Raw genomic sequence first — 54029 nt, 5'->3', positions numbered from 1 at the left:
ACTGAATTGAACTGATGGGACCAGATGCCGTGATCTTTGTTTTATGAATGTTGAGTTTTAAGAGCTTTTTCACTCTCCTCTCTCACCTTCATCAAGAGCTCTTTAGTTCACTTTGTCATTAAAGTGGTATCATCTGCATATCTGAGGTTATTGATATTTCTTCCAGCAATTTTAATTCAAGCTTGTGCTTCATCCAGGTGGCATTTCGCATGATGTTCAGTTCAGTTCAGTTCTGTCGCTCAGTTGTGTCCAACTCTTTGCGACCCCGTGGACTACAGCACTCCCGGCCTCCCTGTCCATCACCAATTCCCGGAGTGTGCTCAGACTCATGTCCATCGAGTTGGTGATGCCATCCAACCATGTCATCCTCTGTTGTCCCCTTCTCCTCCTGCCTTCGATCTTTCCCAGCATCAGGGTCTTTTCAAATGAGTCAGTTCTTTGCATCAGGTAGCTAAAGTATTGGAGCTTCAGCTTTAGCATCAGTCGTTCCAATGAATATTCAGGACTGATTTCCTTTAGGATTGACTGGTTGGATCTCCTTGCAGTCCAAGGGACTCTCAAGAGTCTTCTCCAACACCACAGTTCAAAAGCATGAATTCTTTGGTGCTCAGCTTTCTTTATAGTCCAACTTTCAGATCCATACATGACTACTGGAAAAACCATAGCCTTGACTAGATGGACCTTTGTTGGCAAAGTAATGTCTCTGCTTTTTTAATGTTGTCTAGGTTTGTCGTTGGAGAAGGCAATGGCACCCCACTCCAGTACTCTTGCCTGGAAAATCCCATGGATGGAGGAGCCCGGAAGGCTGCAGTCCATGGGGTTGCTGAGGGTCGGACACGACTGAGTGACTTCACTTTCACTTTTCAGTTTCACGCATTGGAGAAGGAAATGGCAACCCACTCCAGTGCTCTTGCCTGGTGAATCCCAGGGACAGAGGAGCCTGGTGGGCTGCCGTCTATGGGGTCGCACAGAGTCGGACACGACTGAAGCGGCTTAGCAGCATGTTTGTCATAGCTTTTCTTCCAAGGACCAAGCATCTTTTAACTTCATGGCTGCAGTCACCATCTGCAGTGATTTGGAGCCCAAGAAAATAAAGTCTCACTGTTTACATTGTCACTGGATGGATGGATTATTGTCACTGATTGATGGATGGATCGTTTTCACTGATCCATGCATCACATGATGTACTCTGCATGTAAGTTAAATAAGCAGGGTGACAATATACAGTCTTGATGTACTCCTTTCCCAAATTTGAACCAGTCTGTCACTCCATGTCCAATTCTATTTACTGCTTCTGGATCTGTATACAGGTTTCTCAGGAGACAGGTAAGGTGTTCTGGTATTCCCATCTCTTTAAGAATTTTCCACAGTTTGTTGTGATCCACATAGTCAAAGGGTTTAGTGTAGTCAATGAAGCAGAAGTAGATGATTTTTGGAAGTCTCTTGCATTTTCTGTGATCCAGCAGATGTTGCCAATTTGACCTCTGGTTTCTCTGCCTTTTCTAAATCCGGCTTTTACATCTGAAAGTTCTTGGTTCACATACTGTTGCAGACTAGCTTGAAAGATTTAAAGCATTACCTTGCTAGCATGTAAAATGAGCTTGATTGTGTGGTAGTTTGAACTTTTTTTTTTGCATTGCCCTTCTTTGGGATTGAAATGAAAACTAACCTTTTCCAGTCCTGTGGCCACTGCTGAGTTTTCCAAATTTGCTGACATATTGAGTGCAGCAGTTTAACAGCATCATTTTTTAGAATTTGAAATATCTCAGCTGGAATTCCATCACCTCCACTAACTTTGTTCATAGTAACATTTTCCTAAGGCCCACTTGACTTCACAGTCCAGGATGTCTGGTTCTAGGTGGGTGATCACACCAGTGTGGTTACCCCAGTCATTAAGATCTCTTTTGTACAGTTCTTCTCTATATTCTTGCCATCTCTCCTTAATATTGTCTGGTTCTGTTAGGTCCATACCATTTCTGTCCTTTATTGTGCCCATCTTTGCATGAAATGTTCCTTTGGTATCTCTAATTTTCTTGAAGAGATCTCTAGTCTTTCCCATTCTATTGTTTTCCTCTATTTCTTTGCATTGTTCACTTAAGTAGGCTTTCTTATCTCTCCTTGCTATTTCTTGGAACTCTGACTTCAGATGGATATATCTTTCCTTTTCTTCCTTGCCTTTTACTTCTTTTCTCAGCTATTTGTAAGGCCTCCTCAGACAACCATTTTGCCTTGTTGTGTTTCTTTTTCTTGGGGGTGGTTTTTGTCACCATCTCCTGTACAAAAGAATAATTTTAACACTTTTGGATTTATAACATATCAATATGTAATATATATGAGAAAATGAGGCTATATTGGAGCAAAGTTGCTACACTTTGCCGGGATTGTTACTATTAACCAAAAGTAGATTGTGAAAACTTAGAAAGCATACTGTATTTCTTAAAGTAACCATAGGAATATAACAGCAAACAATTATAGTCAAACCAGCAGAGAAATTAAAATGCTGCACAAAAAGTATTTAACATAGGGAGAGCAAGAAAGGAAGAGCAGCAGTCAAAAAAGACATGAGACATAAAGAAAACAAATAGCAAAATGCCAAGTATAAATCCAACCATATTAATAATTCCATTAAATGTAAATGGGCTGAACACTGATTAAGTGGCAGAGGTTGTCAGACTGGACAAAGGTCAAGATACAATTATATGTTGTCTATGAGATAAATTTCAGAATTAATGATACAGCTGGCTGAAAATAAAAAGATAAAAATAAAAATAATATACCAACTCAGTTCTTAAAAAATACACCAAAGACCTTATCACCTCACCAAAGAAGATATATACATGGTTGGTGAATAAACATGAAAAATGCTCCCCATTATATGTCATCAGAGAAATGCAAATTAAAACCATAAGACATCACTACACTACTGATTAGAGGTATACAGATACTTAATTAATCACCATTGTCTTTTTTAGACATCACCATGCAATATTTGGGCTTCCCTGGTGGCTCAGCTGGTAAAGAATCCACCTACAATGTGGGAGACCTGAGTTTGATCCCTGGGTTGGGAAGATCCCCAGAGAAGGGAAAGGCTACCCACTCCAGTATTCTGGCCTGGAGAATTCCATGGACTGTATAGACCATGGGTTCACAAAGAGTTGGACACAACTGAACGACTTTCACTTCACTTCACTTCATGCAACATTTATCTAAATGGATGGTGAATAGTGAGAACATTATTTACTATTTTGGAAATTAAAAGGTTGGAGATATATGGATTTATTGAAATAGTGATTAAGAACATGAAATTTTTAGTCAGACACATATGTGTTCAAATTAAAAATCTCCCACTGGTATGAAATCTTGCAAAAACCACTTAACATTTCTAGTAAAGTGAAAGTCCCTCAGTCGTATCCAACTCTGCATAGTTCATGGATATGGACTTTTATTGGATCAATTATGAAGAGAATAGGCAATTAAAATATGACCAAAATAATTATTAGAAAATGTTCTTAAATTTTTGTACATATTTGGAAAGATTTCATATTGTTTGTTAATTAAGTGTGTACTTTCCTTATTCTAAAAATAATCCAAGCTGACTATATAATCAGATGCTATAATCAATGAGTCACCAACTGCCATTTGGAAAGTTTCATTTACATTTTTAAACTTCTAAATTACTTTTTATAAAATTACTATTTCTGTGTACTAAATTGTGACCTAAAGCTGCATCTTTTATGGCTAACAATAAATATCAATCTTTAAACAGTCATTTAAACAAAAATGATGATCTTTGAACAAAATATAAGTTTTTATTATATAGTTACAATAGAACCTAATAAAACCTAATACTAGTAGTATAGTATGAAAAAAATGAAAGTCAGTCAGTTGTGCCTGACTCTTTGTGACCCTATGGACCCTGCCAGGCTCCCCTGTCCATGGGGTTCTCCAGGCAAGAATACTGGAGTGGGTTGCCATGTCCTCCTCCAGGGGATCTTCCTGACCCGTGGGTTGAACTCTCGACTCTTATGTCTCCTGTATTTGTAGGCAGGTTCTTTAAGACGAGTGCCACCTGGGAAGCCCATAGGATGGTATAGTACATATAGGATAGTATAGCCCGTGTAGGATAGTCCAGTGACAAATAAAAGGAAAAAAATCAACTTTCAAAAAACAGAGATCAGTAGAATTCTACCCTGATGTAATTTAATAGTATTTTGGTGAGAAGATGAGAGTTTGTATGTTCATTTCAGTCAAGGGTATTCTGTTCTTGGGTGGCCCGTTTATATTTTAATCACTCATTCATTATAACTGCTGAAAATATAGTACTACTAAATTTATCTTTTTTTTGTCAAGAGAAAAAAACCCAGAATCTTTTTTAAAACCGGGCTTATGGCCAAGACAAAACCTAGTCAGGAGTTACTGGAGTGAAATGTCACAAAGGTCATGGACTCTATTTTTTTCCTTAAAAAATTAATTAATTTATTCTAATTGTAGGCTAATTACTTTACAATAGTGTGATGGCTTTGCCATACATTGACATGAATCAGCCATGGGTGCACATGTGTCCCCCATCCTGAACCCCCCTCCTGCCTCCCTCCCCATCCCATCCCTCTGGGTTGTCTCTGTTTCTTTGCATCAAACTTGGACTGATCATGTTTCACATATGGTAATATACATGTTTCTGTGCTGTTCTCTCAAGTCATCCTACCCTTGCCTTCTCTCCTACAGAGTCCAAAAATCCGTTCTTTATATCTGTGTCTCTTTTACTGTCTTGCATATAGGGTCATCGTTACTATCTTTCTAAATTTCATATATATGCATTAATATACTGTACTGGTGTTTTTTTTCCCTGATTTACTTCACTCTGGACAATAGACTCCGGTCTCATCCACTTCTTTAGAACTGATTTAGATGTGTCCTTTTCAATAGCTGAGTAATATTCTATTGTGTATATGTACCACAGCTTTCTTATCCGTTTGTCTGCCAATGGACATCTAGGGTGCTTCCATGTCCTAGCTATTGTAAACAGTGCTGTGATGAACATTGGGGTACACGTGTCTCTTTCAATTCTGGTTTCCTTGGCGTGTATGCCCAGCAGTTGGATTGCTGGGTCGTATGGCAGTTCTATTTCCAGTTTTTTAAGGAATCTCCACACTGTTCTCCATAGTGACTGTACTAGTTTGCATTCCTACCAACAGTGTAAGAGGGTTCCCTTTTCTCCACACCCTTTCCAGCATTTATTGTTTGTAGACTTTTTGATAACAGCCATTCTGACTGGCGTGAGATGGTACCTCATTGTGGTTTTGATTTGCATTTCTCTGATAATGAGTGATGTTGGGCATCTTTTTATGTGTTTGTTAGCCATCTGTATGTCTTTGGAGAAATGTCTGTTTAGTTCTTTAGCCCATTTTTCTATTGGGTCATTTATTTTTCTGGTATTTAGCTGCATGAGCTGCTTTTATATTTTTGAGATTAATTATTTGTCCATTGCTTCATTTGCTATTATTTTCTCCCATTATGAAGGCTGTCTTTTCACCTGGCTTATAATTTCCTTCATTGTGCAAAAGCTTTTAAGTTTAATTAGGTCCCATTTGTTTATTTTTGCTTTTATTTCCATTACTCTAGGAGGTGGGTCATAAAAGTTCTTGCTGTGATTTATGTCAGAGAGTGTTCTGCCTGTTTTCCTCTAGGAGTTTTATAGTTTCTGGTCTTACATTTATATCTTTAATCCATTTTGAGTTTATTTTTGTGTATGGTGTTAGAAAGTGTTTTACTTTCATTCTTTTACAGGTGATTGACCAGTTATCCCAGCACTACTTGTTAAAGAGATTGTCTTTTCTCCATTGTATATTCTTGCCTCCTTTGTCAAAGATAAGGTGTCCATAGGTGCGTAGATTTATCTCTGGGCTTTCTGTTTTGTTCCATTGATCTATATTTCTGTCTTTGTGCCAGTACCATACTGTCTTCAAGACAGTAGCTTTGTAGTATAGTCTGAAGTCAGGTAGGTTGATTCCTCCAGTTCCATTCTTCTTTCTCAAGATTGCTTTGGCTATTTGAGGTTTTTTGTATTTCCATACAAACTGTGAAATTATTTGTTCTAGTTCTCTGAAAAATACCTTGGTAGCTTGATAGGGATTGCATGGAATCTATAGATTGCTTTGGATAGTATATTCATTTTCACTATGATGATTTTTCCGATCCATGAACATGGTATTTTTCTCCATCTATTTGTGTCCTCTTTGATTTCTTTCATCAGTGTTTTATAGTTTTCTATATATAGGTCTTTTGTTTCTTTAGGTAGAGTTATTCTTAAGTATTTTATCCTTTTCATCACAATGGTGAATGGGATTGTTTCTTTAATTTCTTTCTGTTTTGTCATTGTTAGTGTATAGGAATGCAAGGAATTTCTGTATTTCTGTATTAATTTTATATCCTGCAACTTTACTATATTCATTGATTAGCTCTAGTAATTTTCTAGTGGTGTCTTTAAGGTTTTCTATGTAGAGGATCATGTCATCTGCAAATAGTGAGAGTTTTACTTCTTTTCCAGTCTGGATTCCTTTTATTTCTTTTTTTCCTCTGATTGCTGTGGCTGAAACTTCCAAAACTATGTTGAATAGTAGTGGTGAGAGTGGGCACCCTTGTCTTGTTCCTGACTTTAGAGGAAATGCTTTCAATTTTTCACCTTTGAGGATAATGTTTGCTGTGGGTTTATCATATATGGCTTTTATTATGTTGACTCATAATAAAAGCCATAAGAAACATATGAGGTATGTTTCTTCTCTGCCTGCTTTCTAGAGAGTTTTTATTATAAATGGGTGTTGAATTTTGTCAAAAGCGCTCTCTGCATCTATTGAGATAATCATATCAGATAAAATAGACTTTGAAAAAAAGACTGTAAAAAGAGACAAATAAGGACACTACATAATACTGAAAGGATCAATCCCAGAAGAAGATATAACAATTATATATGCACCCAACATAGGAGCACCTCAATACATACAGGAAAAGCTAATGAGTATGAAAGGGGAAATTAACAGTAACACAATAATAGTGGGAGACTTTAATACCCCACTCACACCTGTGGTTAGGTCAACCAAATAGAAAATTAACAAGGAAGCACAAGCTTTAAATGATACAATGGACCAGTTAGACCTAACTGTTGTCTACATCTTTTCTAATCACAATGCAGTAAGATTAGATATCAACTACGGGGGGGGGGGGGGGGGGGGGGACTATTAAAAATACAAACATTTGGAGGCTAAACAAAACGTTTCTGAATAGCCAACAAATCATGGAAGAAATCAAAATATGCATAGAAGCAAATGAAAAGGAAAACACAACAACACAAAACCTATGGGATTCAGTAAAAGCAGTGAGAAGGTTCATAGCAATACACGCTTACCTCAAGAAACAAGAGAAAAATCAAATAAATAACCTACCTCTACACCTAAAGCAATTAGAAAAAGAGGAAATGAAGAACCCCAGGGTTAGTAGAAGGAAAGAAATAATAAAAATTAGAGCAGAAATAAATGAAAAACAAACAAAGACTAGCAAAAATCAACAAAACTAAAAGCTGGTTCTTTGAGAAGATAAATGAAATAGACAAACAATTAGTCAGACTTATGAAGAAAAAAAAGGGAGAAGAATCAAATCAACAAAATTAGAAATGAAAATAGAGAAATCACAATAGACAACACAGAAATACAAAGGATCATAAGAGACTACTATCAGCAACTATATGCCAATAAAATGGACAACTTGGAAGAAATGGACAAATTCTTAGAAAAGTATAACTTTCCAAAACTGAACCAGGAAGACAGAAATTCTTAACAGACCCATCACAAGCACGGAAATTGAAACCGTAATCAGAAATCTTCCAGCAAACAAAAGCCTCGGACCAGATGGCTTCACAGCTGAATTCTACCAAAAATTTAGAGAAGAGCAAACACCTATCGTACCCAAAGTCTTCCAGAAAATCGCAGAGGAAGGTAAACTCCCAAACCTATTCTATGAGGTCACCATCACTGTAATACCAAAACCAGACAACGATGCCACAAAAAAGAAAGCTACAGGCCAATATCACTTATGAACATAGATGCAAAAATCCTTAGCAAAATTCTAGCAAACAGAATCCAACAATATATTAAAAAGATCATACATCATGACCAAGTGGGCTTTATCCCAGGGATGCAAGGATTCTTCAGTATTCACAAATCAATCAGTGTGATACACTACATTAACAAATTGAAAGATAAAAAGGTCGGACTTTTAAACCCCAGTAAGTCTTTTCCAAACTTGCGCATGAGAAGTGAGCTCAACTAGGGCAGGGTGTGGCATCCTAAATGAAGTCAGGACTTTAGAGGAGAAGGCACTGTTCCTCTCACTTCCCTGGGGAGAATAACTGGGGTGGTGGCTTAAAAAACACTAACATAATTACTAATAGGACTTGTTCTGTGTGCCAGGCTCTTGGGATGATTTTTTTTTCCCTTTTCTCTTTCTATCTCTGTCTTTTCTTTCCCTTCCTTCCTCCCTCCCTTCCTTTCTTGCTTTTCTTCCTTTCTATCACTTTGTCTTTCTCCCTCTTTTCTCCTTCTCCTTCCCTCTCTCCTTGCTTCCTTTCTCCCTCCTTCCTTCCATATCTCTTTTGTACATTCCAAATTTTAATATTTATGATACTCATATAATACAAAAAATTTAAGAAAAAACTTAAAACACTGAAAGTTTCAGTCTTTAAATTTTCTGCTTTTAATCTTTCTTTTGGACAAAAAGGAAAATAAAAAATGAATCTCAAGCCCCACAGAGGGATCCTTTATTTCCTTGCTGGGAGCAGTAAGGCCCATTACAACAACTTCATAATATGCAGTCTGTGATATTAATGTCTATCATTTGCCCTATGCTATAGACAAAGAAGATAGAAAGATGGCTTATAAAACATGTCAGGGGCTTCCCAATGCCCTCAGGACAAATTCTAAGCTGCAGTGTGGCTGGAGTCTGGTGCACTAGGGCAGAATATGGAGAACATAAATGGGGGAAGGGGGGAAATTAGAGAAGGATTGTACGCAGGGGCCAGGGTTGGGTAGCTGAGACCTTGTTGAACTTTGTGGGTCTTTTGATGATTTTGCCTTTTATTCCCAGTGAGATAAAAAGCTGTTAGAGGGTTTCATGCAGAAGAGTGATGTAATTCCAGAGGTCATTCTGGCTGCTATTATTGAGAGTGGCCTGTATAGGCGCAAGGGTGGTAGCAAGGAGATCTATTGGGGGCTATGGCTCTATATAATTCAAGTAAGAGATGATACTGGATTAGACAAGGATGGAAACAAGTGATAGTGAAAACTAGTAGGATTCTGGATACATTTTGATGATGGAGCCCATGGGATTTACTGTAGATTGAATCTGGGACTAGAGAAAGTGAAAAGTATGCCAGTTCTGAGATATCTATGAGGGATTCATGATATCTTTAAGAAGGTATAAGGGGATGGGACCCAGCTCATGGGTAGAGGGATTGGATCATGATAGTTTATTTACGCACTTGGAAATAAGATAAAAATATGGGTACAGATATGCTAGATGGGAGCTTGTGGAGCTCTTTTCTGATTGTTTCTGTTTTCTCAATGAAGAGAGAAGCAAGGTTATGTGCTGAGAATGAGCAAGGAGGAGAAGGTTATACAGACTTTTTTTGCTTTGAGAAAAAAAAAAAAAAGACGTGAAATAGTTCAGTCAGTGTCTGACTCTTTGCAACCCAATGGACTGCAGCAGACCAGGCTTCCCTGTCAGTCACCAACTCCCAGAGCTTGCTCAAGCTCATGTCCATCGAGTCAGTGATGCCATCCAACCATCTCATCCTCTGTCACCTCCTTCTCCTCCTGCCTTCAGTCTTTCCCATCATCAGGGTCTCTTCCAATGAGTCAGTTCTTTGCATTAGGTGGCCAAAGAATTGGAGCTTCAGCTTCAACATCAGTCCTTCCCATGAATATTCAGGACTGATTTCCTGTAGGATTGACTGATTTGGTCTCTTTGAAGACCAAGAGACTCTCAAGAGCCTTCTTCAACACCACAGTTTAAAAACATCAATTCTTCAGCAGTCAGGTTTCTTTATAGTCCAACTCTCACATCCGTACATGACTACTGGGAAAACTATAGCTTTGACTAAATGGACCTTTGTTGGCAAAGTAATGCCTCTGCTTTTTAATACACTGTATAGATTGGTCATAGCTTTTCTTCTAAGGACCAAGTGTCTTTTAATTTCATGGCTACAGTCACCATCTGAAGTGGTTTTGGAGCCAAAGAAAATAAACTCTGTCACTGTTTCCATTGTTTCCCCATCTATTTGCCATGAAGTGATGGGACCAGATGCCATGATCTTTGTTTCTTGAATGTTGAGTTTTAAGCCACCTTTGTCACTGTCCTCTTTCATTTTCATCAAGAGGCTCTTTAGTTCCTCTTCACTTTCTGCCATAAGGATGGTGTCATCTGAATATCTGAAGTTATTGATATTTCTCCCAGCAATCTTGATTCCAGGTTGTGCTTCATCCAGCCCAGCATTTTGCATGATGTACTCGGCATATGAGTTAAAGAAGAGGCTGACAATATACAGCCTTACCGTACTCCTTTCTCAATTTTGAACCAGTCTGTTTTCCATGTTCGGTTCTAACTGTTGCTTTTTGACCTGAATACAGATTTCTCAGGCAGGTAAGGTGGTCTGGTATTCCCATCTCTTTAAGAATTTTCCACATTTTGTCATGATCCACATAGTCAAAGGCTTTGACATAGTCAATAAAGCAGAAGTAGATGTTTTTCATTGCTGTTTCTATGATGCAGTGGATGTTGGCAATTTGATCTCTGGTTCCTCTGCCTTTTCTGAATCCAGCTTTTACATCTGAAAGTTCTTGGTTCATGTACTATTGAAGCCTCACTTGGAGAATTTTGAGCATTACTTTGCTAGTGTGTAAGGTGAGTGCAGTTGTGTGGTAGTTTGAACATTCTTTGACATTGCCTATCTTTGGGATTGGAATGCAAACTGACCTTTTTTCTAGTGCTGTGGCCACTGCTGAGTTTTCCAAATTTGCTTGCATATTGAGTGCAGCACTTTCACAGCATTATCTTTTAGGATTTGAAATAGCTCAACTGGAATTCCATCATCTTCACTAGCTTTGTTTGTAGTGATTCTTCTTAAGGCCTATTTTACTTTGCACTCCAGGATGTCTGGCTCTAGGTGAATGATCACACCATCGTAATTATCTGGGTCATGAAGATCTTTTTTGTATAGTTCTTCTGTGTGTTCTTGCCACCTCTTAATATGGGCTCCCCTGGTGGCTCAGACAGTAAAAATTCTGCCTGCAATGCAGGAGCCCTGGGTTCAATACCTGGGTCAGGATGCTCCCCTGAAGAATGGAATAGCAAACCATTCCAGTATTCTTACCTGGAAAATTTCATGGACAGAGGAGCCTGGTGGGCTACAATCCATGGTGTTGTGAAGAGTCAGACATGACTTTCACTCACTTCTTTATTTCATCTGCTTCTGTTAGGTCCATACCATTTCTGTCCTTTATTGTGCCCATCTTTGCATGAAATGTTCCCTAGGTGTCTCTAATTTTCTTGAAGAGATTGCTAGTCTTTCCCATTCTATTATTTTTCTCTATATTTTTGCATTGATCACTGAGGAAGGCTTTCTTATGTCTCCTTGCTATTCTTTGGAACTTTGCATTCAGATGGGTATATCTTTCCTTTTTTCCTTTGCCTTTAGCTTCCCTTCTTTTCTCAGCTATTTGTAAGGGCTCCTCAGACAACCATTTTTCCTTTTTCATTTCTTTTTCTTGGCGATGGTCTTGGTCACTGCCTCCTGTACAATGTCATGAACCTCTGTCCATAGTTCTTTAGGCACTCTGTTTCTCAGGTCTAATACCTTGAATCTATTTGTCACTTCCACTGTATAATCGTAAGGGATTTGATTTAGGTCATACCTGAATGGTCTAGTGATTTTCCCTACATTCTTCAATTTACATCTGAATTTTGCAATAAGGAGTTCACAATCTAAGCCGTAGTCTGCTCCTGGTCTTGTTTTTGCTGACTGTAGAGAGCATCTCCATTTTTGGCTGCAAAGAATATAATCAATCTGATTTTGGTATTGACCATCTGGTGATGTCCATGTGTAGAGCTGTCTCTTGTGTTGGAAGAGGGTGTTTGCTATGACCAGTGTGTTGCTTCATTTTCTACTCCAAGACCAAATTTGCCTGTTACTCCAGGTATCTCTTGACTTTCTACTTTTGCATTCCAGTCCCTATGGTGAAAAGGACATTCTTTTTTTGGTCTTAGTTCTAGAAGTTATTGTAGGTCTTCATAGAACCATTCAACTTCAGCTTCTTCAGAATTAATGGTTATCAAGAAGAAGTGCAAAGTGAAACAGTTATCTGGAAGAATTGCAAAGACTAAAGAAGTATAGTGTATGGTGTTTGCATAGTTGGGCTTCCCCAGTGGCTTAGCGGTAAAGAATCTGCTGCAGTATAGGACACGTAGGCTTGTTCCCTGGGTCACGAAGATCCCCTGGATTAGGAAATGGCCACCAACTCCCGTATTCTTGCCTGGAGAATTCCATGGACAGAGAAGCCTGGCAGTCTATAGTCTATGGGGTCGCAGAGAGTCGGACATTACTGAATGACTTTCACTATGAATTTAAAGTGACTCCAGTCAGAATGGTTGTGTGTTTTTCTCCAACTTGTTCAGCTCCTTGGGGCATTTGGTTCAGGGTCTCTCAAAAGGCTGTGATCAAGATGTTGGCCAAGGGTTATCTTTATGCTTCAAGACCTCACTGGACTGCGATTAAGGTGTCAGATGGGCTGCATTCTGGATGCTCAATTGGAGTAGAGTCCACTTCCAAGCTGTCAATTTTTAGCAGAATTTATTTCCTTATGGCCGTAAGGACTGCACATTTCTGGATTTTTGTTTGTTTGTATCTTTGCTGGCTGGAGGCCACTCCCACCTCCAAGAACATGTGTGAAGCTCCCTGCCGTGTGGCTCTCTCTGTAGGTAGCTGTCAACATAGTTTGCTTCTTCAAGGCCAGTAGGAAAGTGAAAGTATGTCTGCTAGCAAAACGCCTTAAGTAATACAGCCTCATAATTGGTGTGACATCCCTACACTGTGGCCTACAGCATAGTGCATGGGAATGACCATCTCATCACCTTTTCCATATTCTGTTAGAAGTGAGTCACAGGTTCCGCCCACCCTGAAGGGGAGGGGATTCCACATCCGGGAGGTGGGGGTCATAGAGTTACTTTAGAGTCTGCCCGCTGCAGCATTCTCGTCCCAATACTCCACACTGAGTAAATATTATTTTTTAAACAAAACTTACTGAGCTCTTATTCTGAGTCAGAAACTGCTCTAAGCACTTTAAAAATATTAATCCCCACAGCAACCCTGGTAGGTAGGTGTTAACATTATCCCCATTTTACAGATTGGGGGGTAAGGGACAGAGCCATCAACTAACTCAGTTTAAGGTCATTTAATTAAGTAACTAAGTAGAACTCAAACTCATGCTCATTGGCTTCAGAGTCCGTATTCTTACCTCTTATGCTAAGTGACCAAAAACAAAGTGAATGAATAAATGAATGCTATTGAGAGATACAAGAAATAGTCACCCAGCAGCTTTGAGAATGAAATAAGTTTTGACACTGCATTTTGTAGTTCAATTTTGATGCCATGCCAGTTGATACTATCAGAGTTTCATGATTTTAGGTCTTTTTTTCTATTAATATTAAGTAACACAGGTGGAGATGTGAAGCCTGGAACAAAAAAATGTGAGGAACTTCTACTGTGCCTGAGGTTTCCTGGAGGTGACATGCCATTTTTATCTTTTCCTTAAAGATATTACCTGGAAGATATAAGGTAAATTTCAGCTATAGTAGGTTCATAAGGAAAGAACAGGTGACTAGGAGATACCTCCAAAAAGAATAATACTGTCCTTTGTGTTTGTCATTTACACTGAGTTGAGAGGCATAAAAAAACAATGACCTCGCAGCTGCAGGGCCCGAGGCCACAACCCTGTCAGGCTGAGGAAGCACAGGAGCAGCCATCCTCCGGGACCAGAGGCCACAGCAGGAGCCCTCAGCATCCCCGCCAGACTCCACACCTGCCCCTACTGCCCGGAAAGATGCTTCTCGCGACGTTTAAGCTGTGTGCCGGAAGCTCCTACAGACACGTGCGCAGCATGAAGGGGCTGCAGCAGCAGGCTGTGCTGGCCATCGGCCAGGAGCTCAACCGGAGGGCCCTAGGGGGCCCGGCCCCAGCTGCGTGGATTAACCAGGTTCGGCGTCGCGGCTCTCTCCTAGGTTCTCAGCTGGAAGACCCTCTCTACAGCGACCAAGAGCTGGCCTATATCCAGCAGGGAGAGGAGGCCATGCAAAGGGCCCTGGGCATCCTCAAAGACCAGGAGGGCTGGAAGAAGGAGAGCCGGCAGGCCAATGGGGACGAGGTGCTGAGTAAAGTGATCCCTGACGTGGGCAAGGTGTTCCGGTTGGAGGTGGTGGTGCACCAGCCCATGGAGAGGCTTTATGAAGAGCTTGTGGAGCGCATGGAGGCCATGGGCGAGTGGAATCCCAATGTCAAGGAGATCAAGGTCCTGCAGAAGATTGGAAAAGACACGGTCATCACTCATGAGTTGGCTGCAGAGGTGGCAGGAAACCTCGTGGGGCCCCGAGACTTTGTGAGCGTAGGCTGTACCAAGCGCCGGGGCTCCATGTGTGTGCTGGCTGGCATGGCCACACTCTATGAGGAGATGCCCCAGCAGAAGGGTGTCATCAGAGCTGAGCACGGCCCCACCTGCATGGTGCTCCGCCCCTTGGCTGGAAGTCCCTCAAGGACCAAACTCACCTGGCTGCTCAGCATTGACCTCAAGGGATGGCTGCCGAAGACCATCATCAACCAGGTCCTCTCGCAGACCCAGGTGGATTTTGCCAATCACCTGCGCAAGCGCCTGGAGTCCTGCCCTGCTCTTGAAGCCAGGTGTTGAAGGCCAACTTGCGGCTCCACCAGCTCCCGGCTGAATGGGTTTGAGGGCTCACGAGGAGGCCCCTGCTAGAAGCCTCCAAGTCTGTTAAAGATCTCATCTGAGGACAGTGGGACAAGGTGGTGGCACGTTTTCAATAAGATACTACAGCTCAGCTACTACAGCAGCATTTTAGTACCAAGAGAATTCGGACAAGGCTCTTCTAACTTCATTCACTGATGAGCTGTAAAATGAAGTATAAGGGTCTCAAAACATTTGTGAAACTTTTTTTTCCTGGGTCCTGACAGCGTCTACCTAAAAATATCTTGATAATGCTACAAGTTAAGGAATGCAGGGTGCAGAGGGTGCAGAACCCAAGGATCAGGTTGTCAAGCTTGAGGAGGTCAAGAGGTCTGCGGGCAATGTGTGCAGACCGAGGTCTTGCACAGGGCCTCCCACAACCCTCTGCTCCTCTACCAAGTGGGTGGACAGCTGCACCAAAGAGTAAGCAACTCCCACAGCAGACGGCTTCTAGAACTCTAGTTCAAGTGACCTTACGGAAAAAATACAGAACTGTTATACTGATTCCCATACTTCTTCCATGACAGGAGTCAGAATAAAGAATTGTAACTAACATAAAAACTTTCAGTTAGTCTGTACCCGATTTAAAATTCTACTCTTTAAAAGTCCATGCTAATAAATGGCAAGCTCATACTAAAGGAGCCGTGGATAAAGATTTTAATTAAACTAAATTTCTTACTTCATTCAAAGGAAAAACTCCAGGGGACTTAAGAATTTCAATTATGTAGGATCTGTTACTGGAATCTTTCATAAAATTTTAATTTGGAAAATACGCACAAGACTAAATCAGTTCTTACAAGAACTCTATAGCTGGTAGCTGATTAATGGGCGTTGGAAGATGAAGATTTTGACTGAAGATTTTTATTTACCTAAAAGGATAGAATCAAAAGCAAGGGACTGAATGGTATTACTGAGAAAATCAAAAAGCAAATTTTACTACTTTCCCATTAGTTGCTTTAGATCTGAAATAGGAACTGAATCTTTAGTCTGGAGTCTATTCTGTCCTCTTAGCTTGACTCGGGGCTGCAATTTCTCTGCTTTAACAGGTCAACGTCTTACTATCTTGGAGGAGATGGCTGGAAGAAGGTGTGATAGCATGAGAGCAAAATCCCTTTCCAAGGTCTGAGAATTGGTGCTCTAAACATCTAAGTTGAGATGGGGTTATCTGGCTAAAATACATATGCAGGATGAAAACCCAACCATTATCACTTGAAGTGTTTCCATTCCAGTGCTAACAGCATTGATGATTTACACCATGTGGAATGTCAGGCTAGCTAATTAAACAAATTAGCAGTAGCAGAAATGCTGGTATTTATTGAGGCATTGAGACTGTACAACTGACACAGGTATATATTAATATTTATTGTTTCTTATTAGTCTATTTTTGGCATAGATGAAATTATGTTTTTCCAGCCTGGAAGCTTCAGAGTGAGAAGGAGTAACTGTGGAAGTATTTCAAGAACAGAATTCTCCACTCCCAGCTAAGAGAAAGGGTTGCTTGTTGAAAGGTGTGTACAGCAACACATGCTCTGGTTTTGAGAACAGGCTGACAGTGAGAAATGGGCTTTCAACACACACCATGTTTGCCTTTTCCAAACTATGCTACTGTGTCTTTGAGGGGCCTGGGGAGATCTTTTCTCACTTGTTTTTCATTGGAATAAAATGAGTTGTCAGTGAAAAAAAAAAAAAAAAAACAATGACCAGATAGGTGGTGAGACAGGTTTAGAACAAAATATGTTACAGTTCTGGTTTTGGTGCTGGCCAGATGCCATTCTAGGCTAAGTTTCTGTGGAATTTCCCCTGGGGACAGCCCCACTGTGCATTAGAAATATCCCAGTCAAGTGGCCTTCCAAGAGTGGGCATTAAATTGACCACTCAGAATGGCAGAGAGCCATTTGGCTTGAAGAGATACTCCAAACATTTTTTATGGTGATTGATGTTTTTAGTAATTGGATAATTTTTCCATTCATTAAATCCAGCAAACCCCTATTATACAGTGATAGGCTTCTAATACTGGTTCTGGTTCTTAACTCTAGGGGGGATTTATTAATTAATTAATTAATTAATTTTTTTAGCTGTGCCACATGGCACGCAGGGTCTTAGTTCCCTGACCAGGGATTGAACCTGTGCCCCTTGTGGTGGAAGCATGGAGTCTTCCAGTGGACTGCCAGGGAGGTCTCATTGTTTCCTTTTCTATGAATTAAGGGAGATGGACCAGACAATCTCTGGCTAACAGCACTGGAAGGGAATTTAAACTCCATTCTCCCACACCACAACAGCCTACTCAATTTGGAGTCCTGAGGCTGTGTATCTCTGTAAGTATTACATACCAACACTCTCATCTACTCTATCCAGGTTCATTTCTTTCTGTTATTTATTCCTAGATTATAGTCAGTTTAGAGGGGCTGTACTTTGAGTTAAAAAAAAAAAAGTTTAACAGGGTGTATTCGTTATTTCATAATATTTCAAAACACACCCTGAACTACAGAAAATTTAGAGAGTGGGAGGAGTGATGAGCTAAGTCAGGATGATTCCAAGTGAGAATGAAGTGTTCAAGTCCTAGGAAACTGTCAACAGGAAAGTTAGAGCCCTAACTCCTCCACTGCTCATTTGTTTACCTCTTGGAAATAGTGATCTAACGATATGCTCAGGCTTGTCTTCAAACTGAGCCTTGAGCTAAGCCAGAGGCTCCTAGTGCTGATCAACTGTTGGGAAGTAACCTTGGTCCTTTTAGTTGTTCAACAGCCTTGCTGAGGCCATCACGTTCAGGACAGTGAAGGGAGGACTCTGGTGTATGCTTGCTAATACCAGCCTACTGTCTGAAAAGTCTGCATGGGTCCTCACTCACTGTACAACAAAAGGAAGTATGGACAGGCTGGCACATATCTGACACGATTGCAGGGAAAAACAAGCAGGCAAATAGCCTCTTTAGTTATTAAGTAACATATCTGCTTTTCTAAAATTAAAAATATATATTCTCTTAAATGTCAATTTTCACTTTAGTAAATTTAGAAAAAAAGCACTCCATAGTCACCAAAATCCCATTGTCCCTGAAAGACAAAACATAAGACCTTCTTTTGACTTCTGAATTTTTGAATGTGTGTGATAATAGCCCATTTAAAACACCCCTCTTCTGATTTCACAGTTTGCTTAGTACCATTTTCTATGTAGATCTCTTGCCTGCTAACTTCTCTGAGTACAAATCCCTTGGTTTCTTCTGCTGAGGAGGCATCAGGTGTTGCCAGTATGAACACAAATAACCATTTCATCTTCAGCCTAGGCTGAAAACCTAGGGGTAGCCTTCGTAGAGAGTGAGGCTTCTCACCTCCTGCTGCTGCTGCTGCTGCTAAGTCGCTTCAGTTGTGTCCAACTCTGTCTGACCCCATAGATGGCAGCCCACCAGCCTCCGCCATCCCTGGGATTCTCCAGGAAAGAACACTGGAATGGGTTGCCATTTCCTTCTCCAATGCAGGAAAGTGAAATATGGAAGGGAAGTCTCTCAGTCATGTCCGACTCTTCGCGACCCCATGGACTGCAGCCTACCAGGCTCCTCCGTCCATGGAATTTTCCAGGCAAGAGTACTGGAGTGGGTTGCCATTGCCTTCTCTGTCTCACCTCCTAGCTCTCTCTAAAACTCTATTGAATGCATGTCCTTTTAAGAAATGTCTTCATTTTTTTATTCTCTCCCTCCTCTGAGCTCTGAAATCCTTCATGTGTGCATTCCCCGTGGCACTTACGGCCCCTGTCCTGGAAAAGGAATCTCTCCCCCACGCTTACTTTTGCACTATATATTCCCTGGAGACCCAGCCACCCTAGCTTTTGATTCCCCATGGTTTCCATTACAAGGACCCGCACAGAACTACCTAATAAACATATTCTGAATAAGCACCTGTTTGTTCTTGATTGAATGCTGAAAAAAATGTGTCAGTCTGTTCTTAAGAGAATAGTTCAACCTCAGGGCCAGGCAAATAAAAGGGGTTCTAGGCCATTTCCCACTCTGCACAACATGTTCTCACACCCCTCATCTAAGCCTCACTGTTTTCAACTGGAAGGTTGAGAATTAGAGAAAAACACTTTCCTAGCATTATTCTTGTCCCAGGGGAGCACGACTGCCACGCAAAACAGCACTGGGTGGCATTTATAGCTTCCCAAGTGATGTGGCTTTCCAACCCGGTGGAGGAGGGCTTGTGATGGAGTCTCTCACCCTCGATCCTTTCTTCCAGGGTTGAGTGTGCCATGGGATAAAGATTTTCTTTTGGACTGACAATGACGACCCAGCATTAGTTGTATTCTAATTTTTTGAACTTTAAAATTTGTATGTAATTTCAGCCTTATGAAGAAATTGTTGAGCAGTATAAAGTTTCATATACCTGTTACCCAAATCCACTAACTGATAGTTCACCCCCCTCCCCAAATATACAGTTCTACCACATATGCACATGTATTTATGCCAATTTCTGTATTTGGATGAATAATCATGAGTTCATGCTAACTTCAATTCCAATCTTAAGAGGTTATTCTAGCCTCACTCCCTTTCCATATTTGTAATTAGCTCACATGAGTATGGTAAAAATTAAAAGATAAACACTTTATAGGGCTTCTTTGGTGATCCAGTGGTTAAGGATCCACCTTCCAATGCAGGGGATGTGGGTTCAATACCTGGTTGGGGAACTCAGATCCTACGTGCTGCAGGACAACTAGAGAGAAACCTGCATGCCTCAAGTAGTGAGCCCTCAAGCTCTAGAGCCTCTGTTCTGCAACAAGAGAAGCCCTCATGAACCAATGAAGAGCCCTTGCACCACAACGAAGACCCAGCAAAGCCAAAATTTTTCAAAAAGATGCTGCATGCTGCAATGAAAGATTCTGCATGCCCAACCAGAACCGAGGGCAGCCAAACAAATAAATAAAAATAAATATTTTTTAAAAGAAAAATATCTTTAAACAAGACTATAATAGTGTCTGGAGTATTATAGGCATTCTATTAATTTTAGATGAATGAATAAATAAAGAGAAAAGTCATTAGTAAAGAGTTCATTTATTTAAAAAAAGAAAAGGTAGAACTAGTCCCAACTCAAGTGTTTAAAATGAACTATTATAAACATTAATGGGAGCAATTTTGTTCTTAGTTATGAAAGGTTTAAGAGAAATGTTCTTTATAGTATCAGGGATCCAAACAATGGAAGGTTTTCCAAATGATGAGAAGTATATCAAGGTTTCCAGGGCCTGACAGCATGCTCACTCATATAGAAACAATTACAATTTATTTAGTGTTTACTCTGTTCTACATTCTGTTACTGTATTGACTGATTTAGTTCTCACAACAACCTTAAGGGGCATTTTTATTATTGTCCATATTTTATAGATAAGAAAACTGATGAGTAAGAGTTAATCAACTTGCCAAAGATTCCAAGCAACAAAGAAGTTGGAATTCTGTCTGTAGATGTCATGTTCATAACTACTATACTATAAATCTTTCAAACAAATGGATGACATTCTGGGATGATGAACTATAGAATATTCAACCTCCTGAATGTATTACTACCAGCAGTACTTATCTGGTATAGATTTTTCTGTTACTTAATGCAGTGGATAATTTTGAAATTGATAAAATTAAAAGGCATTTTCACTCAGGAAGGCAGAAGAAAGGCACCTAAGTAGCTGAATGTCTGTCAGGTGTTTCGTTAAATCTAGATGTTTTGATATTTCAACATATTGGACTTCTTGCAAAAGCTGTGCTACACTAAACACAGCTTTTATATGCCAAGCATATTATCTGCAGGGCATATCCACACAAAGATATATGGTACGCACCCAATTATAAACAGTTGCCTTGCCTTGGAGGGCCTTGGAGGTCAGCCAGCCCAAAGACCATTTTCCTGTCATATACGGAGGCCCAGGGAGGTTAAGACCACTCACACAAAGCTGATGTGTGGGCTCGGTTTCAATGGCGCGCTTTTCATTTCCTCGGGCTACCTAATACATTGGCTTGCATTTTCTATTTGTGTCTGTGTGCTTATTTATGCAAAAGTAAATGGGCCTGCTTCACGTGCTTGGGACGTAAACCACGATAAAACAGAAAAGACGGTCAGGGACCTGCGTATCTGGCCAACTCTCAGGCCTATCTGGCCAACTCAAGACGAAACAGCAGCCCCAGGTCAGAGGACACGCCAGGCCCGCCCCTGGTGTTCCGCGCTTTCGATTGCGTTGGCCAACGGGCTTTCGCAATCCTCCGTGTGGGCGGTCGGAAATCAGCCACCCGATGACACAGCTCCCCGACTAACTCTGCGGTCCATTTCGGGAAAGAGGGGAAACGCCCCGAGCCGCGGGGCCACTGGGCTGACTAGGAGCCACGGGAGGGGCCCTCGAGGGACAACGCGGTGAAGTCATGGCGCTTAGAACCTGAGCAGTATACCTTCGCGGGCCTCCGGCCTCGCCCCCTCCATCGGACGCAAAGGACGCCCCTCCTGGCCTCAGGGCCCTGGGGGGCGGGGCCGCTTGCTGGCAGGACCCCCGCCCCGTCCCCATTGGGCCGGAGGATGAGTGACGCGGAGGCCCCGCCCCTCCTCTCCCGGCGCTCCTCCCCGCGTCCTCTGTGTCGCCAGCGCTCAGGGAGCTGACGTGTCGCGGAGAAGGGTTGCGGCTCCTCCCCGCGCGGCAGCCACTCGTCGCGAAGACTGAGGGGCGGGGTGGTCGGGGCCGGCGCTCCCCCTGGCCCCAGCTCCCGGCCCGCCCCGCCGCCCCGGCCCCCCGGATGAAGGTATATATTAGGAGCTGGCGCTGGACGCAGATGAGTGGCCGCGCCGAAGGAGCCGGAGCCGGGCGGAGCTGCGGTCGCGCCGAGAACGGTGAGGGGCGCCCAGCCCAATCGCTGTCTCCTTCTCCCGCCATCCTGGAGTAGACGGCGGGATTCGGGAACTGGGGCGGTGGGGGGCCGGTGCCGCCACGCACACGCTTCCGAGGCCTCGCGCGCGACGTGGACACGCGGTGCACCTACGTGCACAGAGCCGGCGTCTGGGCACACGCGGAAGATCCCGCCTCACACCCACACCGCCTTCTGTGCCCCGTGGCGCTTCTCAGCCCCGGCTACCTGGCCGGGAGCGCTGGCGTGAGGGGGCCCCAAGAAGGGCAGGGTCTGGAATCGGGGGCTTCTCGTGCGGTTGGGAGTGGAGCCTCACCTGGACCTGGACGGGGGCCTTGAGGTTCTCAGGCAGGGGACTTAGGCCAAGCTTGGGGTGGGATCCTACAGTGGGGAGAAGTCGTTGTAACTGTCCCATGGGAGCGAGTTGGGGTGTCTTGAATATATGAGGAAAAGACTCTGAAAGCGTTGACAGTACAGTAAGGATTCGAGTTACCTGTGGAGGACCTGAGAGTGGAACAAAACCTACTTGAGTGGAACAAAACCTACTTGCCGCTTTTGTTTTAATACTGGTAATGGGAGAGGGTTGAAATTTCTGGCTTGCCCCTGGCTTGGCCAAGCAGAAAGATGGGATTGGAGGGTTTAGAGCACACATGTGCTGAACATATGGTTTCCTGAAGATTTTATTAAGTTTGGCCTGACCCTATGCTATATTTATTTGTACGTGGCTTACGATATCTGAAACCAGGTAATAGTGATTATGATACTATATATATGTTATTACGTAGTGCCTTTAGTTTAAGGTCTTTGTGGTGAAATTAGAAAAATGAAGGCAGTTTCTATTCCTTCACTGTTGCTGGGCTGGCTCCCTTAGCTAAGGCTAACAAAGATTTAATATGCCATGCTGTGGAGTATTTATAGGATTCGATGGTTATGGCCCCTATGTTTTTCTAAAGGTTTGAGAGGTTTACTTACCAATTTGGGAGGCATAATATAGCAGCAGAGATAGGAATAGGAAGGAAAGCAGAAAAGGAGCGTGAAGTGCTAGATATCTTTTATTCCTGCCTGCATGTGTTCAGTCGGTCAGATTCTTTGGGACCCCATGGACTGTAGCCCACCAGGCTCTTCTGTCCCTGGAATTTTCCAGGCAAGAATACTGGAGTGGGTTGCCATTTCCACCTCCAGGGATTCTTCCCAACCCAGGGATTGAACCTGTGCCTCCTACATTGGCAGGCAGATTTTTCACCCCTGAGCCACCTGGGAAGACCAGATATCTTTTATGCTAGGGTTTAAATTCCAATAAAGGTATATTTACTTCCCTCATAGCTCAGTTGGTAAATCATCTGCCTGCACTGCAGGAGACCCAGGTTCGATTCCTAGGTTGAGAAGATCCCCTGGAGAAGGAAATGGCAACCCACTCCAGTATGCTTGCCTGGAGAATCCCATGGACAGAGGAGCCTGGTGGGCTACAGTCCATGGGGTGCAAGAGTCGGACACAACTTGGTGACTAAACCACCACCAAACCACCACCACCAAAGGTATATTTGATAATGGTGGATTACTACAAATAATGTCATTGTTATTGATACCGGTGCATTGGTATGGGCATATCGGAAATTTTGTCATAGTTTATAGATCTTCAACTTTTTCAGACTTTGGTTGTCAAAATAAAAATCCTAATCTAGTCTCTTATTCGCTGCTGCTTACCATTACACACATGCACACACCTCTTACCAGAATCAATGGAGGAATTGCTATGCTTTTTGTGGCATGGAGGTGCTTATATCTGGTTCCTCCTGTGAAGTTCCTCTCCTGCTGTCCTGCACATTTCCTTCCTCTTCCATGATGGCATATGAACTGTTTTGCACAGTGAGTCAGGTATAAGAACATCAAATGTGTCTATATTTCTGAATAAAGAAAGTCCAAATTACTTCTTTTTCTTGCCATCTCTGTTTTACACACACACACATACACGCGTAGACATCTACACAAAGATAACAGAGTCTTTTTTTCTCCTGTGAGGCAATACAGCATGATGGTTAAGAGCATGCAGTTAGGAGTCAGGCTGTCAGGATTTGAGTCCGAACTATCACTCTCCCGGTTTTGGACTGTCGGCAAGTTATCTCTGTGGCTCGGTCTCTTCCTCTGTAAAGTAATCGCAATAACAGGACCTAAGGGTTGTTTTGAGGGTGAAGTGAACAGCTGTCTATAAAGCCGTTAGAACTGTGTTTCTGTATATCTTAGTGTTTGTTGTTATTGCCCCTTCAGGGGACACCCAGATGTAGGTTTTCTTGACCTGAGTTCGTAAATGGTGTTTGATGCTTCATAGTCTTCATCAGGTAGTGAGGATTATTAATCCCACTTCACCGGCAGAAGGGAACAGTGTAAATAAGCAATTTAACTGAGCGGCAGAATTTTGCTCTGAACTACCTTTTACTATTCTTAGAGGAGAAGATAGTTGGCTTTTTCTTTGGTAACTACTTTCCCTCCGTCCTTTATATCTAAGTTAAGTAATTATAATGCAGTGATGATTCTTTACAGTATGTCTCAAATTATCCTTCTCACTTTTATTTCCTCTGCAACAAATCTGGTTCCTCTTTGGTTTTTCATACCTGCAGATGTGTTTTAATTTGTTTTCCTGCTTCTAGTTGTCTCTCCATACAGTCTCTTTTGTGTGATGCTCTTTTCTCTCATGTCTCTGAAGCATGGTGGCCCGGCCCTGTTAATAATCTCTGTTGGCTTCCTGTTACTTCGGTTAGATCTAAATTCCTTTGCTTAGTTTGCAGCAAACTAAGCTCACACGTCAGCCCTACCTTAAATCATTTCCCATCATTCTACACAAAACTTGAACTTGCTTGCTGCTCTCTGTCCTGTTCATGTGTACTTCTTGTGGACACCAGGCTCTGCTTATTTCCTTGTTGTTGTTTTTAGTCACTAAATCATGTCCAGCTTTTTTGGACCCTGGGTACTGTAGCCCGCCAGGCTCTTCTACCTATGGGATTTCCTATGCAGAATACTGGAGTGGGTTGCCATTTCCTTCTCTAGGGAATCTTCTCAGCCTAGGATTTGAACCCATGTCTCCTGCTTGGCAGGTGGATTTTTGCCACTGAGCCACTTGGGAAGCCCACTTATTTCCTAATCTTATCTATATAATCTATGCTCAACCCTTGAGGCACAGCTAGATCATGCTTCCTTTGTGAACGCTTTCTGGATAATGTCTGTCTTCTCTTGCATTTATCTGTATTAGGTAAGTAAACGAAATATTTCCTCATTCTCTTTTTATTGTATGAAATTTAACATTTTGCTGGATTATCATGGAATACTCTTAAAAAGCATTGTCTTATCCCTTGATTGTTTTGTGTATATTGCTTGTCCTTTAGGGTTCAATTCTTAGAAAAGACGGTGGACTTATTTTATTCCTTCTTTGCAGAAGTTGCTTTTGAGATAAAATTGTATTTTTTTTATGACTGTAGGTGTTTCTGTCTCCTTGATATTGTTGTATTCTGAATTCTCTATTTCTGTTCTTAGAGATAAAAGGAGAACGGTTGGAAATATTAAGCAGTTAGGTATTCTTTCAGTAGTAGTTTAGTGGTCAGAGGAGGGTAAAGAGGCAGCTAGAGCCCTGGAATCAGACTACCTATATTCACACCCCAGCTGCACGAGTCAGCTGGGTGCTTTGCTTCTCTGTGCCTTGGTCTTCTCACCTGTAAAGTAATGATAATAGTAGTATTTCTGTCATGTGTGTGTGTGCTCAGTTGCTCAGTCACGTCCGACTCTTTTGAGACCCCATGGACTTTAGCCTGCCACGCTTCTCTGTCCATGCTGTTTTCCAGACAAGAATACTGGAATGGGCTGACAGTTCCAATTCCAGTACAGGGTAAAACACTTCATTAGGTTAGCATAAAATTTAAGTTATGCCTTTCTTTGTTTTATTTCTTGTTTTCTATCCCAGTAAATATTTATGTTCAGTTTTCAAGTTGGCCAGGGCGCCGGGATAGCCAAGAATAAATTGCTGTATAACAGGCAAAGATAAAGGGCCGTGTGTGTTGTGCTGAGGTGTGCTTAGTTGCTTTAGTGGTGTCTGACTTTTTGCGGCCCCATGGATTGTAGCCTGCCAGGCTCCTCTGTCCGTGGGATTTTCCAGGCAAGAATCCTGCAGTGGGTTGCCATTTTCTTCTGCAGGGGATCTTCCTGACACAGAGATTGAACCTGTGTCTCTTGCGTCTTCTGCATCACCAGGTGGATCCTTTACTACTGCACCACCCTTGGAATAGAGTTGTTGAAAATAAAATGGGACCACGTAAGCAAAGTACTTGGTGCAGTGCCTGATATATAAGAATAATTAACATTGTTTTACAAGTTTGGTCTCTTATGAGTGTGATCATGACGGAAAAGCAAAATTTCCTTAACATCAAGTGTTTAATTATTATTTATTTTAATTTTACTAAAAAAATTTTTTTTGGCTGTGTTGTGCTGCTTGCGGGATCTTAATTCCCCAAGTAGGGATTGAACCTGAGCCCCAGCAGTGAAAGCACTGAGTCTTAACCACAAGGGAACTCTCAAGGTTTTTTTTTTAATGTACTCATTTTTAGCAGGAAAAATTTCCTTAGGTTTCAGTGTTGGACTTTGACCTGCTGTTGATTCCTTTTCTCTTTCAGGTTTACAGGTGCAGAAATTACACCTCTGTTATCACAAAACTTGGCTATTAGAGCATTATGAATGTTAATGACCTCAAACTCAGGTTGTCCAAAGCTGGGCAGGAACACCTGCTGGATTTCTGGAATGAGTTGGAGGAGGCCCAACAGGTAGAACTTTATGCGGAGCTCCAGGCCATGAACTTCCAGGAGCTGAACTTATTTTTCCAAAAGGCCATTGAAGGATTTAACCATTCCTCCCAGCCAGAGAAAGTGGATGCACGGATGGAACCTGTTCCTCGAGAGGTGCTGGGCAGTGCCACCAGGGATCAAGATCAGCTGCAGGCCTGGGAAAGTGAAGGTACTGAGCCGGGAAAGATGAGCTGTAAGGTTTTTTATGAGATATACCATTTAATGGATTTAAACCCACTAAAGTAACTTGAGTCACATCACTAATATTTTGACTTCCCTAAGACCTTAAACCAGGTGACGAATCCAGAAGTGACAGATTGTGTGGCCAGGACACTGTGGCTCCTGTTGCCAGTCCCTCCATTCTCTTTTCATTTCTGGTGCCTCAATTCAGTCACTCAGTCGTGTCCGACTCTTTGTGACCCCATGAACCGCAGCATGCCTGGCCTGCCTGTCCCTTACCAACTCCTGGTGTTTACCCAGACTCATGTGCCTAGTTCATGGCTTTTCTCCTTCAAGTCCAAAATTAACTCCAGTCTCTTTCCTTTCTCATTATCTGTACTACTATTAGATTTCCCTTCCTGGAGCACAAGCTAAATGTTTCAGTTCATGCTGGTTTACTCCAAAAACCTTCCCTAACCCAGCCCTGGCTTGTGTATCTAGTCTTGTCTTTTATGTTTCTCTCTGATTCTACTGCCCCACACATTTCAGGTGGAGCCCGTAATTCATCTTTCTCTGAACATTCTGTTATGCCTTTCCTGCCTTTGCTGGTGCTTGTCCTTAGCTGCGTCTGGCCTTTGCACCTTCTCTATGTGGCTGGATCTCCTTGTGAGGCTGCCCATCTCCTGGAGCTGTGTAGTGCGGTGGCTCATTCTCCATGGATCATCACAAATAGTGTTTGGTCCATCCCCTTTTTCAGTGTCCCAGGCTGGAGTTATTTGTGCACGCTTTTCTTTCATTCTTTCCTATAAGGGTTGTTTATGTCTGCCTTCATTGTCATAATGTAAACTTTTAAAGAGCAGCCCATGTCCTCGTTTCTATGTATATCCATAGTATTTAGAACAGTATTTTGCAGTTATAACTTGATTGATAAATGTTTCCTGAATTACTCCAGTGCTTTTTCCTCTAAAGAGTATCATAAAATCTGTCCCCATAACGAGTACTAATGAATGCTTTTGAAAATGGTAAAATAACTAAAATTCAGTTTTCCTTTTGGTGGGGTTAAGAACTGTGGTTTTTTTTTTGTTTGACCACTTCCAATTTGCCTTGTAATCTACTACTCTGTAAGTACAAGTGACTAAATGTTGCAGCCCAGCCCTTGAGTATTTGTCCATGCTTCTTGGCATATCTGGACCTTATTTCCTCAGCTGTAGAAAGAACAGGCTGGAGTAATACTTTTCTTTCCTTTTTAAAAATACATTACTGTATGGCAAAAATATTAATAATATCAAAGTAACAGAAATAACTGTAGAGAAGTTGCTGATAATCTTATCATATCTGTGCTTTTATTTTCCCCCATTGCCACCTAGTAGTTAGTAATATACATATTTACTTTTATGGATATGATTTATAGCCTGTATTCACAGTATACTGTGGCTATTTTTATTTTGTCTTTTGCCCTTTGGCACTCTCTGCATCTTCCCAGAAAAGAAACATAACTACCATTATCAAGCTTCTTCTGTACCATTATCTTCATGTCTTTCTCTGGGCTTACAGATTTATTCTTTCTCAAACTGTATTCTAAAGCACTCTAGGGTTTTGACTGCTGGTGAGACTGTTTCATGTGGGAAGGGCAGGAACAGATGCTAAACAGTAGGTCTCTAACCCCTTCATGTTCCCAGTCCAGGAGCAGTTCTGCTTTGACTTATTTTGATACATAAATAAAGCTTAATACCTGAGATTTTATTTAAAAGGGCTTGGAAATTAAAAACATCGAAATAATTGGATGATCTTCAGGGAGGGTCCTTTCAGATTTTAAAATGTTTGTTAGTGTCTAATGTAACTTCTCACTTAGAACAGGGCTCTGCCACTAAGATGTGAGAGGGACTTGCAGGCAGATCCTTCTGAATGGAGGACTGTGGTGACACTCTGACGCTCACTAACTTTGGATTCATTAATCCTTCTCTCCCTCCCTGGGTTTCAGAAAGGCTTCTACTTCAGACCAAAAGCCACACAAGGCCTTTCTTACCCTCTGGTATGCCAGCTGCCTATATTTCTCCTTGTGGTTTTATGGGGTTAAAGTCTTAGAATTAACTCTTTGAAAAGATAAAACTTTGACCTTGTATAATGGGGACCATGAGCAGCAATGAAGACTTCTTATACTTGGAATCTATGTATAATTTAATTCTTCTTATGTTAGAATCTATGGAACAAGCCCAGTGACCTTTCATTTAAATTAAAATCCGGAACGGTTACAAGCAAGTCTAGTATAAGAAAGTACAAAGCAAACTTCCTTTTGGCTTACCGTCAAGGGAGCAATAGTTAATCGTGGCTTCAGCAGTAGGGGTGGAGAAGGAGACTTTGGAACAGACGTTACATCCTTTTCGCTTAGAAACTACCGTATGTGTGCAAAGTGTGTAACAAAATGAAGTTTCGTCAGTAAATTATCTAAGGAAAGAGAGTTCCATTGCAAAGATTAGGATGCTTTATTTCAGACAATAGATTATTGATAATTGTATCAAAGAAACTGGGCCCCAAACCCCACACCCTTGCTGCCCCTGCCCCATCCCAGTGCCCCAGGAGAGGGAGAGTAAAAGCATTCTACAGTAATTTCAGAGTGTCTGGTGACTACTGACATCAGACATTTTAACACCTAGGGTGGAACATTTTGCCGAAGGATGAGTACGTAAGTGACCACTGTGGTCCTTACTGAAGAGAGTTCTTGTTTTAATTTAATTCTTGAAGCACAGAAAATGAAAGGTTGAGGAGTCTGAAAAATCTCTATCTTATAAACTCAGATCTTGAAAGAAGTAATTTAGAAGCTTCCATGAGAATATTATTTTAGAAAGGATACTTACTCTGGAAAAATATATTTGCTTAAAAAATTCCATTCTTTATAAAAGCAACCCATGCTTAAACTGAACACAAAGCAATCTTCTAATTTTATGTTATAATAAATTAGTTGTCAGTGTTAGCCTTTTTTTTTGCCTATGAGACATTTAAAAAATTAATTTATATAGCATTGTGGTAGAAAAGTAAATGGGTTGTTTAGAAAAATGTATTAATAACATCATTTCCTCTACATTTTCTGAAATCTAGTGCTCTGATATTTCTAATAGATTTGTTTTATTTTAAAAGTCACACATATTTTGGAGAGGTTGGAAAATACTAAGAATTACAAGAGAAAAAAGATAAATCTCTGCTGTCTCACAATCCAGAGATACTTACTAGTAATATTTTATAGTATTTTCTTATATACACACACATACATTAGGTTCATAGTTTATGTATAGTCATGTAGCCTGCTTAAGAATTTGTTATTATGAAGAAATTTCAAGCTTATTTGGAAACAGATATTTGGGGACAAAAAATAGTGTAATGAAATTCCACATATATATCACCTTAATTAAATAATTTTCAAAATTCTGCTTCATATATCCTTCTTATTTTTCTCCACTATAGTAGTTTAAGGCAAATTGCAAACATTATGTTATTTTTATCCTCATAAAGTTTAGTATGCATCTCTTAAGTACAAGGACATTTTCTTCCCCTAATTACAATGCCATCATTATACCTAATGAAATGTATAATAATCCCCCAGTATCTAAAACCAGTTCAAATAGAGATTTCCCTTGGTCTACTTTTCATTCTTAATATTTTGGGGAAGTAGTTAATCTATAAAATAATTGTTTAACCCGTGAAATGTGATTAAAAATGGAACTCTTAGAACACCTCCTCTCTCTTGTGTCGTCTTCCTTTGTTTGCACCAGTTGATTAGCCTGTTTACCCCACCACTTGTCCAGTAGTGCCGGCAGTTTAGACAGAAAATTCTGATGATGCTCTGTTTCAGAAGCACCTGTGCTAGCCTCTTTGTTTCAGGCACATGCCCAAATCAAAGAGTATGTTTGAGAGGAACTAGTCCAAGCAGGAAGTTATCCAGGAAGCAGTTGACCTGGGAGAGGCTGCTGTAAACTCCTCTCTGTTTGCTCTAAGTGTTACTAGGAAAACTGTTCAGACTCTGTTGGGCCCACATGCCTGAGGAGAGAGCTCTACCCGTGTCCTGGAAATTGCTCACTCTGGCTTGATTTCTTTCCTCTTTTCTTTTTAAACCTGTGATTTGATATGTGTTAGGTCCTGACCTCTGTGGGAAGGTAATTAACTCTCGTGTTGTATAATGAAAAGATGGGAAGGATGATATAGTACTGTACTTTCAAGTTTTTTCCCATATTTTTGTGGAAGTTTTGAAATAAACATTCATAATTTCCTAATTGTCACATGGGTTAAGTACGTTTTAAGGCTGTTTATAAAAACAGTCAACATTTTTCAGATAGGTGCAGTGCTGCCTGTATAGAATTAACGTCGTGACACATACAGTTTGAAATCATTTGTATTGCCATGTAACTACGAGGCTTACAGAATTTTATTGGCCTACTTAATTTCAAGAAATATTTGGTCTGTCATAAAGCAGATACTAATTTATGCACTACACACTTTTGATAAACAATGCAGTTTTATTGCAGTAACATGGATCAAGTAGATGAATACTTCAGCTCCGCAGGATTTGATATTGTTAACAACAGCTATAGCTGCATTTAGTTCTGGAATTGCAGCTGGCTTTAATACTCTTGGGACTGCTTTCTTTCCTCTTGTTTTTCTCTGTCTGCTCATGAGTCAGATGTATAAACAGGAAGAAGTTAATGCAGACACCTTTTTATCACAAATATTTATGAATTGTGTTATAATTCATTAGAATAGTTGTGGCTAGCTGGAGATGAGTTGTAAATGTAGACCTGCCTGTAAATATACACCTGGCAAGCATGGTGTCCATGCTATTTTTAAGACATAGTGATTATATGGGTTATCAGGTCCTCAGGTAGAAAGAAGAATTAGAGAAAGTATGGAGAAAGAACTGGAGATGTAAAGCAACTATCCTTCAATAAAAAATTACTTAATTAAAAAAATAAATAGATGAAAAAATCAGAGAAAAGAATTGGAGAAAGTGTGGCATTGGAGGGCTTAGGAAACAAACATGCCATTTATTTGAATGAAGAGGCCACTACCAGCTGTTGGTTTGCAAAGCTTTAAAACAGAACCATTTGGAAATCTGGAATGAAGCAGTGGTTTAGGGAACTGATTCAAGGAAGAGAAAAGGTTATGCAGTGATAATTTTGATAACTTGTTAGAACCTGGGGAAAGTGCTGATTGATGTTGGGTGGCCATCAGGCGAGCTAGAGCTGAGACGGGGAAGTGACTCGAAGTGTGGCTCTTACCTTTTATGGGTAAGGCAGCTGAGAGGAATAATGTAACTTTGGACTGAAGGTAAAAGTGAAAAGTCAGGAAGGATGACTAGAAGCACATTAACAGTTTGTTGTTTAGTTGCTAAGTCAGGTCTGTTTCTTTTGTGACACCATGGACTGTAGCTCTGCAGGCTGCTCTGTCTATATGGATTCTCCAGGCAAGAATACTGGAGTGGGTTACCATTTCCTTCTCCAGGGCATCTTCCTGACCCAGGGATCAAACCTGTATCTCCTACCTTGGCAGGCAGATTCTTTACCACTGAGCCACCAGGGAAGCCACGTTAATAGTACAACAACTTAAAACACATGTGCTCTATAAAGAAAATAGTACAAAAAGAACAAAGATCTTTGTGTCCAGAATATTTATCTGGGACTTTTGGGGAACACATTTAGAAATATTTTTGATTCCAACACCTTTGGTGGTATATGAGGGTTGAGACAGTAGTAGTAGTAATAGTGTTAGTCATTCAGTTGTGTCTGATTCTTTGCGACCCCATGGACTGTAGCCCACCAGGCTCCTCTGTCCACAGGATTCTCCAGGCAAGAATACTGGAGTAGGTAGCCATTTCCGTCTCCAGGGGATCTTCCTGACCCTGGGATGGAACCTGGGTCTCCTGCATTGCAGGCGGATTCTTTACTTAATGAGCCACCAGGGAAGCCTGAGATACTATTGAAAAACTTTTTTTTTTTTTGGTCTCACTTAATGTGATTAGAAGGAAATGTCTCAGATCTGCTGGGTTAAAATATGAACATATTGTATATGTATTATATCTGTTTTCTAAATTTTGAAGAATTCTACATTCTGAAGTAAGCTTCTGAAATAAATCTAGTTTAGGTAAGGATTTGTGGACCTGTAATTTTAGATAATGCTTTTTGGGTCAGCGACGGCACAGAGTTAAATTTATTTCCTAGAAACCATGGTTTCTTTGGTAACTGAAGAAATAACCAAATGGAAAATGGTTTTCAGAACTGCTTTATATGGTTCCCTGCTCCCTTCAGATTGCTTCATCTCAGCCAGTCTTTGTTACATGGTGGTAGTAGGGCCTGTTTAAAGGCAACACAGAGCTGGAATGCTGTTAGAAATTCAGTCTTTGACAAATTTTGCAGAATGTGGGCTCTTGGCCACCTCAGCAGCTTTTCCATGTAGGGTGATGGGTAAGATATTTAAGAAAAGGCAGCGCAACTTCTCATGAATTCAATGGAAGAGAGAAGGAGGGGCAGGAAGGCAATAGGAATGACCGTTATACAGCACCTAGAAGTTATGGTGCTGTATAGTATATCCGTTAACTTTTGGGTGTGATAAGAGACTGCTGGAGGCAGTGCAGTGCTGGTGCATAGGCCTTGGAGTCAGGTTCTCATCCTGATTCACACTGTTTAGCTGTGTGACCTTGGGCAAGGTCCTTAACTCATCTGAGCCTATTATGTCTAAAAAGGGGAAAATTATACTTACCTCTTAGATTATAGTTACTGTAATAATTACTGGAGTCTAGCATTACTCTTGATATGTTATTTTCAAACTCTAATAAGGTACAGTGAAATGCTGTGGAGAAAACAAGGACAGTCTCATAATAAGCAAGGAGGAAAGAGAGAAGATTAGTTCTCAGGTAGCTAAGCTCTCTGCTTCATATCAAAGGTGAAAACTATGGAAATATCTAATGTGCTTTTAAATTTTTTGATTGAAAAAATTGCCAGAAAGTTCCTGCATAATATCCGTGGCTATGCTTAGTTACTAGTGAAGGCAGGTTGTAGAATCAGGATAGTTTTGATTTTATATTAGGTTTATTAAGAATATTTCTCTGAGTTCACAGTGTACTAGTATATTAGCTGTAGGAAAGCCTAGGGCTTCTCTGGTGGCTCAGGATGGTAAAGAATCTGTCTGCAGTGCAGGAGACCTGGATTTGATCCCTCTGTTGGGAAGATCCCCTGGAAGAAGGGAATGGCTACCCACTCCAGCATTCTTGCCTGGAAGATTGCATGGACTGAGAAGCCTGGTGGGCTACAGTCTATGGGGTAGCAAAGTGTCAGACATGACTGAGCAACTGACACACACACACAATATATCAAAAACATGTAAGACCAAAAAAACCACACACACACATAAAGCATGAAGTTGGTAATTTAGACAAACAAAAAAAACTGATAAGGGCCACCACTGCCCCCTCTGGCTTGACCTACAGTTATGGATAGTGACCTGCCTCATTCACAGAATTTCTGACAAGTTTAATAAAAGTATGAAATTCAGAAAATAGAAGAAAACCTATCAAGCATTGCTTTATCACATTTGACCTTTTACAGGTTTTCGAGCTTCTCAGAGATCCACTCTATATGTTACCTCTTCCCGCAGGTTATTCTACGTTCTGGTGCTGAAACTGTCCACCTTAGAAAGATGAGGGTAGTTCCTAGAAACGGTATATGGCAAGATTTTATTTTTGTTTTGTTTTTTTCAAATCCAAACTGAGAGCCTCTGTCTTTTAATACCATTTTTAGTTTTATTGTTTCACTTGCAGTTTCACAAGAACTCTGTGTTTCACATCCTTCTGAGCTGCAGTAGATGGCCCATTCACAAAAAAGGCATTGTAAACAATTTTATTGAAGTATAATTACATGCAATAAAATGCACTAGTTTTGTGAGTTTTTAAAAAAGTTATACATCCGTAACACTACCACTGCAATCAAAATATAGAACATTTCCATCATCCCACAGAGTGTCCTAATGCCCTTTTGCAGGCATGTTCCCTAAGCTCATTCAGTTGAGTTTGGTTTCATACCCGGTGTCCTGACATCAGAGCCTGGCTTCTTAACCATTGTTCTACACTGCTTCCCCAACTCAGGATTTCTTGTCTTTCCATTTACTGGATGGTAGTCTCTCTAGTATATTTACATGCTAATTGATTAATCAGTTATTATTGATTGATTTGTAGGCTGGAGGTGATTTAATAGCATCATCATTCATCCTGAAGTCTGGGGATCTTCTATCCTTTTTCTTGACCTGCCACAACTAATAAGTTGTCAGGTGCCTGTAAAACGTTTGCAACGTCTCTTGGTCTTTGCCTTCAACCTTATCAGAATAACAATTATTGGATCATTACAGTATATTATTAATTATCTGGTGTTTGGTTGGATTATATAAACTTCATTTTTTAATAATAAAAGTGTTTTTATTAACAATGTAGTCATCCACGATTACTTGTGAATTCCTTGTTCTTATGCCTTATGCAGTTAGGGTGACTCTTTGCAGCTACCTTTGTATGTGTTAACCCTAAAGTGTTGAATTATAGAATGATACAAGTGTTTTCTTTTTTAGGACTTTTCCAGATTTCTCAGAACAAAGTGGCAGTTCTTCTTCTAGCTGGTGGGCAGGGGACAAGACTCGGTGTTGCATATCCCAAGGGGATGTATGATGTTGGTTTGCCATCCCATAAGACACTTTTTCAGATTCAAGCAGAGCGTATCCTGAAGCTTCAGCAGTTAGCTGAAAAATATCATGGCAGCAAATGCATCATTCCATGGTAAGATATATCTCATTATGGGAGAGTGTCTGAACATATATTGGCATATAATATTCAAAATGCATATATACTTTATTCATAAGCAGAGGTGTTTCCTGTTACTACAGATTTTCTTGGGAGCTGTACTTTATATGTTAAAATCAATATGTATTATAGCTAGGTGGATAATCACTATAGCCTTAATGAGCAATATATACTTATTTCCAACTTTAACTCCCACCTGAGTACCTTTGGATCCTCAGAGGGTTCTCTCAGTCTGTAAACTTCATACTGATTGGTAGTTTGTCTGTGTACAGAGTTTGATTGAAAATCAGTTTCCCTCTGAAATTTGGAGGTATCGGTCTATTGTTCCAGCGTTGCTTTTGAGAGATCTGTTGCCATTCTGATTCTCAGTCTTTTTTTCTCCCTTTTTCCTCTGAACGCATTTGGAGTCTCTTCTTATCTTTAGTAACTGAAATTTCCTGATGATGTATAGATCTGTTTCCAGTCACTGCTGTGGGCACTCAGTGGATTCTCTCACTCTAGAAACTCATGTCCTTAAGTATTGGGTTATCTTGTCCTCCTGAAACCCCACCCTTTTGCCCCCCCCCCCCAAAAAACAAAACAAAACAAAACAAACCTGAAAGCCTCACTGATTTCTCTGCTGTGGGCCAAACTTGGATTCTGTCTCTGCTTTTATGCCAGCTCTCCAGGGCCTATCTCAGCCATTGTTCATCTTCTGAACACCAAGAGATTATGGGAATTCTGCTCTGTTTTTTAAAAGGTTTTGATTTAGCTCTTGAATCTGTTTCTCAGAGCAGCTTTGGAAGTTGTCCTGTTTTGAGGGGGAAACCAGCTGTGTGTTTGAAATCCCTGATGTAACTAATCTTGTTATTTTAGCCCCAGGCGACTAACAAAGCTCTGCTGGTTTCTCTGGCCTGCCTGGTCCAAGCTCAGATTCCTTACCACTGGCCTTTGCCCCAGATCAGCAAATACCCCCAGGAAAAGGCAGCTGCATATCTGAAGGTCTCCTCTGAAAGATTCTCACTATCTTAAATTTTAAGTTCTAATCCATGTTGCTTTTATAGCTCTCTGATGCCTTTAAAAATAGGCTTTTTATAATTACCTCAGCTTTTCTAGTTCTTAAGAAGGATATTGGCCAGTTGTAAACTGTTTTTTGTGGGTTTTTTTCATCTTGGTTCCCTTGGGGACTTTTGAGGGACATCTGTGTTTTGAGTGGCCAAAATTCTACTTACAAGCCTTAGTGTCCCAACTTTCATGTTGGATTTTCTTCTCTTTCTTTCTCCTCACAACTCAGAGTTTATTTTTCTTACTTGAAACAGTTTAGTCCCTTTTCATTTGAATCATGATGCCCAAAGATTTTGTGCCCAGAGTTCAAATATCCAGGATAATTTGTTAATCAGGCAGATACTGACTGTCCTGGGAAATTTTATAGTTTTCTTCATTTTTTTCATTTAACAGGTATTAAGTGAGTACCTGCCTTTAGGTACTGGGAATATATCAGTAACCAAAACAGATAAAAATCCCTACTCACACATAGTTTACATTTCAGTAAGTAAGGGCAAAAGCTATTGTAGTCGATAATTACAATTTTAGATAGAATTTTTTTCTCTTTTACTACATTGGCATGGGTTGGATTTTTGTGACAACAGAGTGTATACTTATACTTTTATGATTGTAAATAAAGGGTGAGCAGAGCCCAGATGTCATTTCAAAATTTTAGTAAAAAGAACCGTAAGAGGTAATTAGAATGTATTGCATTTATGCCTTTATCCCTTTTATTAGAATAGGAGAGATGTTGACTTAGACTATACTTTTCACAGTTCTGAAATGTTTTCTTGAGCCTCTGTTGCAGGTTCTCTGTTACAGGAAGTGTGTTTTAATATTGTGTTACAGAGTTATTTTACAGCTCAAGCAGCAGAACTTTATTAAAACAGGCAGCAGATAGTATACTCCGGAGACATGGGAGCGGGCCAGCCCCCAAGGAGAGGCCACAGATTTATTTTATACATAAGGATTAATGAAGTTGCTAGAGGAAATTCCTGTTGGGTAGCAACCAATGCTGCCTTATTCAGGAAAGGGATGAAGGAAGTGAAAGCAATAAACAGTGCTCTCAAAAATTTTCTTTATCTTAGGAAATAAACTTTATTTTGCCCTAATTCACATAGCATTATTGCTTAGAAGATCTGCTTTTCTCTTGCAAGGTATATAATGACCAGTGGCAGAACAATGGAATCTACAAAGGAATTCTTCACAAAGCACAAGTACTTTGGTTTAAAGAAAGAGAATGTAATCTTTTTCCAGCAGGGAATGCTGCCTGCTATGAGTTTTGATGGGAAAATTATTTTGGAAGAGAAGAATAAGGTTTCTATGGCTCCAGGTTTGTAACTGTGCTTACTTAATGGTGAATAGAAATAGACTTAACACAGTTCATTAACTTTTTTTGTTTTTGGAGTATGGTTGATTTACATAGTGTAGCTCATTAAGTTTTGATTTTTTTCACTATGGTGATTTTGATGTCAAAAATTAATATTTTGCTTAATGTAATTAAATTTGTCAGTGATTTTAAAAAATGGAAATGCCCATGGGTGAAATGAATATGCTTTTATACTTCCTGTGCTCTTGACAGCAATTTGAGCGTCATTCAGAGTATTTATTCTCTTTACTCAGTATTTTGTGTACAGTATTGTTCATAGCCTCATTACTTATCATAGTGAAAAATTGGAAGCCATCTGCTGTTTAAAAAATGAGGCTAGATTATTGTTTATCTGTAGCATTCATTCTTAAACAGTATTAAAACAATCATTTGTAGATATCAAATGATGAAGTGAAATAGTTGTAGTAGGTTAAGTAAGAGAATGGAAAATACAGAACTCACAGATTCTCATCTGTGTGACTCACTTCTTGGAGAAAAGGGTGAAAGGAAATAAAAAATAGTATTTACAGTGATAATGTGCAGATGTAGGCTTTTATTTCATCTCTCTCTCTTTTTTTTAACCTCTACTTAATTCTTTTTAATTAATGGAAGAGTTTACTATTTTTAGCTTAGTTTTGTGAAGTTGTCCAATTTTTTTGTCAACATTTAGGCTGTAACTGAGGTTGTTATGGAAGAAGTATATTAAAACAGCACTAAAAATAGATGGAGAAAGAAGAGGCTTTGACCTGTATTTAATTTAATTCACCATAGACCTTCATATTAATTTGCTTTCTTAACAAATCATTTGGTATAGATGGTCATATATTTTTATTATTGAGGTGGATGAAATTGGCAGTGTTGGGGATGTAAATACAGAGCTAATTTGAATCAGGCAAATAAAACTTGAAATATTATAAAATAACCATTGCCTGATAAAGAATTTTATGTTTCACTGTGTATTATGGGCCAGATTGTTAAAAGGACTGAGTTAAAAGTATGTTCTTAAGGATTGCCTAGTCTTATATTAATAATGTTATTCTCTGTATACTTACGGCAAATTATCTTTGAAATCACATAGTATAACTGTTTGACCTCTGAATCCTTACTTATGGATACTCAGTTTTTGTTGGCCTTGTTATGTAAAACTGGTTTTTAGACATCTTCTGCCCTGTTTAGAAACACTGAACTATATTTGACTTACCTTCATAATGAGTTTTGATTTGCTACTAACAGGCAATTTTTTTTTTTTTCCCCCGAGATGGGAATGGTGGTCTTTATCGGGCTCTTGCAGCCCAGAATATTGTGGAGGATATGGAACAAAGAGGCATTTGGAGCATTCATGTCTATTGTGTTGACAACATATTAGTAAAAGTGGCAGACCCACGGTTTATTGGATTTTGCATTCAGAAAGGAGCAGACTGTGGAGCAAAGGTAATGCCTTTCTCAACTATAATGAGGCTTTATGTGGTCTTTCTCTTGTCAGTATATATGTTCCAGGAGTCAAGCTAGACTTTTTAGGGTGATGTGGATATTTTAGAACCATTCATCTTCTACAGTAGCTGAATTGTCCCATACCTACTTTTTCTTTAATTTGCAGCATTTGATTCTATAAATAATGGTGTATACTTAGTTTATCACAAGTAAGAGTTTACAATGTGTGAGGATGATTTGTAAGTACCTGGAAAAGTGAGTGGTCATCACTGGGTCTGGGATGGACTTAATAATATCAAGTTGTTGGATTCATTAATATCAAGTTTCTTCCTATGGCAAAGTTAATGGAGTAGTAAGTAAAAGAAATATGGTAGAAATAGCACATGAAGACTTCAGCAAGGCACTTGACAAGGTAACTCATGATAGTCTTGTGCATAAAGATGGAAATATGCAGGCTGGGGGAAGGGAAGTTACAGACATTAAATAACTGCTTGAGTGACCACAAACATACTGATACTGAAATAGAGGGAGGTTTGTAATGCCATATAACAAGACTGTCCTTGCCATAGTAATTTTTAGCATTTTTTTCTTAGTTGCATAGATGATAATATAAGAGACTTGACTTTGTGACATGAAGGGCCTTAATAATACTTTTGGAAGATTTTAAAATGCTAATGTAAATATTACTTTCCTGGAAATCTGTAAAGGTATCAGGTCTCACTGAATTAAAGTATAACACAATCCTGATCAAAGTCCCAATGAGACTATACCATGGATATTTGAAAAAATTATTGTAAAGTTTAGAAGAAACATGTAAAGACGACCAGGAAAATGTTGAAAAAATGATAATTAGGAAGGAAGAGCATTAACAATCTATCAGCTATTAAAATGGGTTGTAAATAAAAAGTAACTAGGAGTGTAGTGCTGAAACAAGAATAGAATGACAGAATAATGGAACAGATAATCAGAAACGAACTCACATATATTTAAGAATGTACTGTATACAAAGGTGGCATTTCAAATCGTTGGAGGGAGATTAATGGGAAACTGGCTTAAAACTAAGATGTCAAAAAAAAAAAAAAAAAACTAAGATGTCTCCCTCAGAGCTCATAGCAAAATCGATTTCAAGTGGATTACAAAGTGAAAAAACATAGAAGAAAGTTAAAAATAATTTTATTTATTTATTTACTGCAGTTAGTTGATTTACAGTATTGTTGGAATAATTTTATAATCGACATGAAGGGGGAACCTTTCTGCCAAAAGCAAAAGTCATGTATAGGTTTCTGACAAAAGCAAATTAAGTTACATATAAACTTTAAATATATGAATTTAAAAAGAAGTGCTGCCCTGTTGGTGGGAATGTAAATTGATACAGCTACTATGGAAGACGGTATGGAGATTTCTTTAAAAACTATGAATAAAAACCACCATATGACCCAGCGATCCCATTCCTAGGCAGATACCCTGAGGAAACCAAATTGAAAATGACACATGCATCCCATTGTTCATTGAAGCACCATTTACAATAGCTAGAGCATGGAAGCAACCTAGATGTCCATCAACAGATGAATGGATAAATAAATTGTGGTACATATACACAGTGGAGTATTACTCAGCCATAAAAAGGAACACCTTTGAGTCAATTCTAGTGAGGTGGATGAACCTAGAACTTATTATGCAGAGTGAAGTAGGTCAGAAAAAGAAAGATAAATATTGTATTCTAACGCATATATACGGAATTTAGAAAAATGGTTCTGAAGAATTTACTTACAGGGCAGCGGTGGAGAAACAGACATAGAGAATAGACTTATGGACATGGGGAGAGGGGAGGAGAGGGTGAGACGTATGGAAAGTGTAACACAGAAACTTACATTACCATATGTAAAATAGATGGCCAACGGGAATTTGCTGTATGGCTCAGGAAAGTCAGACAGGGCTCTGTATCAATCTAGAGGGGTGGGATGGGGCAAGAGATGGGAGGGAGGTTCATAAGGGAGGGGTATATGTATACCTATGGCTGATTCATGTTGAGGTTTGACAGAAAATAGCAAAATTCTGTAAAGCAATTATCCTTCAATAAAAAAAATAAAACAGAAAAAAAGAAGTGCTGCCATAAGAGATGTATCTTTGTTTGGAGATTTTCTGTTATAAAGATGCCATTTCAAAATTAATCTACAAATCTAATGCAAAGTCATAGAAGCTAAAGTCTTAAATTTACCAGTATTAGTTTTGAGAGATTAAACTGAGAGACCTAATAAGACTTCTCCTAACTCTCAAAATAAAGGGTTTAGTTCACTGATTGAAGATGTCTGTCCCTTTCAGTACTCTATGAGTATCTGTGCCCTACTGTAAACAGCTATTGAACTGTAATAGTGTGTTGAATTGTACTCGCTGAGGTTTGCTCCACCTCGGAAGATTCTAGGTTTGGCTTTCAGTCCTCCTGCCTGGTCTGGGGTGGGGCTCAGCTCTGAGTGGTTTCAGGGTGCTCTCCACTTTGGAGAGCAGAAGGGGGAAGATCAGAAACTGACTCAGCTGTGCCCTGCCAGGGGCGCCCGCTGTGACTGACAGCAGCCCACAGTTCCTTCAGAACCGCTCTCCCCTCCCCTAACAGGAATAGTAGGTTAACTTTTTAAAGCTACTCAGCTTTGAAAAGCAAAACAAAACTGTATTTCTGACTTTGTTCCACTTGGTGTCACTCTTCTTTCTAAGATAGAAGCTTAAAATTTTACTGCTCTGAGCTTCAGCATGTGCGTGCTCAGTCGCTCAGTCATGTCTGACTCTTTGTGACCCCATGGTCTGTAGCCTGCCAGTCTCCTCTGTTCATGGAATTTTCCAGGCAAGAGTACTGGAGTGGGTTGCCATTTCCTTCTCCGACTCAGCTTCAGAATCAATTTAAATTCTAAATGATTAGAGAATGCTGAACCTGGGAGGGACCTCAGAGATCATCTGGTCAACCCCTTTGATCTAGAAATGAGTTCCAGTACTTAATAAGTTCCAGGCTCTAGGTCCATCATCACATTAGCAGAGGCAGAATTAGAAATGTTTCCCAACTCTTAGTTTTAGTATTATATCACTTTAATAAAGCAGTTCTTTAATTATGTTTTTGCTGGCAGCTCAAAAACCTTTGAATTGGTCTGCTAACTTTTTTGAGTATTCTAATCATACAGGGATGTAAATATAACCATTCTCTCGTTACTGCCAGTGGGTCCTCTAGGACAAATCCGTTCTCAGTCTTCCTGCCTGTTCTGTGTCTAGCATATAATCTAGTGGTCTCTCAATGAATGAATAAATAAATATTCAGATGCAGCTGAGATATTAAGAGATTGGTAATGTTAAAAAATTTGAGATGTTAGAAACCATTTATTTAATCTGTCCTCCCACCCTTTTAATTTAAAAAATCATAGATGTTAAAATATACTTTAAAAAACACCTAAATTAGGGAGTGATTCATAAAGGGTAGTAGAATTCTTTGCAGAGAATTCTTTTTAGTTCTTATTTAATAGTCTCCTGCCTTGGGGAATGAAGTATTTTTAATGAAGTGAGAGCCTTGAGAAAAGACTTAGTGGAGTGGTTTACAAAGGTCCATAGCGGAGAGAGTAGGAATGATTGTTAAAGATAATTTTGTAAAACACTTATAGTAACTTTGAGGTTAAAGTTATTATTTTGAGCTCAGCTTTTCAGGATTTAACTTGTCGGAAGTCAAGAGACCTCTTAATTCTATGCTGCATATCTTTTCTGTAGAATATAACTGACTTCCAACTTCATGTACTTTACAAATGCCTTCTTTTGTAATCTAGACTTTTACAGTATTTGGAGGTTCATGTTGTTATAAAAGCAAACCTTTCACTGGCGGATTAACACTTGGAAAGTAAAGTATGAATATGCTTATCTTTATTTTCCATGGCTGGTCAGGAGTAGGGTTATATAGAAGTGATTGGAAAACTAACCTCATATGTGTGTGTGTGTGTGTGTTTTAATGTGGATAGGCGGAATCTGTCCTAGATGCCCTGTCTACTGAGATACCCACTGTATAGAATGTGAAGTGGGAGGTGGTGATGGCTTGATAGACTGGAATTGGAAATAGGCCCATGATTGGTTTAAATCCTTTTGCTGTATGTTTCTCTCAGTTTTATCCACCTCTGTGGTAGAAGGATCCTTTTCATTGAATGCCGTGCTCCTTTCAGGGTGGCAGACAGTGGAACTGCACCGCAGGCCTGCGTGTGCAGTAGCCCAGCCTCACTGGGCCGCACTCAGTGCCTGTGTCTCTAATTGCAGTGTAAACGAAGCGCTCAACAGTGACTCCAGTTGTCTGCAAGGGACTGACTGGCTGTATTTATTTTATGAAATCAGTTGCTGAAGAAAAGCTTTAATTTCGTTGGCATAATTTCATGTATACTTTGGATAGACTTCAAGTTGGGGACAGTTTTTTCAAAATACTCTGGAGTATGCTGAATTGTTAATAGAACAAGGCAAAACAAATATTTTCAAATCTTTTAATTGTTTGATTCTTTTGCTGGATATTCATCTCGTCTGAGGCTTGAGTTCTCTATTAGTGCATTAAATAGGGTTCCTTTATAATTGTATTCTAAACACTTAATTTAAGTCAGTGATACGTAAATAGAGTGGTCGGGTATCAGAATCACCTGTGAGGTTTTTTTAAAAAATTAAATACTCTTATGTTTTCCTTCTGATTTTGACTAAACACTTTTCTCTCAGCTCCCTCACCATCCTAGAGCCTTTGCTAGATTATCAAATCACTGGTTTTCAGACTTTAAAAAGCATAGAATCTCTTACTTCAAATAAAACCAAGCCTGCAAGACATAAATGTGAGTGGACTTTCTGATTCAAGTTGGAGTGGGAACCCTGTGACCTGCCTGCTCTAACCCTGCTGCCATCTAGCCAAGTGCCCGAAAAATAAGGAATTTGCTATATTCATGAATGAAAATGAAAGCAACACCGTTTTCAAAAGAAATAATGACTTGTGCAATATAAAATGAGAGGCAAAATGCCCTACTTCTTTTGTCTTGTGAATCTCAGAGAGATTTTGTTTCATTTATTCTCAAAGTAGTTGAGTATGACTGAGGATCAATTCAATAGTGAAAATATATTAGATGCGGGGATGTAGTTATTCACAGTCCAGTGTGATTTCTTCTGGGCCCTATGTGTGTGATGGAATTTCTGCTCTGCAGTTTAGTTAGTTGATAAGTAGGAGGGAGATAATTTACCTCTTTCTATTTGAAAAGTAGTCTATCAAATACATAGATGATTATCTAAAGATTCCTCTTGATTTTATACCTAAAAGATAAAGTAAGCAGAACCGTAAACACGATCTTGGAAAATGACAAATCTCCAGCGTAGCACCTGATCAGATTTCTTTCTCTACGGTTTTCTTCCTTTGGTGGATAGGTGGTGGAGAAAACAAACCCTACAGAACCAGTTGGAGTGGTTTGCAGAGTGGATGGTGTATACCAGGTGGTGGAATATAGTGAGATTTCTCTGGCAACAGCTCAGAAACGAAGCTCAGATGGACGACTGCTGTTCAACGCTGGGAACATTGCCAACCATTTCTTCACTGTACCATTTCTGAGAGATGTTGTCAAGTATGGGCAAGATGGGGGCTTTTAAAAACTTTATTTATTGTTAATCAGAAGCTAAGTCACCTGAGAAGTAGGAAGAAACTTCAAATCCATAATTCATCTTCCTTCCTGAGGATTTCCTTTATCAGATAGAAGTTTACTTGACACTGCGGTTGTTTTTAGTAAGCTATCTCATCAGGTGCAAACTTGTAGCAGCCCGTTCTCCCTGTGCATTAACTGGAGTCCAAAGCACTTCTGCCTGTTCTTCTCCTTCCCTCTAGCTGTACTCAGTTCTGGTCAAGTAATGAGTAAGAAAGGCAGCACCCCCTCTCTCTATCACAACTGGAAACCTCAAAAAACACACATATCTGCCCTATCTCTGCGGAATCAGAATTTCTGAAGGTCTATGTAGACATCTGTATTTTTTAAAAAGCTGCCCACACAATTTAATTTAACTGGTTCTCTGACTAGCATTTAGGAACTAGTAGATTGGAAAGTAAAGGAAAAAGAGCTTGAGACCAAGCATGGAAATCAGCATAGTGGTGTCAGCTAATGATAAAGAGTTGTTTTAGCCCACCAGATTTTTAAATGAAGGACATCCTCAATATCTCATTCTTTACTTGATTGCTTTTTGGACATTCAAGATGACTGCCTACTGTTTAAAAAGTTACTAAGCTTTACCTTACAATTTCAGCTCCAGTTCCACAATATTTCCTGCTGTGCTTTTTGTAGCTGTGTTACTAATTCACCCGTAGTAACTATAAATACTCATCTTTTCATCTAACACTTGACAGGATCCCAATTGGGAAAATTGGGGCTGAGAGCGGAACATTTTTATATAAGACATGGAAATTATGGGAGAGATGTTGTTATGAGCTGTGTGCATGTGTATTTTTTTATTGTAGAGATCATCATTTGATTTTGTAAAGAAATGAATAGGGAAATCTGTTTATTTAATATTTAAATATGAACTGAAATTTAATGAATGCCCTTCCCTTTGAAAGCCTTAGTACTTGTTGATGCATTAGCTCCTGAGTGTGATTATCAGATTCTCTGGCATTTTAAATTTGGAAAGTGATTGTCTTTTTTTTTTCCTCCACAGTATTTATGAACCTCAGTTGCAGCACCATGTGGCTCAAAAGAAGATTCCATTTGTGGATTCCCAGGGACAGTTAGTTAAGCCAGACAAACCAAATGGAATAAAGATGGAAAAATTTGTCTTTGATATCTTCCAGTTTGCAAAGTATGTTTCGAATAGCATCAGTAAGATTAAGTATGTCTTGAGATGTTGCTTTTTGCTCTTCTAGGCAGGACACTGTTTTCAGAAAACAGTTGACAGCAGGTGTGTCAGCATGGTGTTTTGACTGTGAGTATATAGTTTAGCTTCATTATTATTCTCTAGTATGAAACCACCAATGCAAGAATATGGTTTGAGTTGCCCATGAGTGCTTTTTAAAATTTTTCAATTATTGTATTATCTGGCTGTCCTGAAAAATTGTTAAAGTCTCTTACTTTGGCTGAGAGACAAACAAGGTTGAGATAGAGAATTGGCCCATTTTGTGGTTAGGAGGCCTTTACTGGCCTATGAGTAAATGTTTCAGTGAGAATGTATTTAACTTATAATTGCTCTCTGTTCTCTTGATTAAAGATCACATTAACTTGAGTTGAGATTTGTGTTATATATATATTGTTGGGGAAGGAAATAATTTCTCATTTTGTGTGGAGAAGATAATTCCAAATTTATTTCATCCAAGGATGAACATTATTTCTTTCAGCATTCATTTGAAATTGCATTAAGAGAGACTGTAATTGAAGACCAAAGGCTTAGCTATGTGGAGAAAAGTCAGAAGCTGTGTATGCAGTTTTACTTCATAATAAAGCAGTGTTTGTATGGTTTCACTCTAGGAAGTTTGTGGTATATGAAGTATTACGGGAAGATGAGTTTTCCCCGCTGAAGAATGCAGACAGTCAGAATGGGAAGGACAACCCTACTACTGCAAGGCATGCTTTGATGTCCCTCCATCATTGCTGGGTCCTCAATGCAGGGGGCCACTTCATAGATGAAAATGGCTCTCGCCTCCCAGCAATTCCCCGGTAGGTTGATGTCTTTGCTTCTTTGTGTGGCTGCCTCCTGTACTTGTCCTCTTGGGCTTCTTTCTTCTCTATCTCAGATGTATTCCTAGAACTTTTAAAAGAGCTAAGTATTGTTGTGGCAGTTCATGATGTGAAGTAATGAAGGCTTGGCCCCTTACAGAGAGAGCAGTAGCTTTGCTTCCCCTGAAAGAGGAACCTTCTAAAGCTTTTGTTTTTTGGATGCCCCTCTACCGTGTCAGTGAAATGACTCCTACTAAAGAATGGTCAGAAGGTAGTTCTTTTGCTCTGCCACAGGATTAAAGACCATCAGCAGCCACTGTGCCACAGGGAAAGAGGATTGATTATTGCTGCCCATATATCTGTGGCCTCAAGTGTTATCTACGAACCCCCCACTCCAAAAGACCTGGCACCCACAGGCTGCCTCTGAGACATACGCACACTTCAGTTCTCCTTGTGGCACTTTCAGATTGCAGAGGGAGGTGCCAGGAAGGGATGTGCATGCTACTTACAGTCACTGATACTCAAACTGCTGAAATGTTTAGGATTTTAGAAGTTAAAAAAAAAGATCCTTGGAGCTATTCAAATATGAGATAAAGTGCTTTTCAGCTGCCTTATATTTTATGATAAAACCTCCCTTGATACTTAGAATTCCCCCTTTCTAAATCATTTGATGTTTCTATATTTTTGTCAAAAACGTTTTGCCATAAAATTTATAATTCTTAAGGGATAAAAAGACTATGCACAAAGTGCTAGAATGCCTTGTTAAATGTTTGAACATTGGGTATTGGAACTTACTGGGTTTAACTTTTTATTAAGAAGGAGCAGTGGTAGACTGTCTCAGTCCAAGGCCACTTCCAGGCTCTGTCTTGTCAACAAGCTAGCTCTGTGGCATGTCAGATGGTCCTCATGCTTCATCTTTGACCATTGACGTTTTTTGTTGTTGTTGTGGGTTTTTTTGTTTGTTTGTTTTTCCCCCTCAGATCTCCTTTGCCAAGTTCATCATTTACCGTGAATACATGCCTTTCAGTCAAGTATATTTTGCAGTTCCACTTCATTTTTGTTGTTTGGTTTGTTTCCATTCCCATTAATGCTTATTTATTCCTACATAGCAGTGCTACACATGGAAAGTCAGAGGCCATCACAGCTGATGTCAATCACAAGTAAATATACCAGCCTGCCTGCAGTGCATGGTGGTGGGGCTGTGCTTCCCTCCATACTAACTGGCGTTGTAGTTTAGTGCTCTCTGCCTTTTGGTGGTCTGGGGGTGAAGGGTTGAAGCTGTGGTGGGGTTATTGCTTACTTGGTGGCAGGTCTCTGTCTGGATGGCACTAACTCAGAATCTCAGTGCATGCTGGAAAGGGGAGCATGCTTTTCTAAAGACTCTCACCATAGGTTTTTGAGCCTGTACTGACAAGTTTACAAGTGAAAGATAAAATCTAGAGCAGGTCACAGGACAGGAAGAACAAATGTGAGCCCAAGTACCCTTTTTAGCATAAGCATCAGCTGGATAAAAATGATATTCTATGGATGTGTCTTACTGAATTAGATATCTGCTCTCAGTACAAAGGCTAACTGTTCCTGACATATTGGATGGCTCTTAATGTGGAAAAACTGTTCTTTTGATTTAGTTTCATAGTAACCGCTCCATTTTTGGTATCTGTGTTTATTTTAGTCAGTTATTATCCTGCTCCTAAAGAAAGTACCTTTCTGTCTTAACGGTTGATAATTTTTAGCTAGCAGTAGCATGTACCCTTTCTTATTTGGGTACTGACAAAGTTTGAAAAAGCCATTATCTTTATAGCCAAAGAGACAGCTTGATATTCTTATTACACTTAGAAAGTTATTTGGTTTAGTTTGAATTTAAAATTTTTAGGATAATTTAGGACATGTGTACAGAGCCAAGGATCTGGAGATGGCATTTATCTCAGAAATAGAGTAGCAGGGATGTCTGTTTTGTTGGTATGTTTTTTCCTGCCTGTGCCACTCATCCTGACCCTGCAGAGACAAGTCCCTGTGAGTGGCAGGTGTTTCCGGGATGCGGCCCTGGACATAAGGAAGTAGACTCAAAGCTGGCTAGTTCTTAGGGCAGCTGTAGGTGACTGTTGCCCCTTGTGCCATGGCAGCTGGGACAGAGAGCCTTTTGTCATTTTCTGTCCCATCCATCATGTTTAATATGTAAAAGCAAGCTGCTTTTACAATTTGACAAAATAAAGTTTTGATCCTGAATTTCCTTTTCATTGAAACACAGCTTTCAGTCTGTTAAGTGAGATAGCTTCTTAAGGATACAACTGAAAACAACAGGGAGCGATCCCAGCTAAGATACAAAGTGTTTTAAACGTTATTTAATTCTTGTTTGAGTTCTTTATTTCACATTCCCTCACCCTCATTTACTTCATTTGTAGTCATTTCTTGAATAGTTAAACTGAAATCAAAGTTTGGCCCCAAATGAGATCATGGACTTAAGAATAGGTCTTCCTAAATTCTTAGCACTAAAGGATACTCTCAGAGAATAGAAAAAGATTATTTAAAAATGAGAGATGAAAGGGAAGTATTTTTTTATAAAAGTGGGAAGAAGCACCTTGGAAGTATTCTGAAAGAAGGGAAGGCAGGATGCTAAATTTTGACAAAATGACATTATTTTTATTTATCACCTTACACCTGCTCAGCAGTGTTAGCTACCAAAAGGATGCTTGACTAAAGAATAGGGGACAACTAATTTGCCTGAGATTTTACATTTGGTAATGGTAGCTCCTGTCTTTTCTGCTCTCTGGCACCCAGCTTGCTTAGTTTTGTGGGGGATATCTGTGATATGGAAGGGAAGTTATATTCAAGTTGTTTACGTGTTCCTTGGGTTCAGAAACACCTTCAGTTAATTACTGGCACACCAAATCCTTTAGGGGTTCAGGTGGGACTGGGCTATATACATCTTATCAATGGAATGGGCCCTCATTTTCCCATCTGGTTTTATGTGACTCCAAGCTGTCCCCAGAGGGTCTGGACCAGACCTCTTGAGCTCTTTTGATAAAATCTGACACACATCTACATCTCAGGCTGCGGAGACAAATACTCCATTTCTTAATTCATCTTTTACTTGAATTAGTCTCCCATCTGTCTGCCCTCATAGTTCATTTGTTCATTCAGTCAACAAGCATTTGCAGGCCTGCACACAGACCTTCAGGTACTGAAATCCCAGGGGCTGAAGGAGCGTACATAAGAGAAATTAGTCATTTCTTACAGCCTCCTGGGAGAGTCAAGATGCACATACATTAAAGTAAGTAAATCATCAGACCGTGATGTTGTTTATGTGTTAAATGTGTGGTATAAATAGTAATTACCCTAGGAGCATGTGACTTATCACATATCTAATAAATTTATTTATTTGTTTTTATAAATAAATGAATGAGAACAATCACTGTACAAGGCAGTGGTCAAAGGAAAGTTGGGGCTCGAGTTAAGTCTTGGAGGGTAGGTATGATTTGGATAGTTAAAGGGACCATAGTTGAGAATGACTTGCAGTAATCTAAAGTGCCTGTGTCTAGCCTGGCTTGACTGGGAAGTAGCAGGCAAGTGAGTTGGAGTAGGGTATAGAGTGCCTGGAAGGCTCACTAAATGGTTGTTTGGAGAAAGATTGGGTGTGGCTGACCTCAGAAGGTCTCTGATTTTATTGACCCCACCAAACCCTCAGACTTACATATTTGGTGAAACAAAGGGGAGCTAATGGTTTGAGGCTGCAAAAGGCTAGATTTTTTGTGTGCTCTGTATCTTACTGGTAAAATTCTCAAAATGGTGAAAAATCTCGAGGTTAGTGACTTTAAATATACTAAAAGCACTCTTAATTGACTTTTGTGTTATGTAATTTAGGAACTCAGTATTGCGAGTGGATGTAAATGTTAGAGTGTGATCTAGAGGAAGCAAGTGGTGATTTCAGCTTTGCCTTCACTGGGTTGCAGTGAAGGGACTTTGGTAAAAAGTAACAGTGAAGCTCCCTGAAACATTGAATAAGTCAGCTCAGCTAATCTAGGAGATGTGGGCTGTACTGGGAGATAATCTAACTGACCTTTTAGTCCAATTAGAATTTTCCGCAGTGAAGGAAATGTTCTATATCTGTGCTCTCCAGTTTGGTAGTCACTAGCTGTTCATGGCTACTGAGCACTTGAAATGCGGTTATTATGAATGAGAGACTGAATTTTGAATTAATTTTTAAAATTTTAATTAATCCAAGTTTAAATAACAGTATGTGGCTAGTGGTCATTGTATTGGACAGGGTAGCTTTAGAATGCTGGTCAACATTTGCACCTAACATGTGAGGTTGTGAAAAGGATTAAAATGAAATTCAAAGGATTCAAATTATCTAGCTGTGAGCTTGGAATGCAGTGTGTGCTCAAGAAATAGTCCTTTCTTTATGGAATTAAAATGTGGAAATTATAAAAAATAGTGTGTACATTAAGGGATAAGTGTATCAAGGTTGGTGAAGTACTGTGACGAGCCACTGGTGATTAAGGGATAAGTGTATCAAGGTTGGTGAAGCACTGTGACGAGCCACTGGTGATGACTGGCATGTATCCCAGGTAGTGCCCTTTGAACTACAATGAGTCTGTATTAACTTACTCCCCAAGAAATTTAGCGATCATGAGGGTAGGAGCTACTCTAATTGTTTAGGACAATTTTGTTACCTGCAGGCTTCTCAGAGGGAAGTTATAATCTGTATTTTCACTCTGGCAAGCAACATGGGAAGCAAAATCTTCAACATGTCTGATTTTTTTCTTAGCTTGAAGGATGCCAATGATGTGCCAATCCAGTGTGAAATCTCTCCTCTTATCTCCTATGCTGGAGAAGTAAGTCTGCTTTGTTCTTTTCCCTATTCTTTTAAAAGTAGGATTGTGATACTGTTTTATGTTGAAGTAGAGTTGTCCTTGGGCTTCCATGGTAGCTCAGCTGATAATCCACCTACAATGCAGGAGACCTGGGTTTGATCCCTGGGTTGGGAAGATCCCCTGGAGGAGGGCATGGCAACCCACTGCAGTATTCTTGCGTGGAGAAAGCCATGGACAGAGGAGCCTGGTGGGCTACAGTCCTTGGGGTCCCAAAGAGTTGGACATGACTGAGCAACTAAGCACAGCACAGCACAGAGTTGTCCTTGGAGAAGATACAGCATTTTCTAGTGGGCGTCCCCTGAGGAACTCCTCCTAAGAATGAGAAACCTCTTGGAAAATTCCTGGTATGGCTTTGTATCAGTGGCTTAGTTGCCATGAACAGAATGTTCAATGTTTAGTTCATTTTACCTGTACATCAAAATGCAGTGGTCTTTTAAAAATAAGCCTTGCTTTTTAGGTAAATCTTCTGGCTTTTTTCAGTGCAATATAATTTTTTAAAAAAATATTTTTCAGTGGGTCTACTTTGTTCATACGCTTAGTACTTTCACTTTTAAGACTAGGGGATGTAGCAGTCCTTTTTAATATGTACAGGGTTTTGTTTTTGTTTTTGTTTCTGGAGATCCTTGTCAGCTTGCTTAGTTCTAGCATCAGAAATAGCCACCTTGCTTAGAATGTTAACTGTTGGGTGATGATTATAGGAAGAATGACTGTCATCTTATTAACTTTAAATATTATGTTATAATCAGAACATTTTTCCCTCTTTTTGTTGTTTGTTTTATGCTTCCATAATAGGCCATTAAACCCAGGTTTAAAAGTAAACTAAATAGAATTTTTTATTGACTTTTAAATTTTTGTATCTCAGTCCAGCTTTTAGCATTCATGCTTTACGTCATTATTACAGCCTCTAAGTCCAGCACTGCGTGACCTGTGTTGATCAGTTTTCTAACTATGTTTTTATTTTGACCCTTCTTTTAGGGACTAGAAAGTTATGTGGCAGATAAAGAATTTCATGCACCTTTAATCATTGATGAGAATGGAGTCCATGAGCTGGTGAAGAATGGTATATGAGCCAGATGCTAAATAAGTTCCACCACAATAAGAATAGCTTTTATTTTTGATAGACTGACTGTGAACCCACAGGACCTCTCCTGGAATACTCATGTTTGAATATACACAGGCTTTCATTTTGCTTGTTGAACTCTTGTAACTACTGCATACGTCATAAGATCCAGATGACTGAACTTCAGAAAGCGTTTTTATGATTCACAGCTGATTGAAGGTCTTATTTATATTTTTCAATTGTATTTTTTTTCCAAGCTAAGGAAAACATTGGCCATCTTGGAAATTTCTTACAACATAAGTATAGTCAGGATGTTCAACATCACTTTACTTGGAGCTGGAAGCATTTGTTTTGAACTTGTACATAGTAATAATATGTCATTGTACATGTCAAAAGGTTTCTATGGTACTAAAAGTTTGTTTTATTTTATCAAAAATTAAATTTTTTTAAGAAAACAATTGGACAGTAAAATAAACTTTTCTTCTTGTCTCAAGTGTCATTTGTACTGTGAAGAAATTATTCCATTGGGAAAATATGAAACTTTGGAGAAACTTTGAGATAATACAAGAAAAACCAAATTAATATTTCTGTGACTACAGTCTTCCAGCTTTTTATTGATTATCTAACTTTTGACTTTATCCTCCTATCACTTTATAATAGTAGGAGATGGCTTCGCCCTTCTCCAGGACATATTTGGCAGTGTCCTAGACATTTTTTGTTACCATAACTGAGAGGGTGGAGTGGTAGTACTGGCCTCTAATGAATAGAGATCAGGAATATTCCTACTCATCTTACAATGCACAGGACAACCCCCTATAAACAAGAATTAATCTTGCTCAAACTGTAAAGGTTGAAAAACCTTGTTTCATATCACT

General features: G+C 39.8%; 1 protein-coding gene and 1 pseudogene across 6 annotated transcripts; both read left to right on the top strand.

The window, feature by feature from the left end:
- Positions 1 to 13985: 13985 nt before the first annotated feature.
- Positions 13986 to 16445, top strand: LOC109577951 (steroidogenic acute regulatory protein, mitochondrial pseudogene; annotated as a pseudogene).
- A 4859-nt stretch (positions 16446 to 21304) lies between these two features.
- On the top strand, positions 21305 to 53648 carry UAP1 (UDP-N-acetylglucosamine pyrophosphorylase 1). Of its 6 annotated transcripts, none has more exons than XR_011564913.1 (12): positions 21305 to 21904; positions 26574 to 26910; positions 35499 to 35703; positions 37908 to 38083; positions 39378 to 39550; positions 44957 to 45150; positions 46229 to 46369; positions 47032 to 47220; positions 48333 to 48380; positions 50345 to 50491; positions 51989 to 52055; positions 53070 to 53648. XR_011564913.1 is itself a non-coding variant. In XM_019986929.2 (11 exons), the coding sequence occupies exons 2-11, from the start codon at positions 26631 to 26633 to the stop codon at positions 53160 to 53162; spliced, it is 1566 nt and encodes a 521-aa protein (XP_019842488.2). In that variant the 5' UTR covers positions 21306 to 21904; positions 26574 to 26630; the 3' UTR covers positions 53163 to 53648. The 6 variants fall into 6 exon arrangements, 4 of the variants coding, with proteins under 4 accessions (XP_070638835.1, XP_019842488.2, XP_019842480.2 ...); XR_011564910.1 differs by having other exon boundaries at positions 21306 to 21904; positions 48330 to 48380; XM_019986929.2 differs by lacking the exon at positions 50345 to 50491 and having other exon boundaries at positions 21306 to 21904.
- The last annotated feature ends 381 nt before the right edge of the window (positions 53649 to 54029 follow it).

Source organism: Bos indicus, chromosome 3 (assembly GCF_029378745.1).
Source record: "Bos indicus isolate NIAB-ARS_2022 breed Sahiwal x Tharparkar chromosome 3, NIAB-ARS_B.indTharparkar_mat_pri_1.0, whole genome shotgun sequence".
In the NCBI taxonomy this organism is placed as follows: Eukaryota; Metazoa; Chordata; class Mammalia; order Artiodactyla; family Bovidae; genus Bos; species Bos indicus.
Note: the sequence above shows the minus strand (reverse complement) of the source record. Positions and strands in the feature narration are given on the sequence as shown.

Coding starts and splice junctions, on each gene's coding strand:
- UAP1 (XM_019986921.2), top strand. CDS start 26,631: ATGAATGTTAATGACCTCAAACTCAGGTTGTCCAAAGCTGGGCAGGAA. Junction 26,911..35,498: donor GCAGGCCTGGGAAAGTGAAG/GTACTGAGCCGG, acceptor TTTCTTTTTTAG/GACTTTTCCAGATTTCTCAG. Junction 48,381..51,988: donor ACAGCTGATGTCAATCACAA/GTAAATATACCA, acceptor TTTTTTTCTTAG/CTTGAAGGATGCCAATGATG.